The sequence below is a fragment of the Schistocerca piceifrons genome, chromosome 1, assembly GCF_021461385.2.
Source record: "Schistocerca piceifrons isolate TAMUIC-IGC-003096 chromosome 1, iqSchPice1.1, whole genome shotgun sequence".
In the NCBI taxonomy this organism is placed as follows: domain Eukaryota; kingdom Metazoa; phylum Arthropoda; class Insecta; order Orthoptera; family Acrididae; genus Schistocerca; species Schistocerca piceifrons.
This window is the reverse complement of record NC_060138.1, coordinates 328506281-328578369: the sequence shown is the minus strand read 5'-3', so window position 1 is coordinate 328578369 and position 72089 is coordinate 328506281. Positions and strand designations below refer to the sequence as shown.

Genomic DNA, 72089 nt, shown 5'->3' with positions numbered 1-72089 from the left:
ACTCAAACTGGAGAGCGCTTGTTCGAGTCCCGTTCAGGCCATGCTGAATCAGGTTTTCCGTTATTCCTGCAGGTCATGCCGGAGAAAGAAGGCGTTGGGTTCTTTCTTAAGATCACACGACGCTCTCACGGCGAACCTTCTTAACGGTAAGACAGTATATCAATCCCGACGACGTCAGTGATCGGACAAGGAAATTTGAGAGGTTTTTTTCAAAGGAACGCTCTCGCTTCGCCTTACTTGATTTACGAAAATCACGCAAATCACAGTTCTAGGGGACTCAACCCCTTTTCTCTCAAATGCGAGAATAATACCATAACCACTGTGCCACTGCACTCGGTGCAAAGGATGAGTGCGCTATTTTCACATAACCGTTGCTTTAAACTATCACGAGGGAGCCAGCAATATTGCATTTTATTTGTAACCCGCATATTTAGGAGTGAAATTGCAGTAGGTCCAAAAGATGGCGAGAAGAGACTGTTAGGTAGCCAGCTTGATCAAGTTTTGTCGTGACTTGAATTAGCATACAAATTGCAAATTATCGTCCTTCTGTTGTCTGTAGATTAAGGCAGCAATGGTGAATAGCATGTTCGGCATCCAGAAGATACAGTTAAGAGTGACCAACGGTCTATGATTAATATTTTCTTAACTGCACTCGAAAGAGTAGGGCAGCGATCCCATACAAAATGCAGTTCGTCCTACATGACTCAATTAGGAGGAGGATATCGTCCATTCTTTGTCCAGAGAACTTCGTAGAGGTGTACGGATGTGAGCCGACCAACTACATCTACATCTACGTTTATAAACCGCAAGCCACCCAACGGTGTGTGGCGGAGGGCACTTTACGTGCCACTGTCATTACCTCCCTCTCCTGTTCCAGTCGGCTATGGTTCGTGGGAAGAACGACTGCCGGAAAGCCTCCGTGCGCGCCCGAATCTCTCTAATTTTACATTCGTGATCTCCTCGGGAGGTATAAGTATGGGGAAGCAATATATTCGATACCTCATCCAGAAACGCAACCTCTCGAAACCTAGCCAGCAAGCTACACCGCGATGCAGAGCGCCTCTCTTGCAGAGTCTGCCACTTGAGTTTGCTAAACATCTCCGTAACGCTATCACGCTTACCAAATAACCCTGTGACGAAAAGCGCCGCCCTTCTTTGGATCTTCTCTATCTCCTCTGTCAACCCGACCTGGTACGGATCCCACGCTGATGAGCAATACTCAAGTATAGGTCGAACGAATGTTTTGTAGCCACCTCCTTTGTTGATGGACTACATTTTCTAAGGACTCTCCCAATGAATCTCAACCTGGGACCCGCCTTACCAACAATTAATTTTATATGGTCATTCCACTTCAAATCGTTCCGTACGCATACTTCCAGATATTTTACAGAAGTAACTGCTACCAGTGTTTGTTCCACTATCATATATTCATACAATAAAGGATCCTTCTTTCTATGTATTCGCAATACATTACATTTGTCTATGTTAAGGGTCAGTTGCCACTCCCTGCACCAAGTGCCTATCCGCTGCAGATCTTCCTGCATTTCGCTGCAATTTTCTAATACTGCAACTTCTCTGTATACTACAGCATCATCCGTGTAACGCCGCATGGAATTTCCGACACTATCTACTGTCATTTATATATATTGTGAAAAGCAATGGTCCAATAACACTCCCCTGTGGCACGCCAGAGGTTACTTTAACGTCTGTAGACATCCCTCCATTGAGAACAACATGCTGTGTTCTGTTTGCTAAAAACTCTTCAATCCAGCCACACAGTTGCTCTGATATTCCGTAGGCTCTTACGTTGTTTATCAGGCGACAGTGCGGAACTGTATCGAACGCCTTCCGGAAGTAAAGGAAAATGGCATCTAATTGGGTGCCTGTATCTAATATTTTCTGGGTCTCATGAACAAATAAAGCGAGTTGGGTCTCACACGATCGCTGTTTCCGGAATCCATGTTGTTTCCTACAGAGTAGATTCTGGGTTTCCAGAAATGACAGAAATGTCAGAGATATAGGTCTATAGTTTTGCGCATCTGCCCGACGACCCTTCTTGAAAATTGGGACTACCTTTGCTCTTTTCCAATCATTTGGAACCTTCCGTTCTTCTAGAGACATGCGGTACACGGCTGTTAGAAGGGGGGCAAGTTCTTTCGCGTACTCTGTGTAGAATCGAATTGGTATCCCGTCAGGTCCAGTGGACTTTCTTCTGTTGAGTGATTTCAGTTGCTTTTCTATTCCTTGGACACTTATTTCGATGTCAGCCATTCTTTCGTTCGTGCGGTGATTTAGAGAAGGAACTGAAGTGCGGTCTTCCTCTGTGAAACAGCTTTGGAAAAAGGTGTTTAGTATTTCAGCTTTACGCGTGTCATCCTCTGTTTCGGTGCCATCATCATCCCAGAATGTCTGGATATGCTGTTTCGATCCACTTACTGATTTAACATAAGACCAGTACTTCCTAGGATTTTCTGTCAAGTCGGTACATAGAATTTTACTTTCGAATTCACTGAACGCTTCACGCATAGCCCTCCTTACGCTAACTTTGACATCGTTTAGCTTCTCTTTGTCTGAGAGGTTTTGGCTGCGTTTTAAAGTTGCAGTGAAACTCCCTTTGCTTTCGCAGTTGTTTCCCAACTTTGTTGTTGATCCACGGTGGGGTTTTCCCGTCCCTCACGGTGTTACTCGGCACGTACCTGTCTAAAACGGATTTTACGATTGCCTTGAACTTTTTCCATAAACATTCAACATTGTCAGTGTCGGAACAGAAATTTTCGTTTTGATCTGTTAGGTAGTCTGAAATCTGCCTCCTATTACTCTTGCTAAACAGATTAACCTTCCTCCCTTTTTTTATACCCTATTTACTTCCATATTCAGGGATGCTGCAACGGCCTTATGATCACTGATTCCTTGTTCTGTACATACAGAGTCGAAAAGTTCGGGTCTGTTTGTTATCAGTAGGTCCAAGATGTTATCTCCACGAGTCGGGTCTCCGTTTAATTGCTCGAGGTAATTTTCGGATAGTGCACTCAGATAATGTCACTCGATGCTCTGTCCCTACCACCCGTCCTAAACATCTGAGTGTCCCAGTCTACACCTGGAAAATTGAAATCTCCACCTAAGATTATAACATGCTGAGGAAATTTATGTGAAATGTATTCCAGATTTTCTCTAAGTTGTTCTGCCACTAACGCTGCTGAGTCGGGATGTCGGTAAAAGGAGCAGATTATTAACCTAGCTCGGTTGTTGAGTATAACCTCCACTCATAATAATTCACAGGAACTATCCACATCTATTTCACTACAGGATAAACTACTACTAACAGCGACAAACACGCCACCACCGGTTGCATGCAATCTATCGTTTCTAAACACCGTCTGTGTATTTGTAAAAATTTCGGCAGAATCTCTCTCTGGTTTCAGCCAGCTTTCCGTACCTATAACGATTTCAGCTTCGGTGCTTTCTATCAGCACTTGAAGTTCCAGTACTTTACCAACGCGGCTTCGACAGTTTACAATTACAATAAGACTGCTGCTTGGTCCCCGCATGTCCTGACTTTGCCCCGCACCCTTTGAGGCTGTTGCTCTTTCTGTACTTTCCCGAGGCCATCTAACCTAAAAAACCGCCCAGTCCACGTCACACAATCCCTGCTACCCGTGTAGCCGCCTGTTGGGTGTAGTGGACTCCTGACCTATCCAGCGGAACCCGAAACCCCACCACCCTATGGCGTAAGTCGACGAGTCAGCAGCCCACATGGTCGCAGAACCATCTCAGCCTCTGATTCAGGCCCTCCACTCGACTCTGCACCAAAGGTGCGCAGTCAGTCCTGTCGACGATGCTGCAGATGGTGAGCTCTGCTATCATCCAGCCAGCGAGACTGGCAGTCTTCACCAAATCAAATAGCCGCCGGAAGCCAGAGAGGATTTCCTCCGATCCACAGCGACACACATCATTGGTGCCGACATGAGCGACCACCTGAAGATGGGTGCACCCTGTACCCTTCATGGCATCCGGAAGGACCCTTTCCACATCTGGAATAACTGCCCCCGGTATGCACATGGAGTGCACATTGGTTTTCTTCCCCTCCCTTGCAGCCATATCCCTAAGGGCCCCCATTACGTGCCTGACATTGGAGCTCCCAACTACCAGTAAGCCCACCCTCTGCGACCGCCCGGATCTTGCAGACTGAGAGGCAACCTCTGGAACAGGACAAGCAGCCATGTCAGGCCGAAGATCAGTATCAGCCGGAGACAGAGCCTGAAACCGGGTCGTCAGACAAACTGGAGAGGCCTTCCGTTCAGCCCTCTGGAATGTCTTTCGTCCCCTGCCACACCTCGAGACGATCTCCCACTCTACCACAGGTGAGGGGTCAGCCTCAATGTGAGCATTATCCTGGGCAGCCACAGCCGAAGTCCGACCGGGGGATGTGTGGGATGACTTGGCCGTCCCCGACAAACCCCCGTCCGGACCCCCACAGTGATGCCCACTGGCAACAGCCTCAAGCTGTGTGACTGAAGCCAACACTGCCTGAAGCTGGAAGCGAAGGGATGCCAACTCAGCCCGTAGCCGAACACAGCAGTCGCAGTCCCTATCCATGCTAAATACATGTGTGTAACGCCCATCGTTAGATGTAACTGGTCACAACAACGTGTGTGGGACTGTAGATAAACACAGAATCGCTGTCATCACAAGTGAGTCCCGATTAGCCGGCCGGTGTAGCCGAGCGGTTCTACGCGCTACAGTCTGGAACCGCGTGACCGCTACGGTCGCAGGTTCGAATCCTGCCTCAGGCATGGATGTGTGTGATGTCCTCAGGTTGGTTAGGTTTAAGGAGTTCTAAGTTCTAGGGGACTGATGACCTTAGGTGTTAAGTCCCATAGTGCTCAGAGCCATTTGAACCATTTGAAGTCCCGATTTGCAGTTGCCAGAAATGTTTTGATTTAGCAAGGAACGTGGACTTAGCATCTCTGAAGGTAGCACCTTTTGACGAAGCGGAGAGACCCCAAATGTCTTTGCGCCTCAAACTGTGCCTACAGAGGTCAGAAGAAATAACGCGCTTTAGTCTTAGGGGACGGTATGTGGATGATGTTGCCGATAATTTCAACTTAAAAGGCAACAGTCACCCACAAAGTTATTTGTAACATAAGGGCAGAACCGCAGCAAAATAAAACAGCGTACTGTGCTGTAGTTCGTTTCCGCATTTGGAGAGTAAAGATGGTGGAACAATCCACGTTGAGCAACTGTAACTGTCCAGTAACAATGCATCATCGTATCACACGGTGGTCAGGTGGCATGGGCGCCTCCCGTGTTGCCAAACAAGCCTGAACGACGAAGAATTCATAAATAGAAGTTAGTCTCAAACATATATTTTGTTAAGTTGGCAACAAATGTGTAAACATACCAAAGAGGATGAAACACGTAATGGAGTCGCAATATTTACTTTGTGAAAAACAGTGTACGACGAAATAGTTGTATCGAGTGACAAAAGAACAATAGTACACCACAAAAAAGAGTGAGAAACATGGTGAACAGTGTGAGGAAAGCCAGAACACAAAGTTATGATTATATGGCAGTGATAAAAGTGGTGGTGCTACCTCCAGACCAGATGTGAGGAAACGCAGATCAGCAAATCGTAAGTAATTACTGTTTTACAAAAAAATCGCGAAGTTGAAAATGGTTCAAATGGCTCTGAGCACTATGGGACTTAACATATGTGGTCATCAGTCCCCTAGAACTTAGAACTACTTAACCCTAACTAACCTAAGCACATCACACACAACCATGCCCGAGGCAGGATTCGAACCTGCGACCGTAGCGGCCACGCGGTTCCAGACTGAAGCGCCGGGAACCGCACGGCCACACCGGGCGGCAATCGCGAAGTGAACTGTTTAATAATCTAAAACTAACAAAACTGTATCGTTATAGATCCCAAGGCGAAACGTGTATGTAAAGTAACTAGCAGCAGGAAAGGGCAGTACTCAATCCTGTACTCAATCATAAATCAGGGGCGATATTTGGTAAGCTTGCAATGTGTTCACTAAACGACAGTCCGGAACTGTATCCAATGCCGTCCGGAAGGTAAGGAACTCAGCAGCAACCTGAGCGCCTTTATCTACGGCACTATGGATTTCATTGACGAAGAGAGCGAGTTGAATTGCGCAAGCCCTCTGCTTGTGGAATCCATGTTGATTTTTACAAATATTTTCGTTCTCCAAGGAAACCATAATCCGTGAGCATAAGACAAGTTCCATAATGTACAACAGATTCACGTAAGCGATCTGTGCCTATAATTAAGCGTGTCGTCCGCGATATTTCTTGAAAACGGGGAAGTCGTGGATTTCTTTCGAACCGCTAGGTACCCTTCCTTGCTCTAGTGGCGTACGGTAGGCTGCTGCTAGAAGCTGTAACGACCACTGTCAATGGTTCTTGATAGTTAATATTTTAATTTCTGTAGCTGAATGGTTTCCAGTTTTTGAACATGTGTATTTAGCAGTGTGTTCGACTATCAGCGATATCTATGGTGGTGCTACACTAAGGATGTTAAGTCGGCAGTAGAATGGATATCGCTTGTGCATGCATGTTTTTGCGGCCAGTTATGTGTGGAATAGCGTGGGAAGCGGTCGTGTGGAACGACCGTCTCGGTGTACTGTGTAAAAATATGTATTTGTTAAAATATATTCTCACCCTAACGATAGTTGTTATGTCTAACTGGTACATAAATACGAAATCCAAAGAAACCTGCATTTGCTACGTCGTGAGTTGGCGTCGAGAATAAGCGTGGTTACGGAACTTAGTGCCCCGGTAAGACACATTCAAAGATCGAATAAGCGGGACGAGACGCGGAAACTTGCTACGGACAATTTAGAGAAAAGAGGAAAAGATAACAATCCGTTACAGAGGGCAGTAAGTTTTTCGGACAATCTCTGTAGAAACTCAGAGGTATCTCGTTAGGTCTAGCTGTCTTTCGCTGATGAACAGTTTTAACTGATTTTGTATTCCACACTCATTAATGTCAATATCTGCCATTTTGACATAAGTACGACGTTTGAAAGGACGAACCGTATTACAATATTTTGCGGTGAAGCGATTTCCGAAGACCGATCTCAATATTCAGCTTTCTCTCCGCCATCTTCTGTTTCTGTGCCAGTATGGTCAAAAGGCGGTATCTGGTTCATATGCAAAGGGTGGATAAAAGTATGGGAACACCGCGAAAAATGCACCCTGAAGTTAAATGCTAATTCTAGGCCAGACTGCAGGTTGCGCTGCTGTATTTGACCAAGAACGGCGCCTGTGCAATGTTCCCAATACGTTTCAAGTGTCAATCGCGATCAGAACAGAGTTCTGTGTAGATGTGACGAAGTTATATGAAGTCAAATAAAATGGTTCAAATGGCTCTAAGCACCATGAGCCTTAACATGTGATGTCATCAGTCCCCTAGACTTAGAACTACTTAAACCTTACAAACCTAAGGACATCACACACATCCATTCCCGAATCAGGATTCGAACATGCGACCGTAGCAGCAGCGCGGTTCCAGACTGAACCGCCTAGAACTGCTCGGCCACAGCGGCCGGCGCTAGATGAAGTCGAACGTGGATAAACTGTTGGTCGTATGGTGGGTACTTCCACAACCAAGGTAGCGCAAGTGCTACGTATTTCAGCAGGCAACGTATCCAAAATTTACAGCGATTAGAGGGAAAGCGGAAAAACATCTCCCGCTAAGCGACAACACGGACGAAATTGTCTGTTGAGTGATCACGACGAACGGTCATTGAAGAGGATTCTAACGAAAATTAAGAGCCTGCACACGCCATACTAAATTCATACTGAATGTCGTTCTCGCAAACCCTGTCAGCAGCCGCTGTGGCCTAGAGGTTCTAGACACTTCAGTCCGGAACCGCGCTGCTGCTATGGTCACAGGTTCGAATCCTGCCTGGGGCGTGGATGTGTGTGATGTCCTTAGGTCAGTTAGGTTTAAATAGTTCTAAGAGTAGGAGACTGGTGACCTCAGGTGTTAAGTCCCACAGTGCTTAGAGTCATTTGAACCATTTGAACCGTGTCAGCACCAAAATGACATTGGAGCCACACTAGCTTGTAATTTCAGGGCAAGCTGGAATTCCAAAATCACTCCTCAGTGATGCAAATGTCTGTAACAGGAGAAGGTGGTGCTGAAGCCAAAGACCAAGGACTTTCGAGCAATGACAGAAAGCGGGCGAGTCTTTATAAAGGCACATTTGCATGCCGAGCGTGAGTTTCCTCGAAACGCGAAATATTAATTAAATAAATAATCAGTGACAAATAAATAAAGCCTATGGCACACAACTGCAGCGCTGTGTCGCTGATAAAACAAAAGCACAATTACGTTACTCTTATGTTTGATTAAGAAAGGGAGAGCTCTGGTAGAAGTGGTGCGAGAAGCACGTATTTTATTTTATTGTCTGGCACACCGCCATATTTCATGTTATAGAAGAATACTGCGAGTTGCAGCCACACTAGGCACTCGATTCTGTAAAGAATTTATATTTATAAAAGTAAGTAGGATTATGAACTGTAGGCTTATTCATTGAATATATCTGATTTAACTAACTGTGTAACTTTTTTATGTTTAGTAGACAATCACCTCTGTACGACGTATTGGCATGGCTGGCAAATTATTGTAATATTGAGATTTAGATTATGAGTCCGCACCTACCGCAGCAGTCTTTGGAAACAATTTAATTACGAAGTCCGATTATTCAATTTTATTTCATGGTCAACTACGAGTAACATTGCCTTTAAGAAAAAGCCATTGTCAAGCGTCTGATAACGAATAATTAAACGTCCATGTTCCAGATAAGCAAAATATTAATTACAATTGCAATCACAATCACCATCATACAGATAGAATAATTAACGTATTTAAAATAACATTTTTTATTTATTTTATTTATTTTATATTGGCGACCGTGACAGGACGTTGTTATTTTGTCATTTGTTACATTGTTCTCTTTGTTTCATGTAAAAAATCAACTTTCTGGACCTGGACGTCAATGTATGAGAGATAACAAAATCTGAAGATATTTTCCAATTCTGAAATTTTGCCGGAATACGCAAAGAAGCTTCCAGCAAAATAAGGTAAGACGCAGCATCTTTGCATTAGCAGGCTTGACCAGACGTATAATTCAGTGTATTAGCTTTTCAGTAAATTCTGTAGTGTTTCTTTTCCGCATAACAGTTTCAGTGATAAATTTCATTCTCAGTACTTTTCCCTAAACAATAACGTATGCAACAATACCAATACACGAGTGTACAATATGGCCGACTTCTGTACGATATCATGTAACATGGCCAGCAGCCATTACCAATAATCTCAAATTCAGTTTATATTTTTAAATTAACAGACAGCCATTGTTGCTACGAGCGATTCATGCTCAACTACATTTTATTTTAAAATCAGTGTCAAAAATTTTCTTGAAACATATATCACGTGTGGCATGGTAATAACTAGAAAACAATACGCAAAAATGGAACAGCAAGGACGTACTATTCAGACGCAATCCGACTCGGACGTGAGACAAGTGTTAGAAAATGACTTTATGACAGCAACCGGTAGTGACGATTCATCAAACATTGACGCAAGTGTTGACGAAAATTTTGACGATAGGCCGTCCACTACAAAAATTTCAAAATCTCAATCAGAGCCCATGTTAATGCATGACGTCACGTCTAATGACGCGGCGGGGGCAGAGACCTTGCAAACGGTAAACATTGCCGACATGTTACAAATGCTAATGAAACAAAACGCAGAAAATATGGCAATCATAAGGAAACAGAACGCCGAAAACATGGCAACCTTAAAGGCACAATTAGAGACACAAAATGAACAGTTAAAAACACAAAATGACGAAATCAAATCTGATCTCATAGCAATCAAGATAGGTAGTGACACTTTGTGTAAACGTGTGGAACTTATAGACGCCACACTGACCAAACAGATGACCGAACTCAGTACTAAATTTTCCCAGCTCAATACGAGACAAGAAAAGACTACAACTGACGTAGCACTTTTACAGACACAAGTAAAAAACCTTAATGTCACGTGTGAAGTTCTTACTGAACAAATTCAAACATATCCTTCAGTACATGACAACCTTGAAAAACGAATTACTGACGTACAGAATAAATTGGACAATGTTGAACAACACCTGACTGACATCTTACAATCTGATGCCACAGCTCATTTTCAAAATATTAATAAAGAATTTCATGATTGGGTTGAGAACAAAGACAAACATTTTGATAGATGCTTACGTGAAAATTTACCAACAATTGTGCACGACTCCGTAGCGCAATACATTACTAATAACAAACAGTTGATCAGTGACGCAGTACAATCCGTCACTGCACCCATGAGACAATTCACCGATCAACTACAGTCTGAATGTAACGAAAATATCAGTCAAAATGTACAGTTCAGAAACCAATATACATTCGAGTATGATACACACATTCCGCACACGACAAATACACAAGAACAAAACACACCACGACTACAACACATACCACGATGTGCAAACACAAACACAAGCTATTATCATGGTAAACCACAGCAACATTATCGTAATTACTCGCCAGCTGAACATACCAGTAATTACAGTGGAATAAATCCATATCACAATGCGAAGGAAGATGAAAGCTTAATGAAACACAGGCAATTTCAGATTTTTATCCCAGAAAAACGAACCATTCATCCGGTGATTTTTCTTAAATCTTTTAGTAACGCATTTCCACGCACTTGGAGTGACCGGAAAAAGATTTCATATATTGTCGGTTACATCCAAGGCGATGCAGCTGTCTGGGCATACAGTCAAGCTGACGTATGTACCACGTACAGTGAGTTTGAGCGTGCTTTTCTGAACAAATTCTGGTCGCAATCCGTCCAGGAGCGACTCAGAAGACAAATTTTAGAACCTGAAACTTTTAACAGTAAAAATGGTAACTTACGCAGATATTTTGAAAAATACTTGAACATGGGACACTTTTTAGACGAACCAGTCGCAACGCGTGATATACTCCGTGCGTTGAAGGCCAAATTGCCTTTCAACATTAAAGAAAAACTCCTACATATCCCGGATGACGATTCAGATTATTTTTTAACAGCCTTAGATTCGGTTGACATGTTACTTGAAGATCAGCGCTTCGCGCGGCAAAACAGCAGCCACAATGTTTACACTAGTGGTATGCAAAACATGCAGGCTTGCCAACACAATTCTGGCGCGCCCACAGTTGGATACGCGGTACAACAAAAACAGCAAACTCACATGCCGTCTCAGTACGGAAATCAAAATCAACACGCGTATTCCAATACAAACAATAGTTACAACAGTAATAACATTTCATGCGGCAATCCATACAAAAGGCACCGCGGTAATAACTACAACGGTAACAACGGATACAAAGGTAATAACAAAAACACAAACAGAAATAGAAATAATAATAACTACGACCCAAGACAGCATCAAGGTTGGACTCGTAACGATCAGTACTTTCATTCAAACTCTGCTTTACCACAGCAGCCACCAGGACAAATTTGGAGCATACCTTACGACCGACAGGTAAGTTATAATGCGCAACAGCAACAACAACCGCAAAAGTTTGGAGATCATAATAGGCAATATCCGAATGTGAATATAATAGAAACGACACCTGATGCACAACCTCAATCTGTGTCAGTACCTAGTACAAATGCTAATCCAACAAACTAGAAACAGTCACTACTTTGCCCCAGGTCGTGGCTGAAGAATTCTTGGGGGGCGACTTCAATGTTAATCAGTTATTTGACACCACACTTGAACAACAGAATAATGATATGCCGAGTAATTCTAAACAAAAACTACCTGTTTTATTTATAAGATACAACCACAATAACAATATATCAGATGAACTTTTACAAGACAGTACACAATGTCGTTTAAATACAAATGAAATTGTTTTAGCATCTACTACCGGTATAGTAGGTGGGATTCCAACTACCATTATCCTAGATACAGGTGCAGCTGTGAGCGTTTTGTCTTTTAATTTTTATAAAAAGATGTGTGAATTGGAACCTGTGCCTGAGTTTCCTGCCCAAAACTGTAAAATAACTACTGCACTAGGTAATAAGTCATGTAGGGTTACGAAGCAAGTTTTTGTAAACGTTAAAATAGGTAATGGAACCGTACAATGGCCATTCCTGGTTGTACAAAACCTTGTGACAAATTGCATATTAGGAATAGATATTATGAGCGAGAAGGACTGCATTATAGACTTCTCCAAAGGTAAATGTATTTTAAATGATAAAGGCAGTGTAATTATTATTGATTTGGACAGGAGAACTCTAAAGCATGACAAACACTGTACAGGGTACAAGGTTCAGTTAGTACTTGACAATGACATTCAAGACATGCAAACACACTCATCTGACACAGAGATAATGGACTTGAAAACATTGCTTGATCATAAGATAAGTGAAGCTACAGCTCTCAGTGTACATGAACGTATAAAACTACAGGAAGTGTTATCCAAATATTTACAAGTTTTTACTAAACGATTAGGTGTTATCAACACGTATGTGTACAAGATTGAAGTTAAGCCTCACAAGATCTTCTACCACAAGACATATAACGTACCGTTATCTCAACGACCTGCTGTGTGGCAAGAATTAAAACAAATGTTAGACTGGAAGGTCATTGAACCATCCACCTCACCTTATTGTAGTCCTCTACTTGTTGTCAAAAAATCAAATGGAAGCATTAGGTTAGTGTTAGACGCACGAGCTATTAATGAAATAATTTTACCGGTTCACACAAAACCTGAAAATTTAGAAGAGCAATTACAGAAATTTCTAGATGCAAAATATTTTCCCACAATAGATCTCGCTAATTCGTTTTGGCAGGTGGGTATCACTCCTGATTCACGGAAATATACTGCATTTATGTTCGGGGGGCGAACCTATCAGTTTTGTGTTCTACCCTTCGGACTGAATGCCAGTTCTGGGGTATTCATTACAGCCCTGGATACCGTGCTTGGCGGCGATTTAGTTGAGACAGTCACACACTATGTAGATGATATACTGATAGCTACACAGTCTTGGAAGGAACACGTTGACATACTTCAAAGAATTTTAGAAAAATTTGCACAAGCTGGAGTCACAGCCAACCTAAGAAAATCAAAATTTGGTTGCAGTGAGATAAAATATTTAGGACATATCATTAATTCACAGGGCATACGTCCTGATCCCAGTAAATTAGATGCTATCAGAAACTTTCCTAGCCCTCGAACTAAAAAGCAGTTAAAATCATTCCTTGGGCTATGTTCATTTTTCAGACGTTTTTTTCCACAATCACTTTTGAACAGTAAACATCTGCTAAATCTACTCAGAAAGAATCAAGTTTGGATCTGGTCGGAACAGTGCCAGAATGACTTTAATACAATTAAACATGCTTTAGTGGGTGCTAACATATTGAGCCATCCAGATTTCAATTTAGATTTTTGTATGACTTGTGACGCTTCACGTACTGGCTTGGGCTGTTGCTTATTTCAAGTTGTAAAGAATAAAGAGGAGGAACAGATAAGAATTATTGGGTTTGCGAGTCGCACTCTAACTGAATGTGAGCGTACATACTCCACTACTGAGTTAGAAACACTTTCCATAGTATGGGCATTCAAGAAATTCAATTATTATTTATTTGGAAAACATACAGTAATTTACACCGATCACCAGGCCCTGACATTTTTGTTAACTTGTAAACTTGTACATCCTAGACTATCACGATGGGCAGTTACACTTCAGAACTACTCTTTTGAAATTAAGTACATAAGAGGTAAGGACAGCACCATTGCAGACACTTTGTCTAGACTTCCACAAGGTATGAATGATACCAACAGTGACTTAGAAAATATAAATGACTACAGGATTCTCTTAATGCAAGACAAGCAGTTTCACCAATATTATATTGATATGTGCAGAAACATGGCTGAATTACAAAATCTGATCCTCACTGGTATAAGATAATAACATTACTGGTAGAAAAACACAATCATCCTTTGACTAAGTATTACAAGTTACACAATGATGTGTTATTTTACCGCCGACATCCAAATGCTACTAACTGGTGTGTATGCATTCCCAAAGAGTCTGAACGTAATCTAATTTGGCACACACACTTAGTTTGGGGTCGTTATGGGACGAAAAAGTGTTTGGCAAAGCTCAGCACATACTGTTATTTTAGCAATATGAGAAGAAAAATTTACAGGGAACTAAAAACATGTGTCATATGTCAAAAATCAAAACCTCAGAATTTATCCACAAAAACAGATTTACATTCTATTTTACCCAGTAAACCCCTGGAAATTCTGTGTACTGACATCAGTGGACCGCATCCAGCAAGCTCTGGAGGCGTCAAATATATCTTAGCTTTTTACGATATATTTTCTAAACATGTAAAACTTTATGCTTTAAAATCCGCCACTGCAAATGCTATAATACGAAGATTCTCAAATGATTACCTGACGCACGTGGGAAAACCTAAAGCAATTCTATCAGATAATGCAGCATACTACTCTGGGTACAAATGGAGAAATTTCTTGAAGGACAATAACATTAAAAGTATATTTATTTCGAGGTTTAGTCCACAATGTAACGCGACTGAGAGACTTTTCCGAGAATTAAACCGTTTCATGAGGACCTATATTTCATCAAAACATACTAATTGGGTGTCCTACCTAAGTCTTTTCGAAGACGTACACAATAACTTAAATATTTACGATACGAATTACACAACTAACGAGATCATGTTCAATTGCAAACAGAACGATCAGTGGATAGAACCATTACCTAAGTTGTCAGACAAGGAAATCACACCTGAACAGAAAATAAAAGAAGTATTGACTACATTGACACATCACGCACAAATACGAAACAAACATCACAGAAACATAATAAAAAGAAAACAAAAATTCGAGGTAGGAATGCTTGTACTACTTCGTACTCATCATAAATCTGTAGCACTCAAACGACGCAACGCTAAGTGGCGTCTGCTATATGAAGGACCTTATATAATTGTTAACATACCGCATCCTGGTGCGTATCTGTTACAACATCCTAGAACTAACAAAATTATTGGGCTATACGCACACCGAGATCTTAGAGCATTTCATGCTGAATAATGTCAAAGTCATACCCATCAAAATATTGCTAAGCAACTCGAAAAACTCTGTTGTTACAACACAGATAATAAGTAGTATAGAAATTTTCATTTCAGCGGTTCCAGTGACGCAGTTGAAGACAGAAGAACTCTTCTTTCAGCGCGTGCCTCCACCTGAAAGACGGAATATTAAAGTAAAATTTATGATTACGTAGCAGTGGATGACATATTAATTTTTCACGGAACATTTGTTACTGAAGGTACCACTGACTTGGTGTGACACCTGACGAACTGACAGACGTCATCTGTGAAGCGATCTTTTACGTTGAGAAATAGATTAGACGCACATCTCTCAACACGAAAAGCATCTATCAGTAGTCAAGGCCACACAGACACTCTACACACACGCACAAAACGCGAGGAATCGAACATTTTCCCTCTCTTACTATTTTGAATATTTATTGAGTAGTGAAAACGCCTGGTCTTGCCTACTGATGTAATGAATGTTGTGTCTAACCTATCTTAATTTCAGATGACATCACAAAAAAAAAACATCGATAATATCCCAGCAAAACCGCTAAAGAGGATGTAAATATCTGCAATTCATGTAATCAAATGTGACACAATGTAGTAACCTATAGCGATGTAATGATGATGTAAACATGTTTATGTGCAACTGTATTATGTTTATGCTAAGAAAATATGTGACGTGTGTATGTATAATTACTTATTTTTTTAACTGATGTATCATGTAAGTGTTACTATGTAAAAAATTTGAACAAATCGAGTGCCAAAAAGACATAGCATAGTGAACCTCTGTTCACGGACATTAACGAACATTACTAACTCTGCAACTACGCAAAAACCTATGTGAAGGAAACGGTTAATGCCATTCATTATGCATCGTACCTATGTAAACGCGATGAACGATTTCTTTGATTAACAACTACGAACATTTAGGTGAGCTATATTCAGCAAAAAGAAACTGAAAATGTGAAGTGCATAATTCGTGCATCGTCTAGTGACATTACTACAGTACCTAACTTCAAGATGTTAACTGGATTAAATGGACACAAAGTGCCTGTCCAGAAAACAACACGACGGGTGGAAGAATTTTGGTTGGAACTTCAGGGAATGAAATGTTCTCGAAATGTGACGGACACTCTTACCTGGACTGTCCAAGGATCGACGCCAGCTATGTGCCGTCCGAGGTTCTGCAGCCAAGCTTCCACGGAATGTAAAAAACGAACTGCACGTGGACCAATTACTCGACGGGTCACGTCTGATCTGTAATAAGCAATGCTTTTAGTCACAACCAACTGCATCACTACGACTATAATGGAAATGGGAAATGGACACGCTTATGTATTAATCACGTTGTTATACAACGATGTTACTGTGATCAAAAAACTTTACCACGACGATACTAACCTGTAAAAAATTATTGTGCAGCGGATGAATATGAACTGTAATAACGACACGATGTGTATAGGTCAACGCACCTGAAAAATACGGACATTTTTCTTTGAAGTATTTCAAAACAATACTATGTAACTAAGAACATTCAACAATCTAAGTTGTATTGTGTTACAACAAATATTGTAAATTTAAAACTAAGTTACCTGTCATAGAATGTAGTCTTCATATGTAATCTTGGTTGAATATTTTCTTTGTGCAACGACTGAAAAACGCGCACACACGAACAATATGATCTGCAATACTGTGCCGCGTGATCTAACTGTACGATATAACGGCCGTGCCGCAGTTACACAGACGCTTCTGCGCATGCGCGCACTCTATCTGCCAACATAAGATCTTTTACGGCGCATCCGCGTCATTCAAATTTTGTATATAATGTGTATAATGTGTAATGTAAGTCATGTAAATAGTTGTAGATAACTTAGATTTTCTTGTGCCTTTAGGTGAATTGCTCGCCTGCAGGTGTGTCCTTTCGCCTCGCAATTCAGGGGGCAATATAAAGGCACATTTGCATGCCGAGCGTGAGTTTCCTCGAAACGCGAAATATTAATTAAATAAATAATCAGTGACAAATAAATAAAGCCTATGGCACACAACTGCAGCGCTGTGTCGCTGATAAAACAAAAGCACAATTACGTTACTCTTATGTTTGATTAAGAAAGGGAGAGCTCTGGTAGAAGTGGTGCGAGAAGCACGTATTTTATTTTATTGTCTGGCACACCGCCATATTTCATGTTATAGAAGAATACTGCGAGTTGCAACCACACTAGGCACTCGATTCTGTAAAGAATTTATATTTATAAAAGTAAGTAGGATTATGAACTGTAGGCTTATTCATTGAATATATCTGATTTAACTAACTGTGTAACTTTTTTATGTTTAGTAGACAATCACCTCTGTACGACGTATTGGCATGGCTGGCATATTATTGTAATATTGAGATTTAGATTATGAGTCCGCACCTACCGCAGCAGTCTTTGGAAACGATTTAATTACGAAGTCCGATTATTCAGTTTTATTTCACGGTCAACTACGAGTAACATTGCCTTTACGAAAAAGCCATTGTCAAGCGTCTGATAACGAATAATTAAACGTCCACGTTCCAGATAAGCAAAATATTAATTACAGTTGCAATCACAATCACCATCATACAGATAGAATAATTAACATATTTAAAATAACATTTTTTATTTATTTTATTTATTTTATATCTTGTTTCACACTGTTTCCAGTTTCTGGCGGAGTTTACGTGAAACATGGCGAGAGTCTGGTGACGACTTGGACAGCCATATGGCGGTATTCTATGACCCTTATAGGTACTCTGCAAGGTCGCATTACTGCTAAATTTTATGTAACCATTTTGGATAATCAGGGCCAATCCATGATACAATTCTTGTTCCTCAATGGTGATGCTGTGTTCGAAGACGGTTTGGCTCCTGTTGACACAGCTCACATCGTCCAGCTCTGGTTTTGCGAGCACGAGGATTAATTGTTATATGTCCCTTGGCCAGCGCAGTCATCAGATCTCAAATTATTGCGCCTTTGTGATTTACTTCGGAGAGAAGGGTGCTTGATTGCTATCCACCTCCCTCATCGTTATCTGAACTTCACACCATTTTGCAAGAAGACCATATAAAATTAATCGTCGCTAAAGCAGATGCCAGACTGAGATTCATTGGAAGAATCCTAAGGAAATGCAGTCCGAAAACAAAGGAAGTAGGTTACAGTACGGTATATTGATTATTTTTACTTATGGACCGTCTGACAGCAACTGAATAAAACACAATTTCAGTGCCATACGCGTTTCGCCTTTATTTTCTGCAAGGCATCATCAGTGGCCTGGAATATGTACATATGTTTGCTATTTAATATACATTTTTCTCACTGTACCTGTAGGTTATAAACAGTTCTGGTGGCTGGTATTTCTTATTACGTAGTACGTTTTGAACTGTACTTACAAGTTGCGTGGACAATTTCTTACATATTACGCTCCTGTTGCATTTTTGTTGTTGCTCTTCTTCTTATGAATGCCAATTTGCGGTTTTTTTTCACATTCCACAGCATTATGAACTGAACGCTTGTTTCAATGCAATGTTTCGGTTTCTGTTGCCGACTGTCAAATGTTTTTGCCAAAGATCGAGTGTTATTGCCAGCGTGTACACATTTATGTGTGTTTGTGTGTGTGTGTGTGTGTGTGTGTGTGTGTGTGTGTGTGTGCGTGTGTGTGGGTGTCCAGAAGGTGAAGGGGAAAGAGTTTTTTTTGTTTTATCTTATCATTTCCTTTATTAAGTGTAGTAGGGACCTGTGCTGATGCGTGTTTGTTCATTTATCACATGTTTGTTTTCTGCTATGGCTTTCTGGATGTGGAAGTTTTCTTGCGTTTGTATAAGATGTTTGTCATGGTTGCTTATTCTCATTATTTTCATTTCTTGTTCCATGTTTGTAGGAATATACCGTAATATTAGACGCAACTGAGGAAGACAGTACTACAAACGTTGAAGGTTACAGTACACTTGTTCGCCCACTGCTTGAACACTGCTCAGTGGTGCGGGATCCGTACCAGATAGTGTTGATAGAAGAGATAGAGAAGATCCAACGGAGAGCAGCGCGCTTCGTTACGGGATCATTTAGTAATCGCGAAAGCGTTACGGAGATGATAGATAAACTCCAGTGGTGGACTCTGCAAGAGAGACGCACAGTGGCTCGGTACGGGCTTTTGTTGAAGTTTCGAGACCATACCTCCACCGAGGAGTCAAGCAGTATATTGCTCCCTCCTACGTATATCTCGCGAGGAGACCATGCGGATAAAATCAGATAGATTTGAGCCCACACAGAGGGATACCGACAATTTTTCTTTCCACGAACTATACGAGACTGGAATAGAAGGGAGAACCGGTAGAGGTACTCAAGGTACCCTCCGCCACACACCGTCAGGTGGCTTGCAGAGTATGGATGTAGATGTTGTTGATGTTGTGGTCTTCAGTCCTGAGACTGGTTCGATGCAGCTCTCCATGCTACTCTATCCTGTGCAAGTCTCTTCATCTCCCAGTACCTACTGCAGCCTACATCCTTTTGAATCTTCTTAGTGTATTCATCTCTTGGTCTCCCTCTACGATTTTTACCCTACACGCTGCCCTCCAGTACTAAATTGGTGATCCTTTGATGCCTCAGAACATGTCCTACCAACCGATCCCTTCTTCTAGTCAACTTGTGCCACAAACTCCTCTTCTCCCCAATTCTATTCAATACCTCCTCATTAGTTATGTGATCTACCCATCTAATCTTCAGCGTTTTTCTGTAGCACCACATTTCGAAAGCTTCTATCTTCTTCTTGTCTAGACTATTTATCGTTCATATTTCACTTCCATACATGGCTACACTCCATACAAATACTTTCAGAAACGACTGGGTAAATGGTTCAAATGGCTCTGAGGACTATGGGACTTAACATCTGTGGTCATCAGTCCCCTAGAACTTAGAACTACTTAAACCTAACTAACCTAAGGACATCACACACATCCATGCCCGAGGCAGGATTCGAACCTGCGACCGTAGCGGTCACGCGGTTCCAGACTGAAGCGCCTAGAACCGCACGGCCACACCGGCCGGCCTGAAACGACTTCCTGACACTTAAATCAATACTCGATGTTAACAAATTTCTCTTCTTCAGAAACGCCTTCCTTGCCATTGCCAGTCTACATTTTATATCCTCTCTACTTTGACCATCATCAGTTATTTTGCTCCCCAAATAGCAAAACTCCTTTACTACCTTAAGTGTCTCATTTCCTAATGTAATTCCCTCAGCATCACCCGACTTAATTCGACTACATTCCATTATCCTCGTTTTGCTTTTGTTGATGTTCATCTTATATCCTCCTTTCAAGACACTGTCCATTCCGTTCAACTGCTCTTCCAAGCCCTTTGCTGTCTCTGACAGAATTACAACGTCATCTGCTTCTCCATGGATTTTAATACCTGCTTTGAATTTTTCTTTTGTTTCCTTTACTGCTTGCTCAATATACAGATTGAATGACATTGGGGAGAGGCTACAACCCTGTCTCACTCCCTACCCAACCACTGCTTCTCTTTAATGTCCCTCGACTCTTATAACTGTCATCTGCTTTCTCTACAAATTGTAAATAGCCTTTCGCTTCCTGTATTTTACACCTGCCACCTTCAGAATTTGAAAGAGAGTATTCCAATCAACATTGTCAAAAGCTTTCTCTAAGTCTGCAAATGCTAGAAAGGTAGGTTTGCCTTTCCTTAATTTATTTTCTAAGATAAGTCGTAGGGTCAGTATTGCCTCACGTGTTCCAACATTTCTACGGAATCCAAACTGGTCTTCCCCGAGGTCGGCTTCTATGAGTTTTTCCATTCCTCTGTAAAGAATTCGCTTTAGTATTTTGCAGCTGTGACTTATTAAACTGATAGTTCGTTAATTTTCACATCTGTCAACACCTGCTTTCTTTGGGATTGGAATTATTATATTCTTCTTGAAGTCTGAGGGAATTTCGCCTGTCTCATACATCTTGCTCACCAGATGGTAGATTTTGTCTGGACTGGCTCTCCCAAGGCCGTCAGTAGTTCTACTGGAATGTTGTCTACTCCCGGGGCCTTGTTTCGACTTAGGTCTTTCAGTGCTGTAGATGTAGATAAAATATTTCATTTAAAAACATGCAGGACCCGTATTTATCGATTCCGAGACGAATGGAAACTGCTTTGATGCGAGCTGTTTTCCTACACGGCAACAGGAATGGTGATGTGTTTTTGGTGTTTCCACGCTACTGTCCGCCCCCTGTACTCTGAGGCGTGTGGCCGTACCTTGCTAGACAGGAAGCCCTCCTAGCTGGAGGCAGCAGCCCCCGCCGGCCCAGCGACCGGCGCTCCAGGAAGCCGCCGGGTGACCGGCGCTGGCCGGCGCGGCCGTCGACCCCTGTCCTGTAGCCGCGGTGCTGCGGCGGCCCCTGCCCCTGCTCCTGCTGCTTCTGCACGGCGCTCAGTCCGACCGCAGCCATGGCGCGCGCCGCCCGCCTCCTGCCGGCTCTGGCCGCCGCCCTGCTCGCCGCCGCCGCCCTCGCCGCCCCATCCTCCCTACTGGACGCCCCCAGCGACGCCGCCGCCGCTCAAGACTGCAACAAGGTAAACGCAGCCACTGTCGGTCGTTCACTCACTCCAGGCGGCTCTGTTCCTGCATACTCACAAGGGCACCTCCCCATCGCACCCCCCTAATATTTAGCTATAAGTTGACACAGTGGATAGGCCTTGAAAAACTGAACACAGATCAATCGAGAAAACAGGAAGAAGTTGTGTGGAACTATGAAAAAAAATAAGCAAAATATACAAATTGAGTAGTCGATGCACAAGATAGGCAACATCAAGGCTAACATCGGCTCAGGAGCGCCGTGGTCCCGTGGTTAGCGTAAGCAGCTGCGGAACGGGAGGTCCTTGGTTCAAGTCTTCCCTCAAGTGAAAAGTTTACTGTCTTTATTTTCGCAAAGTTACGATCTGTCCGTTCGTTCATTGACGTCTCTGTTCACTGAAATAAGTTTAGTGTCTGTGTTTTGCTACCGCACCGCAAAACCGTGCGATTAGTAGACGAAAGGACGTGCCTCTCCAATGGGAACCGAAAACATTTGATCGCAAGGTCATAGGTCAACCGATTCCTCCACAGGAAAACACATCTGATGTATTCTATACGACACTGGTGACGGCATGTGCGTCACATGACAGGAATATATTGTCGACCCACCTAACTTGTACACTTGGCGAATGGGTAAAAAGATTCTTCTACCTTGCCCGATTTAGGTTTTCTTGTGGATGTGATAATCACTCCCAAAAAAGTGATGAAAACGTAAGAGTTTGTCACATAAACTGTAACAAATGAATGCAACAGTTTCACAGTCGCACAGTTTTCCCTGTGCTCTGTCAAAACATACGTTTTTAACGTTTTCAAATTTTTCCGTGTGTAGACCGTCAAATCCTACATATGTCCAAGCAAACTTGAACATGTCCTGGAATTTTGGAGAGCGAAGTTGATTCTGTGTGTGCCTGAACTTTGATAATAATCTGAAAATAAAAAATTAAACTTTTCACTCGATGGAAGAATTGAACTAAGGACCTTCAGTTCCACAGCTACTCACGCTAACAACGGGACCACGGCGCTCCTTAGCTCAGATGGTCCTTGATGTTGCCTATCATGCGCATGGACTACTCAATTTGTATATTTTGCTTATTTTTTTCACATTGCTACACAACTTCTTCCCGTTTTCTCGATTGATCTGTGTTCAGTTTTTCAAGGCCTATCCACTGTGCCAACTTATAACTAAATCTGAGGGGGGTGCGATGAGGAAGTTCCCTTGTCAGGACATCTTTTTCATCGCTTTTAACGACAATCCACTTGTACATTAGAGACGCAGTCATAGCTCAATTGGATAAAAAAGCTGAAAAGAGCGTTAAAGAAATGACGTCAACGTTTACCTGCTGTGGTTCAGAGGAATAAGTGGAAGCCGAAATGGAAAAGCCCAGCTGAGAACTTGAGCACCAAATTAACACAGGCTTTATTGGTGGTGGCCCACTTTCTAAAAAAATTACGATCTATTCTTGAGTACTGCTCGAGCGTTTGGGATCCCTATCAGGTCGGGTAGAGGGAGGATGTTGTGTACATAGTTCCGTGTAGTCAGCTCGTACACAACTTTCCCACTAGAGCGCGCCCCGCTAAGCACAACAGCGCAGGCGCAGCGCTCGTCCGTCTCCGCACTACGAGATGGCGCTGTCTTAGAGATGGACCAAATTCTGCTTCCGCCGATCCGCGTATTAATATGTAAGGCAGCCAATGAGATTGCTGCTAACGTAGAACCTTTTCTCCTCGCGGATCACACTCGCGCAATGATACCTAAACGCTCGAGGTATTATAACGAGTGTACAGACCTCCGATTAATCAGTCTGCATTAGTCTGCAGTCTGCACCTAATAAGATTATCATATTCCTGTACATAGCCATGAAGATAAATGAACAGACACTTTTGTCAAGTATCAGAGATATGTGAGAATAAGATTAACGTACCAAGACCAAAGGAACTTCGGATTGCCAATTGTAAACAGCATCCAGAATCAAGTTAAGTAAGGTTTATGATTGTTACTCTTTTAATAAATGTGTGTGAAAATTACTCAAGTTCTGTTTAAAGTTGGTCACCGTCAATCTCCTACTCTAACCGTGCAAGTGGCATTTCTATCGTCTGACCTAACGGCAGAAGATAAACACGTCACGATAAGACCACGAGACATATTGCTAACACACCCCTACTTCGTTAGAGCGACAAGTCAAACAATCTGATGCTCTGTGTACCGAAGGTCTTACAGTACGCACACCACAGAGGACATAGAAGAAATTCAGAGTCGGGCTGATAGATTTGTTGAAACGTCCGCTTAGAAAAATTATAAATGACTGTGCTTAAACTGACACACAATGTTTTTAGCGCAACGCAATCTGACTTTAAAAAATCCCTAAAAAAGAATGGCCCTGACTAACAATAACCTATACCTTTCATGAATCACTTACCTCACAAAAATCTTCGTTACTCAAACTACTGCAATACAGCGTGTGCCAATACTGTCAGCTGAATAAAAGATTCTAACTACTGAAGGCACTAACTACTGATAGGCATAGTTAGAAAATGAAAGATTTTGATAGAGAACAGACAATGTATTTACCTTAATAGCGTTCAAAAGTCATAATATATATATTTCTGTTCATGACATCCAGTCTTACAAATTTACTGTCTATGATGGACACACGTCCAGATCATCCGCTCTCAAAACTCCGCCATCTCTCTCCCCACATCCACCACTGCTGGCGGCTCACTTCCAACTGCGCAACGCTACGCGCTGTTCACATCCAACTGCCCAATACTACAATAGCGACTATTCCAACAAAGCCACCCAGCCACAGACTGCACACAGCACAGTCAGTGATTTTCATATAGCGCGCCACGTGGCGTTACCAATATAAAAACCTAAACAGCCTACTTACATTGTTACTGGTAGGTTTGATCATCACGCGAGTGTTACGGAAATGCTTCAGGAACTCGGGTGGGAGTCTCTAGAGGAAAGGAGGCGTTCTTTTCGTGAATCGCTGCTGAGGAAATTTAGAGAACCAGCATTTGAGGCTGACGGCAGTACAATTTTACTGACGCCAACTTACATTTCGCGGAAAGACCACAAAGATAAGATAAGAGAGATTAGGTCTCGTACAGAGGCAGTTATTTTTCCCTCGTTCTGTTTGGGAGTGGAACAGGGAGAGAAGATGCTAGTTGTGGTACGAGGTACCCTCCGCCAGGAACCGTGTGGTGGATTGCGGAGTATGTATGTAGATGTAGATGTAGTTAAAACTTTATTTACTAACGTTTATCAAACAGTCCATCACCATATCGTGTGCCAAAAACATCAAAACTGCTATTAAACCATGAAAACATCTTATAGATGACATATTAAGAGGCTATTGCATCAGTACCCAAATTCTGGTGGTTCTCTTACGTCATAACGCGCTTATACATCCACATCTTTTTATTTATTTATTTTTAGAAAGTGAGCCACCGCCAATAAAGCCTGCGTTAATTTGGTGCTCAAGACCCCAGCTGGGCATTTTCATTTCGGGTTCCACTTATTTCCTAAACCACAATAGGTAAATGTTGACATCATTTCTTTAACAGTCTTTTCAACTTTCTTATCCAATCGAGCTGTGACTGTATCTCTAATGTACTCGACACCGAGTCATCATCCTGATTTTTCCGTGCAATAGATTCTTTAGCGATCGACGTCCGTATTCAATCAAATGGAACTACACTCCTGGAAATTGAAATAAGAACACCGTGAATTCATTGTCCCAGGAAGGGGAAACTTTATTGACACATTCCTGGGGTCAGATACATCACATGATCACACTGACAGAACCACAGGCACATAGACACAGGCAACAGAGCATGCACAATGTCGGCACTAGTATAGTGTATATCCACCTTTCGCAGCAATGCAGGCTGCTATTCTCCCATGGAGACGATCGTAGAGATGCTGGATGTAGTCCTGTGGAACGGCTTGCCATGCCATTTCCACCTGGCGTCTCAGTTGGACCAGCGTTCGTGCTGGACGTGCAGACCGCGTGAGACGACGCTTCATCCAGTCCCAAACATGCTCAATGGGGGACAGATCCGGAGATCTTGCTGGCCAGGGTAGTTGACTTACACCTTCTAGAGCACGTTGGGTGGCTCGGGATACATGCGGACGTGCATTGTCCTGTTGGAACAGCAAGTTCCCTTGCCGGTCTAGGAATGGTAGAACGATGGGTTCGATGACGGTTTGGATGTACCGTGCACTATTCAGTGTCCCCTCGACGATCACCAGTGGTGTACGGCCAGTGTAGGAGATCGCTCCCCACACCATGATGCCGGGTGTTGGCTCTGTGTGCCTCGGTCGTATGCAGTCCTGATTGTGGCGCTCACCTGCACGGCGCCAAACACGCATACGACCATCATTGGTACCAAGACAGAAGCGACTCTCATCGCTGAAGACGACACGTCTCCATTCGTCCCTCCATTCACGCCTGTCGCGACACCACTGGAGGCGGGCTGCACGATGTTGGGGCGTGAGCGGAAGACGGCCTAACGGTGTGCGGGACCGTAGCCCAGATTCATGGAGACGGTTGCGAATGGTCCTCGCCGATACCCCAGGAGCAACAGTGTCCCTAATTTGCTGGGAAGTGGCGGTGCGGTCCCCTACGGCACTGCGTAGGATCCTACGGTCTTGGCGTGCATCCGTGCGTCGCTGCGGTCCGGTCCCAGGTCGACGGGCACGTGCACCTTCCGCCGACCACTGGCGACAACATCGATGTACTGTGGAGACCTCACGCCCCACGTGTTGAGCAATTCGGCGGTACGTCCACCCGGCCTCCCGCATGCCCACTATACGCCCTCGCTCAAAGTCCGTCAACTGCACATACGGTTCACGTCCACGCTGTCGCGGCATGCTACCAGTGTTAAAGACTGCGATGGAGCTCCGTATGCCACGGCAAACTGGCTGACACTGACGGCGGCGGTGCACAAATGCTGCGCAGCTAGCGCCATTCGACGGCCAACACCGCGGTTCCTGGTGTGTCCGCTGTGCCGTGCGTGTGATCATTGCTTGTACAGCCCTCTCGCAGTGTCCGGAGCAAGTATGGTGGGTCTGACACACCGGTGTCAATGTGTTCTTTTTTCCATTTCCAGGAGTGTATTTGGTTCGAAGGACTTTTTAAGTCTCAAACATCTACTATGTATATGTGCAGACTAAAGCGGCGAATGAAAATTTGTACCAAGACCGAGATTCGAACCCGGGTCTCCTGCTCACGAGGCAGTTGCGCTATCGACTACATCGTGGCTTTGCAGATCTACACGGACTACCCTAGGTCGCCTGCCTCTGCAATGCTTTCCGAGTTTAGGGGGAATACCAAGTTGGCTGAGGCGTGAATGGGAATTTGGACTGAGGAGGGAGGCGAGTTAAGGTAGTCCGCGCACCTGTGCAAAGTCACCACGCCGTAGCAGCGTAGAGGTTAGTTAGGGCACTTGCCTAGTGAACAAGACCCAGGTTCGAATTCCAGCGTAGGTACAAATTATCATTCATCCCTTCAGTTTGCATATAGACACCTGTATTGCTCTTGGATATTTTCTGATGTCAGCTTCGCCCCTTCCATTAGAGTGTAATCTTCCACTTTTCTTATCCACTGGGATCAAGCAAAGTATTTTCTAATGTCATTCATTGGGGTGCCATCTTAACCGTTGCAATTCAGCCAAGTGTATTGTAATGCCATCTACCCGCCTTCCACCTGATTTTCCATCTTCGTCTTTTCTTATCCACAGGAATCCAATGCTATCCACCCCCCTTCCATCAGAGTGTCATCTTCGTTTTTTCTTATCCATCGGAATCCACCAAAGTGTTTTCTAGCGGCATCTACCCACCTTCCATAAGAGTGTCATCTTCGTCTTTTCTTATCCACAGAAGTTCAGCAAAGAACTTTCTTGGTCTGCCTATAACTTGATGTCGTCCTTGCAGAACTTAAACTGGCGCCTGTTGTTTCTGCTAGAATCCTCATACGCAGGAGCACAATACCTGTGTATTCCATCGTGGACAAATAGTGAGGATCTGAAACAGACTTCATCATTATGCTTAAGAACGATGGAAAACTAGCGTTTAATGTCCCGTCGACGACGAGGTTATTAAATAACAATCTCGGATGGAGGAATGATAGCGAAAGAATTTGGCCGCGTTCTTTTCAAAGGAACCAGCCCGATATTTGGCTAAAGCGACTTGGGGAAATCAGAAGACCAGATCCGTATGGCGGGACGAGTGTTTCAGCGACCGTCCTCCCGATTGTGAATCCAATGTGCCTCACCATCACCTCTAACAGAATTGATTATGAAGGATATTGTAAATCAAGTACGTCGAGTATCAGTACGAGAATCACCTATTTCATTGTTGTCCAGACTCTCTTAGAAATTCACAGTAAGCATCTCATACAGTATTCAGGCCAGTGTTAACACTTTCACTATATTTAACCCAGTATCATTGGCGAGCAAGAGATCGGTTATGTTCATAGAGCATGTACTTCATAACATATTCTAAAATGTTGAGACTCTGCTTCTTGGCTGAATGCGCACATGACTCTGGTTTAGCGTGGAATAAGGTTCACGGTGCCACTTGACTTTTTCATGTACGCGAAGTACTGCCCTGAGTGAAAACAACGTTAAGCAATTGAAAAATTTCAAGAACTTGAACTGTTGAATTTGTAGGCTGACGTCCTTCTACTCATAAAGCAACGTAGTTTTTTACTTGTAGCTCAAACAAGTTTCATTCAGTTCAATGTACCGACTGAAATTTTATTTGTAGCACAAACAAGTTCCATTCAGTTCAGTATACCAATTGGAATCTTTTCTGCGGTACATTTCTCTACTTCCGTACCAAAGTTGTCTGCGCATCAGTTTGGAAATCGCGATTATGAAAAAAGTTAGGATCGCTACAAAGTGGCGAGCAGGAGAAGACGTAACACTGCTCAATCGATTGTATGCGAGCACCATGGACTAATTTCAAAATCTCTCCAATGTACTCTACAGATGATCCGTAATCAGCTCTCGGTGATAGTTCATCGAATGAGAACTTCAACATCGGTCAACCCACTTAATGGATTTATTGGGGATGAGTAGACTCGATTTCAAACTTGTCCTCTCCCATTTACACTATTAACATAACGGATTTCACCATTACACAACACGATGCTCTACAGACACACATTTCAGACATCTGGCGCCAGAGTGGGCGTCCTGACGGTCAAACTCGGTGCAAGTTACTAAGCCTTCACGCCACTGTCAGATATTTTCTTTTTGGAGAGCAACGTTTGATCGCCCACTGAACACTATTAGCCCCCTTGTGCCGAACTACCAAGAGTTTAGATGCTCACTACGCGTTGTCAAATCATGGACCACATATTCATATTAAAAGAAAAAAAATACAAGAAGGCGCAGTGCTTAAAACAATGCAGTCGAGTTTCGAAAAAACGGATGTCGTTAACGTTCCTGCTACACTGGTTTATGTTATTGCACTTTCTTTAAACCACACGAGGAGGGTAGCAGGATGGTTCCTGCAACAATGTAATAGTTCGCTTTATTTTCATCCCTGTTAAGGTGACCTATCGTTGCGTGCCTAATGAGCTAGGCGGTTAAGGGACGAGACACGGTAATCTTCGTTTATTGCATAAAAAGAACAATGAAGCCTAGCAGCAATTCCTAATGGTGGTAGTAGCCATAGTTAACAACGGGGCTACTAATGGTGATAGCAATAATAATAATAATAATAATAATAATAACAATAATAGTAAAATTAGTCGTAGCAGACATTTAGAATAAAAATAAAAGTGATAATCTGATTACTTTTGAAGCTGTGTTAATGTAAGTTAAACATGAGGAATCATGACTTACGAAAGTATTGGAATGTCAGTGATAGTAATTGTTAAGAAGGAAAGAGCAACTCATTCACAAGAGAGTCTTATGGATAAGTAGCGGATGGGGAAAGGGAAGTGAGAGTAGAGAGGAATGAGCTGCCGACAAGTATAGCAAAAGTATTACTGAATTGATTGATGTGCGACGTAAGGAGTAAACTGAAACTTCCTGGCAGATTAATACTGTGTGTCGGACCGAGACTCAAACTCGGGACCTTTGCTTTTCACAGGCAAGTGCTCTGCCAACTGAGCTACCCAAGCACGACTCATGCCCCGTTCTCACAGCATTACTTCTGCCAATACCTCGTCTCCCACCTTCCAAACGTTACAGAAGCTCTCCTGCGAACCTTGCAGAACTAGCACTCCTGGAAGAAAGATATTGCGGAGACATGGCTTAGCCACAGCCTAGGGGATGTTTCCATAATGAGGCGTCTGATTCATCAAGAGGTGACCGAGACGTGTAACCAATGGTACCCCATACCATCACGCCGGGTGATACGCCAGTATGGCGATGACGAATACACGCTTCCAATGTGCGTTCACCGCGATGTCGCCAAACACGGATGCGACCATCATGATGCTGTAAACAGAACCTGGATTCATCCGAAAAAATGACGTTTTGCCATTCGTGCACCCAGGTTCGTCGTTGAGTACACCACCGCAGGCGCTCCTGTCTGTGATGCTGATAGCCCATGCTGCTGCAAACGTCGTCGAACTGTTCGTGCAGATGGTTGTTGTCTTGCAAACGTCCCCATCTGTTGACTCAGGGATCGAGACGTGGCTGCACGATCCGTTACAGCCATGCGGATAAGATGCCTGTCATCTCGACTGCTAGTGATACGAGGCCGTTGGGATCCAGCACGGCGTTCCGTATTACCCTCTTGAACTCACAGATTCCATATTGTGCTAACAGTCATTGGATCTCGACCAACGCGAGCAGCAATGTCGCTATACGATAAACCGCAATCGCGATAGGCTACAATGCGAACATTATCAAAGTTGGAAAGGTGATGGTACGCATTTCTCCTCCTTACACGAGGCATCACAACAACGTTTCACCAGGCAACGCAGGTCAACTGCTGTTTGTGTATGAGAAATCGGTTGGAAACTTTCCTCATCTCAGCACGTTGTAGGTGTCGCCACCGGCGCCAGCCTTGTGTGAATGCTCTGAAAAGCTAATCATTTGCATATCACAGCTTCTTCTTCCTGTCGGTTAAGTTTCGCGTCTGTAGCACGTCATCTTCGTGGTGTAGCAATTTTAATGGCCAGTCGTGTACTAACCAATTCCGCATTGCATAAAGATGCCCAGATACTTTTGATGTGGTAGTGTAAGTAGGAGTGGTGAAATGGAGCAGATGGTGGAGCAGACAGAGGGTTGTGTATTGTGTAGCCTGTACGGTGGCGCGGCTGTCGGCAGGAGGAGACGGTGTACGACCAGCGGCAGAACGGCTCAGAGAACTACCGCGTGCACGTGGACGGCGTGGTGGTGGCCGTGGTGCCGGCCGAGGTGCTGGTGCCGCTCGTCGTGGGAACCTCCTCCAACAGCGACCTGGAGCACCAGCTGGAGGAGCTGCTCGCCAGCGCCGGAGCCGGAACTGGCAGCTCGGGCTCAGGCTCCGGCAAGCCGCAGCCGCCTCCAGAGGGCGGCCACACCAAGCCGCCCGCCAAGCCGACGTCTCCTCCACCCACACCTCAGTCCACCACCTCTGAGGACAGCAAGCTGTCTCAGGGAGGCGAGAAGCCCAATAAGTAAGTACACCGCACGAGGACAGGCCGTTTCACGTTAGCAGGACGGTTCGACATACTGGTTAGCCTTTAATGCTTACACGAGTTGTAAGGGAGGAAGCATCCGGCATACAGAGGGGTCCAAAAAATGTATTCACTGTTTAAACGTCCATAACTTGAAAACTAATTGACGGAGTTGTCTCATTTGTAGTGAAAGTGTAGCTTAAAGTCCAACTTAAAGATATCACTGTAGGTGTTCGAAGTGGTCACCATTAACATCCACACACAAACGATGCCGCCGAACTGCAGCACAGACTACTGACTGCAACGTGTTCGGTTGGATATTTTCACGTGAATGTACGATGGATTCTCGAAGTTCATCCAGTGTGCGTGGCTTTTGTCGATAAACGACGTCCTTTAGTGTTCCCCACTGGTAAAAGTCCAGAGGAGTTAGGTCTGGGGAACGCGGTGGATACTCCACAGCACCTCTATGGCCTATCCATCTTCCTGTAGATTTTCGTCGAGATACGCCCTAACGCGTTTTTGGTAGTGGGCTGGGGCACCATCTTGTTGAAAGTAGACTCTTCCGTCTCCATACATGTCTCGGATGGCGGGTAAAATGGATGACTGAAGCTTCTGAAGGTACACCTCACCGGTAACTGTGCAGTCAAAGAAGAATGGCCGAATCAAGCTCCGGTACGACAAGCCACCGGAGACCAAGAGCCTCTTATACGAAAATTATCAGGAAATAACCCTGAACGAGCCCCGATGTTATTGTTGCTGGATTTCGGGTTCATCCTGCATGGGAACTTGGACGATATTTTATCCGACTCAGTTGCTAAATTCATTAACGTACGCTGGTGCGGTGACATTCGACTTTGAAGTAACCAGTTCATACCTTGGCTTCGGAGTCTTTAGCGGTAAAATCCATGTATTAAATACTCAGAAGAAGGCGATAGTAAATATCTTATTAAGCTCGAGTTTCATCCCAAACATGATGCTGTTTAAATAAGGAGATCGTTGTATACTGCGTCCTTGCTGTGCTGACGCAGATATACTTCATTCTGAATGTCGAGAAAAGGAAATGTCTTAAAGAAGCCGTAATCACCAAGCCAAGTGCTATACGGCAGAAAAGAACCTCAACTAGCTTTCGACGTTCCAATTGTTCCTTATTATTCCGGAATATCGTTTAAAGTGAACTTAGAAGCGATGCAGCCAGAGGAAAGACAAGAAAAGCTTTTATTCCTTTCACACATGACCTCTTTCTGGACATCCAATCTCAAGCTAAAAAGCACCTTGTTCTGTTATATGGGAAAGGGTTAATAAAGTTAAAACGGAAGTGATATCAGGGCACGAATCCTATGATAACTGTGATGTATCCCAAGCCCAATAAGTAAGTACACCACATGAGGACAGGACCGTTTCACGTTAGCAGGACGGTTCGACATACTGGTTAGCCTTCAATGCTTGGTGAAAGTGTAGCTTAAAGACTAACTTAAAGATATCACTGTAGGTGTTCGAAATGGTCACCATTAACATCCACACACAAACGATGCCGCCGAACTGCAGCACAGACTACTGACTGCAACGTGTTCAGTTGGATATTTTCACATGAATGTACGATGGATTCTCGAAGTTCATCCAGTGTGCGTGGCTTTTGTCGATAAACGACGACCTTTAGTGTTCCCCACAGGTAAAAGTCCAGAGGAGTTAGGTCTGGGGAACGTGGTGGATACTCCACAGCACCTCTACTGCCTATCCATCTTCCTGGTAGATTTTCGTCGAGATTCGCCTTAACGCGATGTTGGTAGTGGGCTGGGGCACCATCTTGTTGAAAGTAAACTCTTCCGTCTACATACAAGTCTCGGATGGTAGGTAAAATAGATGTCTGAAGCTTCGGAAGGTAAACCTCACCGGTAACTGTGCAGTCAAAGAAGAATGGCCCATCAAGCCCCGGTAAGACAACCCACACCACACATTTACTCCTGGCAAATTCACGGCTTTGTTTACATGGACGTTCGGATTTTCGGCGGCCCAGTAGATGCAATTGTGGCGATTTACTGTACCATTGAGTCCTAACCGTGCCTCATCAGACCAGACAATCATCTCTGCAAACTCTTCATCGTTGCGCACCATGTTAGTAAACTACTCGCAGTACTCGATTCTACGATCTGGGTCGTCCTCGTTCATTGCGTGTAGCAATCGTGGGATGTGGCACTTCCACTTTGCTGTCTTCAAAATTCGCCGAACACTTGAGCGACTTACTGCAGTTTCACGGGCACACTGTCTCACAGACTTCTGTGGTGAGCGAGCGAATTGTTGTAACACACGACGGGAGTTAGCTGGACTTGTTACTGTTACAGGTCGTCCAGATCGTTGTTTGTGTACATCTTTAACACAGCCACCAGCTTCAAAGTTGTATCGAATGCGACGAACCGTTAAACGTGTCGGTGGCTCTGTTTGATTCTCATTTCGCCATTGCCGTTGAACCTCATTAATGTTTTCGTACTTAAAATACCACTTCAAAACTGACTTCCTTTCATCGAATGTAAGCCTTGCGCCAGCCATGTTTACTCGAGTAACTAGATGCAACTACGAACAAAACACTGGTTATCTGGCGACTGTCAGACTGTCATCTGACAAAACAAAACAACGCAATACAACGCTCGCGTGGTTATTGCTGGAACTACAAACTATTACTCTACCAAAGATGAGACAACTCCGTCAATTAGTTTGCCAGTTATGGACTTTTAAACAGTGGATACATTTTTTTGGACCCCTCTGTACAATAGCCGGACGCTGCTGACTGAGTAGATTCGTTTTAATCCAAGTCACGGGTAGGATACAGTGGGAGACGGCGCGAACTCCTGCAGTCACAACTGTTCAGAAATCTGTAGATCACATTTGCTAAGAAATCGTTCAAGTGGCTTGGCTGGAGTCCACGGAATGAGCTTCGCAGGTTCTGCCTAACCTCGGCGCTCGCTGCTCTCTGTGTTCCACTGGATACAGCCGCCAGAATCATATCCTGTTGCGTCCAGCTGTTGATCCTGGTTTTGTTTGCCACAAAAGTAATCTGCTGCTCCCTATCGGTGCGGTCATATGCGTCCACTACGGGATGAGGTCAAGACAGGGCACTCGCCCCCCTCCCCCTCCCCCCCCCCCCCCCCCCCCCCCGTCTGGGATCTGGTGTATAGAGTTTAGTCAGTTGCAATATTACGCTACATTTATTCTGTGGCATCACGCGTCTCGAAACTGACCAGCTCCCTTACAAGAAAGTGGAAATTTCAGAGTCTTTGGCCCCCTTACTTGTAGATAAATTTCTCCGGACGCCCATCGTCCCGTTGTCTGGTCTTCTGGTGATGTCTTTTCTAATCGCTGAGGCACAAACATGAACAGCCCCTTTGATACTCACATATCTCATCTCTCTTGTATCAGTCTGTTGTAGAACTTCAAGACAACAGACAAGAAGCCGCAGTATTCACTTACGCATTTAAAAATGTTTTCACGCATTGGAATACAAGGGTGCCAATGTTTCATCGCCACCAACTATAAAAAGTGTGACACATTGTTTGCAATAATACTAAAAGTACGAATGCGGAGGATTTAAAAGCTATGACGCTAACATCCTCCTATCACAGAACCATATAACATATTTTAAGCTCTGGTGCTGTGGCATTCCCGAACGAAAATAAGCTGATATAATAGAATCAACATGTGTTCAGGAAAAAATCTACTTCTGCAGGTACATATGAACTCTGCAAACTACATTGAAGTGAATGGTACCGTATGTTAGGGGTTTTTCTCGTTCCTATCGCGGGTGGAGCGGGGCAGAATGACCGTTTGGACACCTTTGTGCGTTCTGTAATTAGTCTAGCCTTGTCTCACAGTCCCTATGGGAGAGATACGTAGGTGGATGAAGAATTTCTCTAGATTGTTCACTTAATATTGGTTCTCCAAACTTTTTAAGTAGGCCTTCGCTGGATGATTGGTGTCTATTTTTGCAACATGTATGTGACACTGTCCCGTGAGTCGAATCTGTGACCGTTTGCATCGGCTATCTTTATAAATGTTCGAGATTCCTTGCTACCCCATTTGGACCAGACAGATAAAAGTCGGAAGGTGCGAGATCCGGTTTGTATGCCTGATGAGGAAGGACAGTTGCGATGATGACAGATGCCTCGCTCAACGACTCACTCGCTTTTGTTCACTGCCAGGTCTCCGTAGACTTCTGCAAGAGCCTTTTAATATATGCGATGCTCTGCTTTCCCGCCTAAAGAAAATTTCTGACAGCTCTCTGCTTCGACAGACATCAGTTTGAATGATACGTATAGCGTCGCTACCTATCGGAACGTCATTAAATTACAGGGACTGTAGCGGGAATATTCCACGAAGTCCCACAACAAATTCCGCATTTTTTCAACCAAAACTGACGGAAAAAACTGATGAAAGCCCCTCGTATGTTTTCTCGTTTTCTCAAGCGCATAATTTTACAGTTTGTACATTCAAAGGAAGTTAATACTCTTTGTACCTCTTAAAATCTTACCAAGATCTGACTGAATATTTGTGTAATTTTTTCAGACAGTAGGCCTTTTTCATTATAGGTAACTGCGTCATCTGCGAAAAGTCGGACGTTACTTTAATATTGCCTGCAGGTCACAAATATCGAGTACGAACAACAATGTTCCCACACACTTTCCTGGACCACTCCTGAAGTTACATCTATTTCTGTCAACGGCTCTGCACCCAAGATAACATCCAGCGTCCTCTCTACTACAGGATCCTCAATCCAGTCACAAATTTTCTTTGACGCGCCATGTAATCATTCTTTTGTTAATAAACGTTTGTGTAGTACAGAGGTGAATACTGTCATTTCAGGATTTCATGTGAGAAAACGCAAGCTATGTTTCGCATGATCGATGTTTTCAATAACCATACTGTTTGGTACGGAGGAGGTTACTCTGTTCCAGGAAACTCATTACATTTGAATTTAGAATATGTTCTAGGATTCAACAACAAATGTACGTCAATGACACTGGACGGTAGTTTTTGTGGATCATCCATCTTGTAGACGTGTGTGACCTATGTTTTCTCCCAGTCACTTGTTGCAGTTTTTGTTCAAGGGATCCACGGTACATTATGGTTAAAATACTCGTAGGAGCCAATTCAGCTGCAGATTCTGTACGGACTCTGACATGGATTCCGTCGGGCCCCAAGAGCCTTGTTTAGTTTCAGTGATTTTAAATGTTTCTCAGCGACATTAGCACTGCTATGTACCGTGTGTCACTCCTATGGGACGTCAGGCTCATTTTCTCTGGCGCTTAGGCAGATATTTGTAGTTTCGTTTTTGCAGCGTGTAGCTGGAGTCCGCCCACAATCATCCTGCCTAGCACGTCTCACGTACGACTCCCAGCTTTGACGGAAACCGTCTGTTTGTTTCTCTTACAAATAAAATTATTTTTAAATCGTGCCATTTCGATAGCGCGTTGACAAGTCAGTCTATAGCGTTATTCGTTTTACAGTGGAATGATGAGAATTGTGATAACTACCGATAAGGGCGTAGATCTTCAATCGAATTTTCTTAGCACTATGAAGAACATTTTCTCCATATTATCATCTACGATAAATCATGAGAGACCATATTATCATCTACGACTAATCATGAGAGACCCGATCGTAGCACTGTGGCCATTTCACGTAAGCTTAACCGTTCTACATATTTCACAAATCATCAGAATATTTAATAAGCATGTGAACCATTCAACGTTGCTGAAACTCCAACCTCTGTCCAACCTGCTTCGAGCGCCCGAGGATCTTATTCTCACGTCTTTGCGGTATTGCATAGTAACGTAACCAAAACACCACACTCCGCGAACAAACACGACTGAACTCGGGTTTATGAAAATAACGCCTGTCCAAAAAATGGGACCTGAAGTGATCCGAACATGAGCCCCTTTCAGTTAACAACACAAGTTGTTACTATGCTCCTCCTAAAGCTCCGTTTGAATATGCCTTGGAAGACCCAACGGTACTGACCGACCGCCATGTCATCCTCAGCCGACAGGTGTCGCTGGATGCGAGTATGGAGGGGCCTGTGGTCAGCACATCACTCATCCTATTGTTCTCAGTTTTCGTGACCGGAGCCGCTGCTTCTCAGTCAGTTAGCCTCACAAGAGCTGAGTACTCTCCGCTTTCCAGCAGCGCTCGGCAGCTCGGACGCTCACCTATCCAAGTGCTAGCCAAACCCAACAGCGCTTAACTTCGGTAATCTGACGAGAACCGGTGCTACAACTGCGACAAGGCCCTTGGCATTCTTACTATGCACTTCTGGAAAATGAAGAGTCTAGCTCGTTTAAAGTTTTTTTTAAATTAGTTCTTCCCGGCGACACGAAACTGCGGCTGTGTGGTTAAATGGAAAAGAAAGGAAACAGAAAGCACTCGTTTCTAATATGTATGGGAATTGTATCTTCTTCTCTCTTCTACATCTCCTCCTACCCCTCTGTTTGTCCACCTACTGCTCCTTCCCCCTCTCCCTGTCCACCACCTACTCCCCCTTTCTCCTCTTCCTCCATCTCCTCCTGTTCGCTCTCTCACCCTCTCTCTCTGTCCATTACCTCCTCCTACCCCCTTTCTACGTCCATATACATATGTATGCCCGAATGTTCATTAGAAGCCGCGCCGAGTGGCCGCGCGGTTTAAGGCGCCCTGTCACGGAAGGTGCGGCCCCTCCCGCCGGAGGCTCGAGTCCTCCCTTTGACATGTGAGTGTGAGTGTGTGTGTGTGTGTGTGTGTGTGTGCTGTTCTTAGCATAAGTAAGTTTAAGTAGTGTGTAAGGTTAGGCACTAATGACCTCAGCAGTTTGGTCCCTTAGGAATTCACATACATTTGAACATTTTTCCTTCATTACAGCATTTCATTAAAATTCAAAGTGAATCGGTCAAGAACTTTTCGAGATATTTGATAATAACGTTTCCTCTTTATATGTTACATATTTATTTATATATTGTATTAAAATGTATGAAAACATGCGTGTGTTAGATTGCAAGGTTGCATCAAAATTTCAAAGGAATCGGTGAAGAACTTTCGAAATTTACGATTTTGTGCCAACGAGCATTAACATTTTTATTAATAATAAATGAAAAGCATTACTTTGCTTATAATGTTGTTCTACCAAGAACCGACAGAAGATTCAGTTATATATATATATATATATATATATATATATATATATATATATATATATATATATATATATATATGGGGGGGGGGAGGGTTTGGGCGCTCTAGTAGGCGTATAAAAACCGTGCGTAATCAAATGCAACGTTGTGTCAAAGCAATCGGTGAGGACCTTTCGGAGATATATGATTCTGAACGAACGGACGTTTTCATTTGTATGGGTAACACAGCAATACGTTCAGCAGTAGACATGTTCAGCATACGAAGCAATGTGTAAACGTGTGGGAAGAAGATGCAGTTAGCTAAGTAAAGAGGAGAAGCATGCTTCAAAGATTCCTTGAGGTTGCCTACTATGCAGTTTAATGATATGACCGCAGTACCGCACTGCTGTGCGGCTTGCCGCTCCTTTCCTGTGAAGGCGTAATAATGCGCTCGTTGCTCAAAGGATAGGTATACGGGGTGAAATCCATCTTTACGAGAAAATCCCTGAGGCTGTTCAGGAACATTTTCTGAGTGTTTTGGTGTAAAGGACCGTCATTTCCGGTCACTCGTTACATGTAATTGAATTACGGTTTAAATTCTTTCCCCCGTTTATCGTTGTATCTGTACTGCACCGAAAACATCGTCGAAATGTGGACGATATGCTCGATCTGGTTGGAAACAGACTTGTTCCATTCTCTCACGGTACTTACCACTGATAACTCTTCGGCCTCAAGCTTGCATTCAGTACTACTCGGTCCTGTTTCGCGTTTGTTTTCCAGCAGTGCTAGTTACATGGTAATGGCGATTCAGTGTAGTAATTATTGACGAAGAGTTGGCTAACATGCACCTCATGTATGGATTCCTTCAATGCAATGGAACAGATGCAAAACGACACTATTCCCACAGCGACGGCAATTACGTCCAGTAGGAACTTGAGTTACTCTCCGCGTATAAAATGTTCGAATACGAGTAACTTACGGGAATGCAGCCGGGTGACTTCTTCGAGAACTGCATTTGTCGAACCTCTGCAAGCGACGACACATTTACTTACTGCAGAGGTAAACAATATGAAATTTGAGTTTCTGAGTTTATGGCTTCAAATGGCTCTGAGCACTATGCGACTTAACTACTGAGGTCATCAGTCGCCTAGAACTTAGAACTAATTAAACCTAACTAACCTAAGGACATCACACACACCCATGCCTGAGGCAGGATTCGAACCTGCGACCGGAGCGGTCACTCGGCTGCAGACTGTAGCGCCTACAACCGCACGGCCACTCCGGCCAGCTCTGAGTTTATCTTGGCAAACAAAATGTTGAAATAAATTACGGGAATGCAGGCGGGTGACGTCTTCACGTACAAACATCACCGTACTTTTGCATCTGTACACAGGTGCCGAAGAGAAATCACGCCACGTATTAGAATTATTGCATTTTACAGGCTTTTCCACTGTAGTGAGGCTATTTTCCAGAAACAAAGGCAATTGCGTACACGCCGAGTTAATCATACGAGGGTTATTCCAAAAGTAAGGTCCGATCGGTCGCGAAATGGAAACGACTATGAAATTCCGATAAAGCTTTGCACAGATGTGTTGGGTAGTGTCTCTAGTATAACCCCAGTTAGCATCACGTCGCTCTTCTCATTTCTGAGCTCGCAGTGAGTGCGTAAAGATGTCTAGAAAATAGTGTCTGCCCGCCAAGTACGAGGGCCTGGTGAGAAATTTCGCCTGAAGCTATGCAGCCAACATTACATAACTGTCGTTCTGTTTCGTCTTCACGACAATTCTCAGCCGCATTCTGCAGGGGCAATGAAGATGCTCCTGCATCGTTTTCAAATGGAAATGTTAGATTACCCACAATACAGTCCGCAATTGTCTCCCCCTGAGTTTCATCTCTGGTCACATGAACCGCTGTCTTTGAAGACAACATTTTGACACAGACAACGAGGTGTAGGCCAGCGTGGAGAATTGGCGGAAAGCACTGGCGGCACCTTCTACGATGAGGCTATTGAAAAGTTGGTACAACGCTATGACAAAAGTCTAAGTCAGAACGGCGACTACGTAGAGAAGTAGCTGAAAGGTGTAGCTAATTGTTACAAGTAAAACATTTCTGATGTTCACTGTGGTTTCAATTTGGCAATCAATCGGACCTTACTTTTGGAATAACCCTCGTATAATCATAATAACATTAATACTCTGCAAAGAGCCACCGGAGACCAAGAGCCTCTTATACCAAAATTATCGGGAAATAACCCTGAACGAGCCCCGAAGTTATTATTGCTCGATTTCCGGTTCATCCTGTATGGGAGCTTGGACGATATTTTATCTGACTCAATTGCTAAAGTCATTAACGTACGCTGGTGCGGTGACATTCGACCTAGAGGTAACCAGTTCATATCTTGGCTTCGGAATATTTAGCGGTAGCATCCATGGATTAAATACTCAGAAGAAGGCGATAGTGAATATCTTATAAAGTTCGAGTTTTATCCCTAACATGATGCGGTTTAAATAAGGGGACCGCTGGATACTGTTTCCATGCCGTGATGTTGCATATGGACCAGAATTTGCTGACGCATACTTCATTCTGAGTGTTGAGAAAAGGAAATGTCTTAAAGAAGCCTTAAGCACTAAGCCAAGTGCTATACGGCAGCAAAAAACCTCAACTAGCTTTTTACGTTCCGATTGTTCCTTATTATTCCGGACTATCGTTTAAAGTCAACTTAGAAGCTGTACAGGCAGAGGAATGACAAGAAAAGCTTTCTTTCCTTTCACACATGACCTGTTTCTGGACACCCAATCTCAAGCTAAAAAGCATCTTTTTCTGTTATATGGGAAAGGGTGAAAAATTCCAAACGGAAGTGATAGCAGGTCAGGAATCCTATGATAACTGTGATATATCCCAAGGTGCTCTTATTGTTCTTCTTTAAATGTGAACGAAGTAGAGCTAATACGGTTGGCAGCGGCACGTCATCACTGTTAAAATATAGAATTTGTCACTTTTTGTCCATATTATCACAATACTGATACGAGACGTCAAAAATAGCGCTTATCTGTGACTACTGACCGTAGTTTTTAAAGCATGCATTAGCAGTGTCTGAAGGGACAGTAATTCGTGAAGAACAGTGAAACTGGAGTTTTTTCACAGACATCTCCATTCATTCAGTGTTAAATAAAATAACGTTACATAAAATTTTAAAAACGGAAATAAATTAAAGTATTATACAGCCACAGAATGCGTTGTCTTGTGGATAATGCAGATAACTCCATACCTATGTAGACCTGTGACTTGCATGTAATTTTTATAGCTTTCATAATAGCATTGATACATCCTTCAAATTGCCGCGCGGGATTTTCCGAGCGGTCTAGGGGCTGCAGTCGTGGACTGTGCGGCTGATCCCGGCGGAGGTTCGAGTCCTCCCTCGGGCATGTGTGTGTGTGTGTGTGTGTGTGTGTGTGTGTGTGTGTTTGTCCTTAGGATAATTTAGGTTAAGTAGTGTGTAAACTTAGGGACTGATGACCTTAGCAGTTAAGTCCCATAAGACTTCACACACACACACTCACATCCTTCAAATTGCCTGGAAGTAGGAGGGTCGGTCAATAAATAAGTCGCAACCTGGGACGCAGGCATCAGAGCCACTTGCAGCAGCCTGAAATTTATTTTCCTTTCCTACATACTCCCCTTGTAAACTTAAATTGCTCATCACTCGACAAGGTGTTACAAGCCTGCAGCATTGAATTCTTGTGGCGGCATTCGCATCTAACGAGTAACCTCTCGGGATATAACAAGTTCATTTGGTTTCTTAAATTGGTGCTACCCACCAGACCTATACGTCCTACGAGTAGCGATATACTCCTATATGAGAAAAAAATTGAAATTTGTGGCAAGATCTTATGTGACCTAACAGCTGAGGTCAACGGTCCCTAAACCTACACGCTACTTAATGTAACGTAAACTAACGTAGGCTATGGACAACACACACATCCATGCCCGAGGGAGGACTCGAACCTCCGACGGGGGACGGGGCGAGGCGTCCTACATGGGGAAACAATGTACTATCACTGGATAACAAAGACCGCCAGGACGCTCCTTGTTTGCGACCTTTTTTGTCCTTTTTTGAATTCCTGTATCCAGTTGAACAAAAATTTCCATGAAATACAGTTTAACCACATATGAGACGAATTTCCCTATGCACTTGCTATGCAGACAGTTTATCGGCTCACAAAAATGGCGTTGTTCTTGGCGGGTACACACTCATAGCACACCTGCCGTACTGTTCTGACGGTAGATCATTAGCCATTGTGTATCGGTTACATTCCACGTGACATGTACTGTCACCATCTAGATACGTATAGGCGTGAACTTTATAGCAATATGGCGTATTCTGGCGTTTGCGATTTATTTATTGACTCACCCTTGTTAGCTACAGCGGTCTGTTTTTCATAAGAGTTTTTTTACTTACAATGTAAGACGCTAGAACCACTTTTATTGTCTCCATATTGCGTGTGAAATACGACTAGACTGGGCATAACGATATCGATGACAAGGTGCGACATAATCATCAGTATTTGACGCAACTGGATCTATGAGACAGCTGCAAGTGGCGTCCTTGAGGATCCCATACGTACCGTTGTAGCAGACAATGGGAATCCGATAACACTGAAAAGGCATTTCCACGACGGCCTCGTAGTGCCCTGCCGTCATGTTGTAAATTGTCTTGTGGATCCAAAGTCACAGGAGGCAATATGCATAGCCACACGGTGTCTGCAAGTAACTCTGCACTGTTGCAGTTGCGGGTATCACTTCGAATCCATCTGGCTACTCTGACCAGCAAATCGTTAGCGATGATTTTGGGCCGTGCCTGTGTAAAAATGAAGTTAGGCGCTCACCACGAATCCATCAGACACATGTACGGATGTGTTCAAGCTCGAATAAACTAAATATGCTATTGAACGACTGAAACGGTGTGCTGAAACGGGAAAGACAAGTTTAGCGGCGCGCAAGCAGCCGTTGTTGACAAGACTCTACATACACATGCACAACAGGCAAGGCAACACATGGTACAAGGGGCTCGAGAAAGAACAAAAACTCGGCTAGCCTCTCCCACTTCACTCGCTGAACGTCAGTACGTCAGTACGTACCCTCAGATTTTTACTTTTTCCGTTTTCTATCGAACAAACTTCAAGGAATTCCTTTCCGGATGAAAATGCGCTCTAAACATGGCTCGACGAGTTCATCGCCTCAAAAGCACGTGATTTCTACAGTCGCTGAATCGAAAAGTTACCCTAGCGTTGGCGGACTGATGTAAACACTGAAGGAGAGTGTATTATTGATGACTCGAGTCTCTGTTATGCGGATCTGTTGTGTTTATTAAACTTATGGAAAAACGCTTCGAACTTTTGCACCAGCCCATTATATATAAGCGGAGTAGAAACGAATAGGCATCATTCTTGCGACGATACGGGCCGCAAATGGGGAAATCCATTTAAGTTGGCGACTTTGATAAATGACAAATTTTTATGACTAGGCGTCTGGAAAGGAGCATTTCGTAAACGGTGTAGCCGGTCGGCTGATACCACGAGAAGGCCACTACATGTTGGATATCCGCGCCTCATCATAGAACACGGAGCTCGGAAACTTGGTCGCCAACTGCAGCAGGATATTCGGTGAGCAGTGGCAGATGTGAAGACAGAGTACCATGTTGGTGCAAGCACAAGTGTTTAGGAGCACACCATTCAACGCAGGTTGTTGAACAAGGGACTCCGTACAAGACGAGCACTGTACCACCTCTCATTGAAAGAACGACATTGTCAATTACGATTCCAGAGGAAACTGGTCATCGAGACAAGATCGTGGATCAATGAAAACTTATCTGGTCGAAGTAATGACGTATCTTATTAGACCAGGACGACGGCCGTGTGTGGATACGCCGTCATTCAGGGGAAACTATGCTCGAAGCATTCAGTGCGTCAGGTAAGCAGATCGGTGTGATAAGAGAGATGTTCATCTGGGCTTCCTAGGAACCATAACAGCTAAGGGCTTCTTGGACATTATTGCTGATCACTGCATCGCTTCGTACTTGATGTCTTCCCCGGAAGAGGTGGCATCTTCCAAGAGGATAACTGTCAGTATCACAAAGCCAAAATCGTGCTACCGTGATTCGAACAGCACGATAGGGAAGTCGCGTTGATGTCGTCGCCAACAGTCCAGCTCATCTGAATTCGATGGAGCAGATCTGGAAAACATCTTGGATTCTAGATTCTTGTCCACAGATCACCGGTCCGTAATTTACGGGAATTGTGTGTCCTGTGGGTAGGCATCTACTGCCACATATCTCAGGAAACCCAACAAGGACTTGTCGAATCCTTGCCACGCAGAGTCGCTGCTGTATTGCGTTTCAGAGGTGTATCAGTAAGCGGGCGGTCGCAACACTTTTCTTCATCAGTGCAATTTATACTGGCCGGATAATCGTGAAAGAGAACTTTATATCAAAAACAACGCAGCTTATGTAACGAGAAATTGTACGTCGTCAAGCATTTGCGTCCCAACCCCTGTACAACGTACGCAAATAAAATACAGAATAAAATTCTTGTGTGAAAACTGCATACTTATTGTGTTTTGCGCGCACTTCTAGGGGATGGCCCTTCACCTTGGGAACCGTTCCTTTAAGGCGGGCGGAATTTATCGTGATAGAAGGTGCAGAGCTGAAACCTTGAGCTGCGCCCGTGTAATTCAAATGTCAGACACTAGTGGCGTCATCTCCTGATCGGACACGATCTTGGATTGCGAGTAAATGTTGAGGTCGTATATTAATGTGCAGCAGTTGCTCCGAATAGTACGACACCTGTTCAGCCGAACGAGATGATGCAGCAGCTAGATGGACTTGTCTTCTGCAGGATGGTAGTTCAAACCACTGTTCAGCCAGCCTAATTTAGGTTTCACGCTATTTCCCTTAATCGCTTGAGGTGAATGTCAGAATTTTCACTTTGACAGGACGCGACCAGTCCCAGCTTTTACTTCACTTCTAATGACTTTGTCGTCGACTGGAGATTAAACCCTAATTTTTTTTAAATTTTTTTTAGGGCAGTTCACACTAAGCTACCGAATTGCGCGTGGTACTATCTATAACGATACTACAGGCGAAGGGATGTCAAGCTCAAATCTTCTTTCATTCTTTGCGGCCTGTTTATCTTTTTGTTACATACTGAGCCACCATACAAGTTTCTAACCTATTCAAAGACTATTGCCTGTTTCCCTTTCACAAGTAATAGCCAATAACTGAATAACCAATAACTGACCATAAAGACGAATCATTTTCACTTCGCCTATTATGTAGAATGTACTTCTGTCTTCAGCAGCTTTAAGTAGTTGTATAGCGAACAAGCTAACAAATATTGAGCAAGCTTGTCAAATGTTTGTACCAAAGTTTCCAGAGAATTAAGCGGAAAATAAATGTAAGCTTTGGAGTACCTGTCAACAACACGAGATATTTTCGATACGCGTGGAACTGATAAGCTGTTGTATGTTTCTCGTACATCATTAAAGTTTAAACAGCAGACTCAGTGGCTGACAAGATGTCTTGAGAAGACGATTCCAAAACTTTAGTGGGTAGCGTACATCGAGGAAATCTAACAGTGAGTGAACCTCTGTGTTCATGTAAGCATAATGCTTCATTACGTCAGACTACTACAATAACTTGTACTTTATAATACAGGTTCAGTCCAAAGGTTTTCACATTTTAAAATGATACGAAGGACAGAAGAAAACACCAATAACTTGAGCGCTATAGGATCAGATGAAGCCATGTTCCATGATGGGGAGCTCGACAACCTGCTACTATGTGCACAAAAAATCCAGAATTTAGAACAGACAAACTTAAATTGCGTTTCTCTGTGAGTGTGTGGCGTGATATTCAAAATATTTCTCTTCTGGCTTTGTTTGACCCTGATACGTAGAATGCACCTTGTTCATTGTAGTTTCCCTATTGTGTGGCTGGTCAAAAGATATCTTTTGCGACCTCTTGGTGGCGGCAGGCTGCGATGGTCTGCAACAGCGTAACAACGTTCTCGTAGTCCACAGCTGTCATGGTGCCTTCAATTACTGCTACAGATCCCGCGTGGAAGCCCAGGCGAACGTCCCCATAGCGTAATACCACCTTCACTAGCCTGACATCCAAACCTCCAGATCTCAGACACACAGATCGGTGCCAAATGTTGTATGCCGATAAAAAATCAACCAAAACTCTTATTTAGTTCGTATTATGTGTTGTCGTCCGGTAGAACATGCGCAAACGGTAATTAAAATTAACACTAGAATTAAGGAGCATAGGAAAAGCATAACTGTGAGTAGCTAATACGTATATTATCCGCGAAGAAGGCTGTAGAGCGTTAGATTATAGCACCAAGGGTCCTGGGGTAAATCCCAGCGGTAACAAGTTTTTTACTGTACTGTGTGTGATAGTGTTACATGGGTCTATTAATACTTCCGCATGTGTGATGCAGTTGTTTCTTTATTCTACTGTTTGTTGTTTGGTTGCTTGGTTGATTCGGGGAAGGGGACCAAACAGCTAGGTCATCGGTCCCATCCGGTTAGGGGAGGGTGGGGAAGAAAGTCGGCCGTGCCCATACTAAGGATCTATCCCGGCATTCGCCTGAAGCGACTTAATAAAATCACTGAAAATCTAATATCAGGATGGCCGAACTCGGATTTGAACCGTCGTCCTCCCGAATGCGAGTCCACTGCGCCACTTCGCTCGGTATATTGTACTCTTCCGATTGTTTGCGTTTATTCTGTGACGCTGTAAATGCACTAGCTGCTCCATCAAGAGTGGTCTCTGTTCTATCGCCCTCGTCGCACAGAACACCACACCTACCTATACAAATGTATTCTATAGGTTTGCTGCTTTCCTAACGAAGCGAACGCAGATTGCCAAAAGAACATTGCTACAAACTCCGAAAAGTCCTTTCACATGCCAGGGAAATGTTTCCCCGTATAACAGTTTCACGCGTAAAAAAAAAAAAAAAAAAAAAAAAAAAATGTCTCTGAGCACTATGGGACTTAACACCTGAGGTCATCAGTCCCCTAGAACTTAGAACTACTTAAACCTAACTAACCTACGGACATCACACACATCCATATCCATGCCCGAGCCAGGATTCGAACCTGCGACCGTAGCGGTCGCGCGGTTCCAGACTGAAGCGCCTAGAACCGCTCGGCCACACCGGCCGGCTCACGCGTAAACAGTTAAAAAAAGTCAACAGTGAGGTTTGAACGACTACCTCAAGCTCTAGCAACTCACCCACACGAAATCTACAAGATAATCATTCACAGATACGCTTTTCCTGTATCCGTAGTTCTGGAATTAGTTTTAATTACCTTTTACGCATGTTCTACTAGACGACAATACATAGCACGAACTAAATCGGTGTTTTGGTCGATACTCAATCGGCATGCAACGTCTGGTATCAATCTCGGTATCTGACATCTGGAGGTCAGGGTGTAAGTACGTGGCACGGTGCACGTTACGAGCAGGCGGTCATCTGGGTGACGGCGTACTCGTACCCGAAACGTGATTCAGTCGACCAGCAGCTTATCCTCGGTTCACTCTCGATGAGAACGTGCCCGCTGCAATCATCAGTGACAATGTCATCGGGTCATAATGGGAACATATAGACGTAGTTTTATGCGGAGTCTCACGTTCAACAATGTGCACTGAACTGCGTGCTCCGAAACACTTGATGCTGCACCAGCATTTTACTCTGTCGTCAGATCTGTCACTGATCGCTAATTATCCTGTTTTAGAGAGCGGCCAGTCCTCCGACCTCCACGTTCCGTGATGAGGCGTTGATGTCCAACAACCTGCCGTCTATCTACTGGCAAGGAGGTTTCAAATAACATAAAGGCTTACATGGATGGGAATAAAACTAGATCTACAGAGGCTACAATATGAAAGAAGGGAGAAAATGGGATAGCTCATATTCTAAGTTATAAAAGTAGAATGAAAATTAAAATAAAAGTTGTATTGGAGATGTATTACACTGAAAAGTTGATGTGTTTATGAAGGGTGAAGGAACGGATGAAAATTTATATCGAGGCTGGGATTCGAACCCGGGTCTCCTGCTCACAAGGGAGATAGTCTAACCACTACGCCATCCTGGCACTGTGGCTTTGCACAACTGCACAGACTACCCTAGCACGCCTCCATCCTCGGTCCAAATCCCATTCATAACTCAACCTGCTGGATTTCTTCCTACATTGAGACTGAGGAGGGCGTAGTGTTACAGCAGTCTGTGGAGCTGTGCAAAGCCGCAGTGCCACGATGGTACAGCGGGTAGCACATCTGCCTACTGAGTAGGAGACTCGGGTACGAAGCCCGGCCTTGGTACAAATTTTCGTTCCTTGTTCGGTCTACAAATATACATCATATACTATGCGATCAAAAGTATCTGGATATCGACAAAAACATACGTTTTTCATATTAGGTGCATTGTGCTGCCACTTACTGCCAGGTACTCCATATTAGCGAACACAGTAGCCATTAGGCACCGTGAGAGAGCAGAATGCGGCGTTCCGCCGAACTCACGGACTTCGGTCAAGTGATTGGGTGTCACTTGTGTTATACATCTGTACATGAGATTTCCACACTCCTAAACATCCATAGGTCCACTGTTTTTGATGTGATAGTGAAGTGGAAACGTGATGGGGCACGTACAGCAGAAAAGCGTACAGGCCGACCTCGTCTGTTGACTGACCGAGGCCGCCGACAGTTGAAGAGGGTCGTAATGTGTAATAGGCAGACATCTATCCAGACCATCACACAGGAATTCCTAACTGCATCAGGATGCACTGCAAGTACTATAACAGTTAGGTGGGAGATGAGAAAACTTGGATTTCGTGGTCGAGCGGCTGCTCACAAGCCATACATCACGTCGGTAAATGCCAAACGACGCCTCGCTTGGTGAAAGGAGCGTAAACATTGGACGATTGAACAGTGGAAAATCGTTGTGTGGAGTGAAGAATCACGGTACACAACGTGGCGATCCGATGGCAGGGTGTGGATATGGCGAATGCCGGGTGAACGTCATCTGCCAGCGTGTGTAGTGGCAACAGTAAAATTCGTAGACAGTGGTGTTATGGTGTGATCGTGTTTCTCGTAGCGGGAGCTTGCACCCCTTGTTATATTGCGTGGCAATATCACAGCACAGGCCTACACTGTTGAAGAGCAATTCGGGGATGGCGATTGCATCTTATAACACGATCAAGCACCTGCTCATAATGCACAGTCTGTGGCGGAGCGGTTACACAACAATAACATCCCTGTAATGGACTGGCCTGCGCAGAGTCCTGACCTGAATGCTATAGAACAGCTTTGGGATGTTTTGGAACGCTGACTTCGTGCCGGGCGTCACCGACCGACATCGATACCTCTCTTCAGTGCAGCACTTCGTAAAGAATGGGATGCCATTCCCCAAGAAACCTTCCAACACCTGACTGAAAGTATGCCTGCGAGAGTGGAAGCTGTGATCAAGGCTTTGGGTGGCCCAACAACACATTGAATTGCAGCGTTACCGATGGAGGGCACCATGAACTTTTAAGTCATTTTCAGTCAGGTGTCCGGATACTTATGATCACAGTGTACACGTTTGAGATTTGAAAAACGTCTGTGCAACCACGTGGTTTCATTTGATTGAAACACGGAAAACTGATGAACGTTAAACGATGCAGGAACTACCACCACCTGAAGAGAATGGTTACAGACACAGAAAATATGAAAAAGGCTACTGAAAACGAAGCCGTGGATTAAAAATAGAAGAAGAAGCTTTTTTAAAGTGATTTTTTTAAAAATATGAAACTTCCTGGCCGATGTAAAGTGTATACCGGACGGAGACTCGAAACCGGGGCCTTCGCCTTTCACAGACTAGTGCTCTATCGACTGAGCTACCCAAGCACAACTCAGGACACTCTTACTTCTCCCATAGCCCTCCGGTACCTCATCTCCTACCTTCCAAACTTCCTAAAATAGTTCCGAAAGTTTAGTCAGACGGAAGAGCTGGCGTTTCAAATATATTTTTTTTGTTTTTCACTTAATCACTTACGTTATAATCCCTTCTGGTACTTGTAAAAATGCACACGAAGTTGTAGCTACTTCGATTGTAAATTATTACTGAACATTTCGGGGTTTACCTCTACGGACTTCGCCTGGCGAGGAATCTAGATCATCAGAAGTGCTGTATAGATACACTACTGGCCATTAAAATTGCTACACCACGAAGATGACGGGCTACAGACGCGAAATTTAACCGACAGGAAGAAGATGCTGTGGTATGCAAATTATTAGCTTTTCAGAGCATTCACACAAGGTTGGCGCCGGTGGCGACACCTACGACGTGCTGACATTAGGAAAGTTTCCAACCTATTTCTCATACACAAACAGCAGTTGACTGGTGTTGCCTGGTGAAACGTTGTTGTGATACCTCGTGTAAGAAGGAGAAATGTGTACCATCACGTTTCCGACTTTGATAAAGGTCGGATAGTAGCCTATCACGATTGCAGTTTATCGTATCGCGACATTGCTGCTCGCGTTGGTCGAGGTCCAATGACTGTTAGCAGAATATGGAATCGGTGGGTTCAGGAGGGTAATACGGAACGCCGTGCTGGATCCCAACGGCCTCGTATCACTAGCAGTCGAGATGACAGGCACTTTATCCGCATGACTGTAACGGATCGTGCAGCCACGTCTCAATCCCTGAGTCAACAGATGGGGACGTTTGCAAGACAACAACCATCTGCACGAACAGTTTGACGACGTTTGCAGCAGCATGGACTATCAGCTCGGAGACCGTGGCTGCGGTTACCCTTGACTCTGCATCACAGACAGGAGCGCCTGCGATTGTGTACTCAACGACGAACCTGGGTGCACGAATGGAAAAACGTCATTTTTTTTCAGATGAATCGAGGTTCTGTTTACAGCATCATGATGGTCGCATCCGTGTTTGGGGACATCGCGGTGAACGCACATTGGAAGCGTGTATTCGTCATCGCCATACTGGCGTATCACCCGACGTGACGGTATGGGGTGCCATTGGTTACACGTCTCAGTCACGTCTTGTTCGTATTGACGGCAACTTTGAACAGTGGAAGTTACATTTAAGATGTGTTACGGCCCGTGGCCCTACCCTCCATTCGATCCCTACGAAACCCTGCATTTCAGCAGGGTAATGCACGACCGCATGTTGCAGGTCGTGTACGGGCCCTTCTGGATACAGAAAATGTTCGACTGCTGCCCTGGCCAGCACATTCTACAGATCTCTCACCAATTAAATACGCCTGGTCAATGGTGGCCGAGCAACTGGCTCGTCCCAATACGCCAGTCACTACTCTTGATGGATTATGGTATTGTGTTGAAGCTGCATGGGCAGCTGTGCCTGTACACGCCATCCAACCTCTGTTTGATTGAATGCCTATGAAGGCCGTTATTACGGCCAGAGGTGGTTGTTCTGGATATATGCACTCAAATTGGGTGAAAATGTACTGACATGTCAGTTCTAGTATTATATATTTGTCCAATGAATACCCGTTTATCATCTGCATTTCTTCTTGATGTAGCAATTTTAATGGCCAGTAGTGTAGATAAAGAGTTACATATACAGGGTGTTACAAAAAGGTACGGCCAAACTTTCAGGAAACATTCCTCATGCACAAAGAAAGAAAATATGTTATTTGGACATGCTTCAAATGGCTCTGAGCAGCATGGGACTTATCATCTATGGTCATCAGTTCCCTAGAACTTAGAACTACTTAAACCTAACTAACTAACCTAAGGACAGTGCACAACACCCAGTCATCACCCCGCCGGGAATCGAACCCGGGACCCCGGGCGTGGGAAGCGAGAACGCTACCGCACGACCACGAGCTGCGGACGTTTACTTTCCATGTTAGAGCTCATTTTATTACTTCTCTTCAAATCACATTAATCATGGAATAGAAACACACAGCAACAGAACCTGCCAGCGTGACTTCAAACACTTTCTTACAGGAAATGTTCAAAATGTCCTCCGTTAGCGAGGATACATGAATCCACCCTCCGTCGCATGGAATCCCTGATGCGCTGATGCAGCCCTGGAGAATGGCGTATTGTATCACAGCCGTCCACAATACGAGCACGAAGAGTCTCTACATTTGGTACCGGGGTTGCGTAGACAAGAGCTTTCAAATGCCCCCATAAATGAAAGTCAAGAGGGTTGAGGTCAGGAGAGCGTGGAGGCCATGGAATTAGTCCGCCGCTACCAATCCATCGGTCAACGAATCTGTTGTTGAGAAGCGTACGAACACTTCGACTAAAATGTGCAGGATCTCCATCGTGCATGAACCACATGTTGTGTCGTACTTTTAAATGCACATGTTCTAGCAGCACAGGTAGAGTATACCGTATGAAATCATGGCGGTGAATCGAGGAAGTACATTACATTCTGACGAAACTAAAATGAGCTCTAACATGGAAATTAAGCGTTTCCGGACACATGTCCACATAACATCTTTTCTTTCTTTGTGTGTGAGGAATGTTTCCTGAAAGTTTGGCCGTACCTTTTTGTAACACCCTGTATAGATACCGAGCAAAACCTTTGTTTGGTATTTGCGTTCCTGCTGACAGTCGTCACACGTGGTGGTTGTGGTGTTACAGGGGTAAGCTGCGCCTGTCGCACCTGCTGCTGCCTCTGCTTCGGCGGTTGTAGGCAGGGAGCGGCGGGCAGCGCGACCCGGCACCCTGGTGCGGCTGCGGCGCGGCTGGGCGCAGCACGCAGCTGCTTCTTCTCCCCACGGTTCTGGGTGACCTCTGCACTCCACACGACTTCCCGTGTACTACGAAGATGGCCACTCTCCATCGCTAACTGCCATCTCAAGGATGAGCTCTGTCGAGCCTGACATTTCTGTCATTTATTTATTGTTTTATAATCCAAAACATATGGACATTCCATATTGTTCTTTATACCGATATTTATACTATCTGCTCTGCTTTACGGTTGCAACCGTACTTTTTCTGTTTTTTAATAAAATAATTTAAAATTCTCTCACTTTACTGGTTTGTCTCCCTGTGTGGCATCCCGCATGCTTATGGCTTTATCTCCCAGTGTACAACATTAATAATAAGCTGAAACTCATTATGGAGCCACGTGAATGCGCCGCACGCAAATCAACAACTGCTACCAGCTCCTCCCCACTATCGTGTGCTGTCTTTAGCACGGCGTCGCCAAAGAGCCTCTGCGAAACAGGAGAAGTAACAGAGACAGGCCATCAGCAGATTACAGTTTTCAGTAGGTCCATGAGGCCTCCTTCGGAGCATCAGTGGGTGACGCTTACACGTATATGTTAAGTAGCCTCCAAAAAAAGACTCTACGTCACGTGTAACACAGTTCTCATGTTGCATTATTCGACGAGCCAGTCAGATGAGAGACAAGTGTAACACCAACGTGTTATGGCTCCAACCTCAGAAATATAATGTGTAGGGTAGCCAATTAGAACGAAAGGTGCCCTCGTATCTTTTCCCATCACTAGATACTGCAACATTATCCTTGACCAGTTCCCAAAATTTTTTCGCAGGCTCTTTTTTTGTTGTTGTTCGAGAGAGTTTCGGGTATGGACCGACGCTGTATTTCGTTCTCTCCCTTTTCTCATCAACAATAGAAACATTACACAACACTCTATACGCAGACATCGCAGTCAGATACAATAAAACTGTCATACTCACACTCCTTTGCCACAGGAGTAATGCGGCAATATGAGGGCAATAAAACGAAAACCGTTCAGATCAGGTGGCTCAACAATCTCTCGGGCTGGACGAAGCACTGTAAAGACCTTACATAAGCCAGTTAATGTAAGCTACTTAATCTATTGCTATCGAACGGGGAACTATTCTAAAGAATAGTGCGACACTATATTACGACATTATTTTTCATCATTTATTATATACCTGTCATATGGAAAGAAGTCAACGATGTACATTTTACCCAGGTCTAGTGACGTAAATAGAGAGATTGGGGGAGGCAGGGAGAGGGAGGGAGAGAGAGAGAGAGAGAGAGAGAGAGAGAGAGAGAGAGAGAGAGAGAGAGAGGGGGGGAGGCAGGGAGAGGGAGGGAGAGAGAGAGAGAGAGAGAGAGAGAGAAGGAAGCTTGTCTCCTCGATGACAAGGTTATTGAAGGCAGATTGCGAAAAAATGGGACACGAAATTCACCATGTCATCTTGAAAAGAATCACCCGAGAGTTTACAATAAGTGTTTCAGGAGGAAAACTGAAACTGGAGGTCCGAATAGGGAGGTGAACTGCAGTCTTTCTGAATGCGGCTGTAGTGGTTAAAGGTTGTGCGACCTCACCACAACAGACTGAAGTGACTAGCTTCGTTATAGTGGCAGGGGTGTGCAGTCTAATAAAAGAAGATGACACTGGTGGAATTATGTTAGGAAAGGAAACACTAAAGTAGTAGATGAGCTGCGCAGAAAACTAACTAATGATAGCCGAAAAGGAGACGAGATAAAATGCAGACTGGTAATAGTGTGGTATCGTCCATGGATTTCTGTGACACATCAATGTCGGCAAAGTGAATCGATACCACAGACATTAGCGAGGGCTCGCTGCAATCTCCAATGACGTATGAATGGATCTCCAGAAGACCACGCCTCTCTCTCATCAACAGCAGCGCACTCACACTGAGGTCAATATAGAGCTGAGTATACAAGAGCTCACCCCTGTTCGAAACCTCAGCGTCAGCAGTCACCATCATCGTGTGGACCAACGAGTAGTTAGAGTTTCAGATGAGCTTCTACTGTTGTTGATGCTGAGTATTGTATTTCAAGAGAACAGTGAAACCTGGTAGTCAAGGAAGGCAGGATTCGGTTGCGATTGTGGACGGGGCTGTAATCAGTTACTACTGGTTCCCTTTTGCAATTACACGCATTTATTTTAAAACCGTAATTCCAGACTCAGCAATAATGAGAGAATATGAATGGTGGGCTCCATGTGGTTCCCAAGTCGTGCAGCGATCGTAAACCAGAAAATTACCAAACATGCAGCAACCAGTCGCAAAATCGTGTTTTATTTATTCACTTTTGCAAATCGATTTCAACTGATTAACAGCCATCATCGGTGCTTGCAACCAATATGCAAACATAAAATTATGTTTGACCTCTGCTTAAGACAGTATTACTATTCAGGACACATATTGGTTGCAAGCATCGATGATGGCTGTTAATCAGTTGAAATAGATTTGCAAAAGTGAATAAATAAAACATGATTTTGCGACTGGTTGCTTCATATTTGGTAATTTTAATGAAAGAATAAACAACTGTGTAACTAATAGTGCTTTAGTGCGTTACAATTTACCTAATGAGCATAAAATACAGACACAGCAAATAATGTTCTAAAAACAAGCCAATGTGATCCCAATTAGAATTTTAAGGCAAGTAACCACAGTCACGGCTGAGGGCCTTTAACGCTAAGAACGGCAATTATAAAAAAAGTTGACAAACACACTGTAAAATAGCAATGCAATAGCAAAGGTTAATTTAAAAATACAGGCAACTGATCACCAAACGGATGATACAAAATGATGGTAAACTTGGTAGCACAACCATTTAAACCTGCTGTAATGCCAAGAATGGCAATTATATTAAAAAATTAGAAAAACATACAGTCAAACAGCAAATAAAACAGCAAAGGTTAATTTAAAAGGACAAGCAATTGATCACCAAACAGGTGAGACAAAATGATGGTGAACTTGGTAGCACAATCATTTAAACCTGCTGTAACGCCAACAATGGCAATTATATAAAAAATTTTAGTAACATAGAATAAAACAGCAAATACAACAATAAAACACAAGGGCCAGCCACAGACGGTGCACCAGGAATCGACCTCTGAATAGATCCGGCAAAAAACACTTTAGCGAGCGATGAGATAGGCAGTCAAGAGCTGCATTCACTTCACAAGATGGTAACTCACACTACTGGCAGTCTAACGAATGACTAATGATAATCTTGCTGAGGCTACCTGACGTCCAACAAACCAAATACAAAGATGTAAAAATACGCCAAAGCCGGAACCTGCAGTCTGGACTCCGTCCGCAGAATACTGTGCTTAGAGCGCCCAGAACGAGAAAGGAATCACTACTACCAGAGTATAAGAATCGTCAACCAACCTACAATCAAGAAAGCTATCAAAACTACACGCCTCACCGGACAGCAGCGGCAAGGCGAAGAAACGTGCACTGCCGTTACATACACTAACCCCCAGGGCAGGTAAGTGGGGTGTTAACGGCCACAAGGCAGGAAAAATACCGCTGGTTGAACTTAACAAATAGTAACAAACTGAAAGCAATAAATAGTAATTAGAAGTCCAGGAAAGCCAATCAGATCCGCCTCCCCGTAGCACTCCACTCGCTGCTCTTCACCTCGGCAACACTATGAGCAGCAACACGAAACCAAAGTCTCACAATGGTGGAGGTTTCTCTACTTGAATCCAAATGCACTCAACTTAAAGTTTGCAGGATCTGGTTTACGACGAGGTCGTGAGCACAGGCCTAAAAATTGTAGAGGGAGACCTAGAGATGAATACACTAAACAGATTTAGAAGGATGTAGATTGCAGTAGGTACTGGGAGATGAAGAACCTTGCACAGGATAGAGTAGCAAGGAGAGCTGCATCAGACCAGTCTCTGAACTGAAGACCACAACAACAACAACAATGACCGAATACACTAATTTTAATAGGTACCGTGGACATACTATTCAACGGAGTAGACAGAGTTGTCCAACTGAACGATGTTTAGTACATTCTTAAACTTTCGGAATTTATTCGTTGTCTGTGAATTCCTTGACGTCAGCTGTGTTACTTAAAGACCTACTATCCAACAGTGGCTTATGAAAATTTGTGCAGGATGGGGTTCGAGTCTCGGTCAGTCACAAATTCTCATATCTCACTTTTGGGTAGTAGACCTATAGGTAATAAAGCTGATGTGAAAGATTTCTCAGGCAGCGAATAAATTTAGAAAGTATTTCGTATTGCTGTGGATCATCAACAGTGTGTTCTTTCCGAAATGCATGAGAGTACTGTTTTAAACTTTACCATGTTAATCACAAAATCTGTAATATACATTGTAAGTTTGATAAACAAATGTCTCCCAATAAATATGACTCTTTTCGCACTACCATTAAACTTCTGAATCCTTTGTAGAGATTGTTTTTGATAGCAGTATTACATACGTGTTGGGCGCTATTTTTTGAGAAAAGATAAACAAAATGTTAAATCCCTTATTTCCTTGTACGGGTTGTTTTTCGTAGTAGTTTTATTCTTATACTTAATATTATTTTTTGAGAAAAGCGAAAAATTAGCAACGTCGAAAAATACCGTGAAAGAGTTATGTATACAGTACCACTGAAACCAATAGTTTTAGCTTCCTAAAGAGACTATCAATGGCCTTACAAATACCGAGAATTACAAATTATGTAATAATTAAAAATGTTAAACCCAACTGCAACACAAAACTTGCATTTAATTCCTTGTGATTTCTTAAAGATAGGAAATTCTTCCCAGTCACCCACGAAAAACCTTTATAAGCCAAAAGAACAACGACGGGCACATAGTAAGGATAATTTTATAACCGACACTTTTGAATGTACTGTGAGGCGCCTAATTCTTCACTCATGATTGGCCCAAGGTATCGAAATGACGTTTTCTGCAAGTTGGAATGCATGAAGGTGTAAGTAAGTAATCTGATGTATAGTTAACACTCATCTACTATTAATAACTAAGATGTTTATGAAGGTAACGTTGTACCTTTTTTGTAGTTAGGAAGAGTGTTGCACCTAGAGGATAGTGTACCTAGGAACACATGATGTTTGCTTGTCGGTGTTACAATATAGTGCCTGATTTTGCAGTCATAAGAAGGAATGCGCATTAGCAGCCGCCATCAGCAGTTTCTGGCATTGTCTCCTATTTTTGTTGTTGTGAGACATGGGAATGTGTATTGTCCAGCGTTTGAAAAATATTACGAGTTCTGCATATTTATGTGCTGTATTTATTTGCGATAGCGACGGGCCAGCGATAAAGCCGTTGAATGAAATATCCACATCATTCCTCATACTTCACAAACGGTTTCAGATATCGAAATGAGATTTTGGCAAATGATAGCTCACAGAGGAGAGTATTTCACCATATCTTTATTATGTAAAAACTTCATCATCTATCGTGTTATTCCAATAACTACACACTCTTTTGGTGAAAGAATGTAATTTTTAAGGGCCATCGATATCTGGTGAAACGAGAAATGCTAGGGGTTGGAACATCATGTATGAAGACATTACACGTTTCTTTGTACCGTGAAAGTGATTTTTCATAAGATACTGACTTTACTTTTCCTCAGTTCCTCACTTAATAAACTTAGTAAACCACAGTTTCATAATTCTCTCGCAATTGTGTCTGTACAATATGTTAGTGAGGTTGAACGGTGTAAACTCCGCGGTCTGTTGGCAAAAGAACCAAATTTTGACATGGCAACCAGGGAAATGTGTAGGTTATACTCAAAATTGATCACTCGTGACGCTTCTCAGGAAGTTACAAATGGTTAACAAGTCAGGCGAAAATAAATTGCTGCATTTTCGGAGGATTTTTTTTTTTAGGTACTAAAGAAATCGAGGTGACAGTAGATCTTTTATAATAGTCAACATGCAAATGTGGGCATGGAGGGGCCCCACTTAATATTTACAAAAAATGTGAGCGTAGGCTTCAGTTTATAATGACACTTCCCTCCAGCTCTCGGCGCTTTACCTACAGCGCTCTGAGTGACCCCCCATCAATGCCGCTCTCTCTGGAGCGTTGCAGATGATACAGAACTGATACTAAGCTATATTGTGACCATCCACTTCTGACAGATGTCGTAGCAGTGAAGTGGTTTGTGCGTTTGTGTACGTGTGTTTGTGTGGGAGGGTGGGTGGTTGAGTGGGAGGTTAGATGTTCGCGCGTGCGTATGTGTGTGTGTGTGTGTGTGTGTGTGTGTGTGTGTGTGTGTATAATACCTGGAGGCGTGGCTGAATGACAGAAAGGTGCCATCGTCTTTCGACATGCCTACGACTACATTGTGAATGGAGTTGTCTGATGGTTGTTGTGTCAACGTACACGGTACAACCCGTCTGCAGGGAATGGTGTACCAGAAGCATCCATATAACATGGCATAAGAACAGTGACTGCAGAAAGATTGCAACTCCCAGGGACTGGAACAAGAGTCACGTCGTGTCAATGGTAAGCGGGTTCAAACCCGACTGTAATTGCTGCTGTCAATAAATTCTTGTCCTTCTCATTTAGTTTCCAAGTGAACATTGCGAGGAGAACTGCGGACATCTGGAGCTGCGAATCTTAAAGCTGCACGACATCTTCAGTGGGCCAGACAACACTCCGACTGGAAGGGTGGGGTGTGGTTGATTAGTCGCGAGTTTTCCTCTTTGGGGAGGATGCAAGGCGGCGAGTGCAACAATAGCCCAGTGAGACGTATGACCTGTAGCGTGTGGAGGCCGTAGATCAGGCCGGAGGCGATTTGTGCGATGTTTTCTGGGGTGTTTTTCGTACCACGACTTGGGCCTACTCATTCAGTTCACCGTGAACATGAAGCAGGATCTTTACTCAACCTTCTCGGTGCCAAAGTGCTGCCCTTTCTGCTACATTCTGTGGGCAGTCCTCTCTTCCAAAATGACAATAGCTTTTATTAATTTCTCTACATGCGGATTCCTCAACTGTTGCTTAAAATAATGAATAATCGCTCCAGCTGCTGTGTAGAAATTGATCTAGTTCACTTCCGATATCGGCCATTGTACACTGACGGAAAAGTAATATCAACACCAAGAAGGAGTTGTACGACATTGTCTACGCGTGTTTGCACATCTGAAAGATGATGTGTATTCAAATTTCGCGCCAGTCACATAAAAGCGGCGCTAGTAGTGCCAATATTAGGGTGCAAATCAGGTGGTGAGCGTTACTTACCTTTAAGATCGTACGTGGTCAGCTGATGTTAGTAGAGTACCTTTAAGGCGACAAAGACGCCATTATCAACACCTCACTTCGCTTGAACGAGATCGTGTAATAGGGACACAAGAAGATGAATGTTCATTCTGCGACACCGCAGAAAGACTTGGCAAGAGTGGGCCGCTGTATATGATTGCTGGCAGTGATGGCCACGGGTAGGTACGGCCGCAAGAAGACTGGGCTCCGGGCGATCATGTGATCTACCGAGAGAAAATACCATCGTGTTTGCCTTATGGCTCTGGCGCATCGTACTGCATCTGTAACAACAATTTGAGCAGCAGTTGACACCACAGTGACTCAACCAACTGTTACTAATTGGTTACTTCAAGGTCAATTCCGAGCCAGACGACCGGGTAGCGTGCATTCTACTGACCCCAAACCACTGCCATTTTCGACTTCAGTGATGTCGAGTGAGAGCTCATTGGAAGGGAGGGAGGAGGTCTGTTGTGTTTTCTGATGAAAGCTGTTTCTGCCTCGGTGCTAGTGATGGCCGTGTGCGAGGCAAGTTGGGCCTGCAACCAATTCATGTGCGTGCTAGAATCACTGGACCTACACCAGGGTTATGGTCTAGGGGTGCGATTTCGCATTATAGCAGGAGCACTCTCGTGGTTATCCCAAGTACCCTCTCTGCAAATTTGTATGTCAGTCCGCTTACTCGACCTGTTGTACTGACATTCGTGAACAGCATTCCATCTTGTGTTTTCCAACAGGATAACGGTCGCCCACATGCCGCTTTGTAACCCAACATATTCTCCAGAGTGTCGACATGTTGCCTTGGCCTGCTCGATTACAAGATCTGTCTCCAATGGAGGACGAATGGGACATCATCGGACGACAACACCAGCGTCGTCCACAAACAGCACTAACTGTATTTATCGACAAAGTGCAACAAGCATGGAACTCCATTCCAAAAACTGACATCCACCACCAGTACAACACAATGAAAGCATGTTTGCATTCAACATACTGGTGGTTACGTCTGTTATTAATGTACCAGCGTTTCACATTTTCAATGACTTGTCTCTTGCATTCATTAGCCTGTAATCTTGTAATGTAGGTGTGGTATCTATAGTTCCGATGCCACAGCGTAGGTTGGTATTACGAGAGCGGAAGATCTTCGCCGACGACAGCGCCCTCTAGCCGACGCTGTGCAGCTCTGCGACCGCAGCTCTACTTTCGTCCAGTTCATGATGAGCAGACAGCAGAGAACCATCGCTTTAGCTTAGCTTGCTATTGACACTGTCTTATCTAGACTTTTGCTGCACACCTACGTGCTCATCACCTAAAGTTATGTAACATGTTTGCATATATTTATACTATAGTAAAACCACTTTTACTTCACTTGCAGTACCGACGTGCTTTACCTCACCTGCTCCTACTCGCTTCCTTTCATTCGGCTTCGTTGTCAGCTTTCAGGAGCAGACCCACGTGCCGCCTTTACAAAAGTTAGTCACTTTGTAAGTAGGCTGTTTAGGTTTTTATGTTGGTAACACCACGCAGCGCTCTGTATGAAAATTACTGACTGTGCTGTGTGCAGTCTGTGGCAGTTGGACGTGAACAGTGAGTAACGTTGCGCAGTTGGAAGTGAGCCGCCAGCAGTACCACTGAGTGAGATGGCAGAGTTTTGAGAGCGGATGATCTGGACGCGTGTCCATCAGAAAGAGTAAATTTGTAAGACTGGATGTCATGAAGTGATATAGATATTATGACTTTTGAACACTATTAAGGTAATACATTGTTTGTTCTCTATCAAAATCTTTCATTTGCTAACTATGCCTATCAGTAGTTAGTGCCTTCAGTAGTTGAATCTTTTATTCACCTGGCAGTAGTGGCGCTCGCTGTATTGCAGTAGTTCGAGTAACGAAGATTTTTGTGAGGTAAGTGATTCATGAAAGGTATAGGTTGTTGTTAGTCAGGGCCATTCTTTTCTAGGAATTTTTGAGTCAGATTGCGTTGCGCTAAAAATATTGTGCGTCAGTTTAGTGTTGATCAGAATAAGTAAAGAGAGTAATGTCTGAGTACGTTCAGTTTTGCTCAGCGGTTTGAAAATCAAATAACGTAGAGGCTTATCAGCACAGTCATTCATAAATTTTTTAAGGGGAGGTTTCAACTTGAATATGTTACCCAGACAAATGAATTCCAGAAATTTCATTTCTCTATCTTAATTAATTTTTGGTGTTGCTATGTTTCCGTAAGTGTATTAGTCCTTTATTAAATAGTTCACGAAACTGCCCTAAAACCGAGGGAGTCATCAAAAGTAAAGCCTCTTAATTTTTTATGTGAACACGTTTAAAGCTTTTTCAGTAAAATGAACATTATTAAAAGTCTACATCTTCATTCTACATGTCTACATATTTATTTTTCAACAAAGTCACCCTGGCAACGAACACATTTCTCACAACGAGAGACGAGTTTGTTGATATAGTCACTGTAGAGTGTTTGACTTTGTTGACGGAACTATAACCTCACCTCTGCCTGCACTGCTTCTCCACTATCAGTGTGAAGTCCTCCAAGGTGTTGTTTAAGTTTTGGAAACAAATTAAAATCGAATGAGGCCAAGTTGGGGCCGTATGGAAGACGATCGATGACAGTGAACCCAAGGCGTCGGATTGTTGCAGATGACGCAGCGAGCGTGTAAGGTCTTGCAATGCCACGCCATGTTGACGGAGGGGACGATCCATGTGTGGACGAACGCTTCGAACCGAAACCTGATTGTAGCACGCTGTCTCTCACGCACCGACATACTTACGTTACACACAGCCAGGTTGCATCCTGGTCTTCGGAGCCCTACAGCAGCAGAGGGCTGCAAACCTGAAAACATGAAGAATAAAAGTTCAGAATGTTAATAACGTTTGTTTTATGTAAAAAAGCAATTAAGAATTTTCACATAATAAATTAGGAGGCATCACTTTTCACACATCGTCGTATGATAGGTATATACACATTGTTTATAAGGAGATGAAAAACAAGGTTTATATGTAGAAGTGTAGATAGAGTATAAAACTTACATTATGCTGTAGAGAAGCCTCGTAATTGATAACTTCCTTAAAGTTACTCAGCAAATTCGTAGCTGTATCCAGATGTTTGCAAGCATGCTCTGTAAGCAGCACTCTAATGACCTCTACTGTTCCCTGTGATTCAATTACTGCACACTACAGGACGTAATTCTACACTTCACTTGGATGTCCCGTCCACTGACACTATTTTACTCTTTTAATAAATCTAAAATCTATTTTTAGCCTTTCATTTTTAAGACAAACAATTTGGAATTTTCCAACACGTCAAAACATAAATTTTCTGAAAAACAGGGAATAATCATAATTTAATGAATTGCACAGTCTTCAGGCGCCCATATTTCTCACGATATCATTGGGGACGTCCCGTCGACAACAATATCGTTAGAGACAGAGCATGGGGCCGGATTAGGGAAGAAAACCGGCCGTGCTCTCTCGAAGAAACCATCCCGGAACTTGTCTTTAGCGTTTTAGGGAAATCACGGAAAACCTAAATCAGGATGGCCAGACGGGGGTCTGAACCACTGTCCTTCCGAATGGGAGTCCATTGTGCTAACCACTGCACTACCCCGGTCAGTATTGGGAATGTAACATTTAAAATCCAACTGACTTTACTTCACCATTTCGACGTTACTTCTCTATAGCATTTACAGAACTTGTAACATTCTCTAGTCCTCTTTTGCTACTGGATTTCGTTAACATAACTAAGTTAACCTTGCCCGTGAGGATAATGTCACCTATGCAAGAATTGACTCATTGCTGAGATAAGATGAGAAACACATCTGTTCGCAGGTCTTCATTTGAACGAGAACTATAAAATGTTAATTCAACAACAGACCTACTAAATAAAACAGTCCATTCTTTCCGTTTTTAACAAACTCACATTCTTCTCAGTTTTCTTGCCCAGACATGTTTAAGCACATGTGTGACATCAGTTGGTCGTCGTTACAATTATTTTCATAATTATTATAGCATATATAAGTTTTGTAGAACATTCATTTGTTTTAATTTGGAAGCACATCGTGCTGTTTTCAATGTACACTAGACTCTCGCTAATCCGGCCTTCGGTAGTCCGGTCTCTGAGTAATCCGGCGCACATCCAAAAACACGTGCACAATGAATTATCGTGCGCAACTTTGCTTGGTTAAACAATGCTTTATATGCAGTATTTGAAATTGTAGATTTCTTTACAGTTCGGAATCATGTTTTCTAAAACGAGACACGTTATGCTGGACCTCAAGCAGAAACTCGAAATTTTAGATAAGTTAAGTCGAGGTTCTTCGCAGAAAGCCATTGCTGCTCAGTACAGTGTTGGATGAGCAACTATTTATGACATCAAAAAGAAAGAAGATGTTATTCGACAGTACTCAACACAAATGGATAGTGAGTTGGGAAAACGGAAGGTTATGCGAAAGAGTGATAATGAAGAACTGGAGTTAGCTTTTAACTGATGGTTCACATAACAGCAACGCATTAAAGGAATTCCAGTCAGTGGTCCGATTATAAAGGAAAAGGCAGTGCATTTATCAAACAACTTGGCGGTAGTAACTTGTTTGGAGCAAGCGAAGATTGGCTATCAGACTGGAAAAACGACATGGCATTCGGCAGCTGACAGTCTCCGGGGTAAGTCGCTGAGCTAACGATAAGAATGCTGATGAGTTTGTAAGCAAGATACGGAAGATAATAGAGGAAGAAGATTTAACTGCTGATGCATTGTATAATGCTGATGAAACAGGACTCTTTTTACAAGATGCTTCCTTCAAAAATATTAGCTGCCAAGGACGAGAAGGAAGCTCTTGGTTACAAGCAACAGAAACAGCGTGTAGCATTAACGGCGTGTTGTAATGCAATTGGAAGTCATAAACTATCGCTTATTGTGACTGAAAAATCTCAACATCAACGTTGTTTTCAGCACACTCACTTAAATACTCTACCAGCGCAGTATTGCGCTCAGAAGAAAGCGTGGATAGACAGACAAATATTCTCTCTGTGGTTCCATGGAACGTTTGTACCAGCAGTGAGAAAAGAGCTAAAGAAGAAAAAGCTTCCACTGTAAGCTATCCTTATAACTGACAATGCTCCCAGTCATCCTTCAGACGTTTCTCAAAAATCCGATGGTATATATGTACAAGCACTCTTTCTCCCACCCAATGTGACAGCCCTAATTCACCCCATGGACCAGGGAATTTTGGAATTAATTAAACGTCATTATCGACATTCACTTCTCGTCTCCTTTCTGAACATAAGTGAAAACGACTCTATCGAGACTATGCTGAAGGCGTGGAGAGCATTTAACATACGTGATGTTTCCAGAATGAGATTTTCACTCTGCAGCGGAGTGTGCGCTGATATGAAACTTCCTGGCAGATTAAAACTGTGTGCCGGACCGAGACTCGAACTCGGGACCTTTGCCTTTCGCGGGCAAGTGAGTCGTGCTTGGGTAGCGCAGTTGGTAGAGCACTTGCCCACGAAAGGCAAAGGTCCCGAGTTCGAGTCTCGGTCCGGCACACAGTTTTAATCTGCCAGTAAGTTTCATAGGTGATGTTGTTTTCCAAGCAGCCAAAGCATGTGATAAAGCGGAGAGCGCTACCATAATGAAGAGCTGGAGAAAATTGTGGCCATCCATTGATGCCGAGTTGAATCCAGTAGTGAGCGACAGCGATGAGCCAGTCAATTTCGAATTATCAATTTCTTTGAACACTGATATGATCCGCAACCTTCCAGAAGGAGAAGAAATTGATGATGAAGATGTTACTAAGTGGCTGAATGAGGAAAACTGTGATGCAGACCAGACTTTAACAGACGAAGAAATAATCAAAAGCGTACAAAAAAATAATGATGAAAATGATGAAGAAGAGGATACAGGAGGAGAGAGCATGAAGATTTCTCTCACTGCTGGTGCCGAGGTTGCTGAGGTCTTCCTGGAGTACATTATGCAGTACCAATGTAATGCTTGTAAAGCGGTTGCGTGATAAAGCATGAGACCATCGCATGTCATCATTGCAGCAGTTAAAAATTAGCGACGTGTTTTATAGTGAGTGATACAACTGCGTAATTATGTACAGTATGCACTCAAGGACTAAGTTTTCTTTGAAAATTAATGTATTTTTAGATTTAATAAAGTATATCCTCTATGTTTTAAAATTCTAGTCTTCGGTTTAATAAAGTATAGTACACTATATCCCCTGTGTTTTCAAAATAAATGAATAAATGGCCGTGAAAGTACAGGTTCATTAAATTGTTTTGAGTACTTTTTGTCACCCAGCAATAATGAGAGAGGACGAGATAATCTCTCACATATTTTTAGTATACAGAAAATTATTAAAGATTTTGTTACAAACTGACGCACCTTGAGCAAGACTTTAGAAAGTTAACGGCCTGAGCAGGCGTCGATGGGGCATGGTAGAGCACTAAAAGCATGAGGTATTTTTATGGTTCTTACCTCATAGAAACGGCATGTTTGGAGTTGGAAGCAATTGGCGGTGAGCCCATCCCTTAGTAAATCTTGCCCGACAGGGCCACAGCCGTACAGGGCAGACAGAGCAGCCCCTTGTCAAGACATGTCTCCAGCAGAACAATGCTGCTATACCTGCATTGGCACCAGCATAAGGCTGGGCTGGGGGCGACGGACTGAAGGGATGCATCTACACAGTGGAGTTGTAGACCGGGCATTGTGTGCAGAGCCACGTGTAATAAAAACTCACAAGTTTTCGTGTTCCCCGATACTGCAAATAGGCCTGTGACCCACTTCCGTCAGCCACCTCGGTTGTATAAGAAACTCCGTCGTCTGAGAAACGTGTAGAGATAGAACCTTTAGTACACCTCATAGCTAGGACTAACAAGCTCCAAGCTACAGGAGATTTAGATAAAGATCTCTAAGATTGTATCTGTTCGCTTCTTGCCGTGGGAAGTGACGCGACCTCGGAGGGAAACATCTTCCCCCTACGCGAAAACTTAAAAAAGCCGGTAATTGGTGGTTTCCTTTTTTTCCCCAGAGACACAGGTTTCGTAACTCTTGCTCTGGTTCGGCATCACTTTGTGCTGTCATGTGGGAGGGAAGATTTAGCACCTCTAGAGCCCTATGATTGGCTCAAGATGGCGTGAAGGCGATGTCATTTGTGCACTTTGTGGGAAAAAGGATTTTTTTTTTTTTTCTGAAGAGGTATGATGCACTTGGGTGCTGAACTTTGGTCTGGTAAGAAGAGATTTCTGGTTGATGCTGTGGCATGTGTGGTTGGTGCTTGGGACCTGTCCTGAGACTGACTTCACTTGCGAGTAGTTTAGACTGGGGAGCCTGTGGCGAAGTTCTTACTGAATCGACAGTGTGACTTCAAACGTCTCGAACTACTCGTTTGCCAAGGACACTCTTATTCGTTTTTGGTTTACCAGTCTTGATGTTTGGTATCCTTGTGCACTCTGTCGTATAAGTGAGCCAAATTGTTCCTTGGTATGACAAGCGAACTGGTGTGTCAACACTGAAATCTACCATGATTTCAGGGCTCTGGCAGAGTGTAAATTGCGATACGTCTGCCTGATCACTAGACCGTGACATCATTTCTTTCGTGCCCGCGATCAATTCACAGGTGCCGCCTCACGTCTCATCTCCGCCGCACACATCTCGCCAGCTGCAAGTTACATCGCTGCACGAAGCAGACAGGGTAACGTACTGCCGCTCCAGCCTTGTCAGAGTGTACACACCTCAATCGTCACTTGCTCTCAGCTGCACCTATATTGAGGAACTTCTGTAGATTATCAATCAAAGTCTGCTCAGCGTCAGATCAGCTCAGACTGCGTTATCCACATTTTTAGGACCAGAGTACTTGACTCACTTCTGCCACCCAGGATCGTTGTCCACTGCGGTTTTAAACCAACTGTTAGTTGTTTATGGTTTAAAATCAAAACTTGTTTAGCATAATTTATGTCTGTCTTTGTTTTGGGAAAATAAATGTTGTCAGCAAACTAAATTTTGCGTACATTCTCAATCATTTTTATATAGTCCAAACAGCGTTACCTTTCAATAAAAGGTGGCCACTCTCCATTCTGTAATGCATGGATCAGTGCAGATGCACGTAGGTGCCAAGGAATTCCTGCTCTCAGTGTCCTCAAAAACGTGTCTGATCTTTAAGAGCCACGAATGTGACGTTCTCTACAATATAACGCTGATTAATACTAACTAAACTGTTTAGGAAGTCAACTGATATGAAGTATTTACTGAACACTCAATCAAGCCTTTTATTTATAGTTTACACTTCCCTCTACAATTCTGTTTTCCTTATTTCAAAGACGCCTAATCAAGAAAAATTAAAAACTTTTTCAGTAGAACATAATACCTCCCACAAAGTTTTAGCTCTGATGGGCATTTAAAGAGGAAACGGACCCACTTTACCATCACTTCACCGGTCAGGTCGACTTGTCCAGTCTGAAGGGAGAACATCACGTAAGCATATACCCATAGCTTCACAGTTACTTGAAACTTGGAGAATTCGAAAGCAGAAAATGATAGTAAATAATTAGATCGTTTAAACACAAACATTTGAGGTTACACTTATCGTCATTTATCGATACCGAATAAAACAAGTTTAAAAGTCACTGTTTTAAACAGTGACTAGTAACAGTAAACTTATTTTTTCATTCGGTAATAGGCTGCTACTTTTCCTGTTAAATTATCTATTTCCTTCGCTGCTTATGTTCAAGAATACCATTAGCCAAAGATGAAACACCAACTATGTTATTCTGCTGATGCTTATATAGTAATTGCCAGTGGTGGAGGCTGAATACGATGCTCCACATCCGTGATTATGATATGTGGATTAGCACTGGATATTCGTCGACATGTGCAGAAATGGCATAACCGTTGAGAGTTTCTAGAAGTGTTATCTCACGACTGAAAGAAGTGACTGCCTGTACATCATGGAATAGTCCATAATGTACATCAAGCAAAGAATATCGACTCACACTCCAAATAACAGAAAGAGACAGGTTTTGGAGTCATTCACAAGTGACTTCAGACGTTAGCAGCGCAGATGTAGCCTGTAGTCCTATTTGAAGGTTGTCGGCTTCGAAGCCCGCGAACCACGTCCAATTGACTCCTGTCAATCGCCGTGCTGGACTAAAAAAAAAAGTGTGGTGTACCATGCCTAATGTAGACAACTAAGAAACATTACCAGTAAACAGCAATTAACCAGGGCGATGTTATCAGTGTAATGAGAGATTCCGCGCACCAGTTAATGTGGGGAGAACAAGAAATATATTACATTGTCAATAATAATTGCGGAACGTGTTAATTACGATGGAGAAAGAATCACCATGTGTGTGGGTAGCGTGTTAAGTGTGAGAACAACATTGTATATCTTCACAACAGTGTTTCTCATAAGGTGACTGTTCTTCACTGATGCCGCGAATACCGAGTCTAATGTGAGAAACGCATCTGCACCTCGTTCCGTGTACAACAATGGTATCAAAAATTAGTTTTTTTGTTTTACGAGACAGGAAAACGGAAAATAAATAAAAAAATTCTGTTTGAAGAAGTTTCGCTAGAAGTTTAAAATATTTTTACGAAAAGTAGAAGGGCGTGCTGAATAGTAATGCCTCCGAATTTTTTGTATGAAAGGTCCTGAAACTTTTTAAATAAAAAAAACGTTATAATTGTTCTACATATTTATTCTTCACGTATACATATTTATTTCTGAACGGACGCCTTATCGACAAACACATTTCTGCCAATGAGAGACCAGTTCGTTGATACAGTCACTGCAGAAAATTCGACATTATTGATCATAACCTGAACTGTGGCTGCACCGCTTCATCGCTATCAAAATGAAGTCTTTGAAAGTGCTCTTTAAGTTTTGGAAATAAATAAAAATCGTATGGGGTCGAGACTGTATGGAGGATCATCGACGATAGTGAAACGAAGGCGTTGGATTTTTGCAGATGTCGCAGCGCTCATGTGTGATCTGGTGTTGTTAAGCTGAAGGACATTCGAAACTCCATTACAGCACGCTGTTTTTGAAGCACCGGTATAGTTACGTTCAACATCACCATGTTACACACTACAATTCGGGGCTCTTTAGTGGCAGAGGGTTGTAAACATCTAGGCATAACGAATGGAGAGTCGGAATGTTAATAACGTTTGTTGTATTTAAATAGTTTTAAGAATTTTTACATTAAAAATCGGAGGCATTAGTTTTAGGTATGCCCCTGTAGTTTTCAATGCTGAAGTTATTTTGCTAGCGTTACGTGTGACTCTGATGTCGGCTGACCACAGCTGGCCTAGACGATTAACTCGTAGAACTGCTACTGGTAAAACAAGTGCAAAAGGTAGACGCCGTTTCCTGCTGTTTACAACCGGGAGAAGGCGAAAAACTGGCCAGCCGGTCTGGACCGGTAGAACGACGCTAGGCCCCTCCTCCAGGCTGCTACGTCCGAAGACGACCCAGGAACCGGATTGACGCCGCAAAAACGGGAACTCATAGCGTCTGTGATTTTCCGTGGCCTCTAATTCAGTACAGTTTTCCTGTTTACCAAGATGTTGACCTAAACTAAAGAAACCGCACAAAGATGTAAATAATCCTAGAGTACCTCGTATTTAGTGGAGATTTAAGTCAGATTAAACATTGGTTCCTTTACTGTTCAGTATTTACAGTAATGACAAACCTCTTTCCAACAATACAAGAAGTTTTATCTGTGCTGAAGATCTTGTGCTAGCTTGGCGGGGTGCAATCTTCGAAGAGGTAGAACTCACCCTTGATAACGCTCTGAACGAATTGGGAGCATGTTAAAGAACCAAATCCATCAAAATCCCTGTGTAAGCAGAGAAGTTTCAAGGAAATTACTTGTCTCCTAGAATGTAACACTCTTGGAACACTGTTTTACCCTAAAGTACCTAGGGGTAAGGCTGGATCGCACCCTCACTTTTAGAACACACAGCTCCAACATCAAGCATGAAGCCTATGCGTGAAATAACGTCCTGATTTTGGATACAAAATCACAAATTGTTAGAGCCACAGTACTGTTCAAATGATTCAAATGGCTCTGAGCACTATGGGACGTAACTTCTGAGGTCATCAGTCCCCTAGAACTTAGAACTACTTAAACCTAACTAACCTAAGGACATCACACACAGCCATGCCCGAGGCAGGATTCGAACCTGCGACCGTAGCAGCAGCGCGGTTGCAGACTGTAGCGCCTAGAACCACAGTACTGTCTCTCTGTTACTCTGCTGGAGAATATGCCTCATGTGTGGTATAGGTCAGCCAATACAGACTGTAGACTCTGCCTTGAACGAAGTTTGCAGGTTAATCACCGGATTCCTAAAACCCAATGCCGTTGAAAAGATATACTATCTTGCTGGCATTGCAGCTTCAAGTATTCGTTGAGAAATTGCTGCTGATCACGAGTGACTGAGGGTTGTGAATGGTGAAGCTCACACTCTGTCTGGCCAATAGTCCCAACCTAGGCTGAAATCAAGGAATAGTTTCC

General features: G+C 43.5%; 1 protein-coding gene across 1 annotated transcript; it reads left to right on the top strand.

Annotated features, from left to right (window-relative positions):
- Positions 1 to 21656: 21656 nt before the first annotated feature.
- On the top strand, positions 21657 to 53559 carry LOC124718598. The gene is made up of 3 exons (XM_047244271.1): positions 21657 to 21782; positions 31078 to 31409; positions 53217 to 53559. Exons 1-3 carry the CDS (start codon positions 21657 to 21659, stop codon positions 53266 to 53268), a joined length of 510 nt encoding a protein of 169 aa, XP_047100227.1. The 3' UTR covers positions 53269 to 53559.
- The last annotated feature ends 18530 nt before the right edge of the window (positions 53560 to 72089 follow it).

Excerpts from the sequence above, each read along its gene's own strand:
- LOC124718598 (XM_047244271.1), top strand. The coding sequence starts at position 21,657 with ATGGCGCGCGCCGCCCGCCTCCTGCCGGCTCTGGCCGCCGCCCTGCTC. Across the intron at positions 21,783-31,077 it reads CCGCTCAAGACTGCAACAAG|GAGGAGACGGTGTACGACCA; the intron begins GTAAACGCAGCC and ends GGCTGTCGGCAG. Across the intron at positions 31,410-53,216 it reads GGAGGCGAGAAGCCCAATAA|GGGTAAGCTGCGCCTGTCGC; the intron begins GTAAGTACACCG and ends GTGGTGTTACAG.